This window comes from Quercus robur, chromosome 4 (genome assembly GCF_932294415.1).
Source record: "Quercus robur chromosome 4, dhQueRobu3.1, whole genome shotgun sequence".
Classification (NCBI taxonomy): Eukaryota; Viridiplantae; Streptophyta; class Magnoliopsida; order Fagales; family Fagaceae; genus Quercus; species Quercus robur.
The window spans coordinates 15,724,995-15,797,083 of record NC_065537.1 but is presented as its reverse complement, the minus strand read 5'-3'; the positions used below and the strand labels follow the sequence as shown (position 1 = coordinate 15,797,083).

Below are 72,089 nucleotides of genomic sequence, written 5' to 3'. Positions count from 1 at the left end.
ACAATTTTGGTGTTAATTTTGACAAATGTTGAAGATTGGGACTCCACAACAATGAGCCATTAGACAAGCTTTGGCCCCTTACCCAATCCTTGCCATTTTTTTTTTCTTTTAAATATAGATTTAACAATTGGATTCTAAATTTCGTTGTTGATGTAGAACAGACCTTCATGGCCTTTTTTTGGACTCTCATGCGCGCTTGAAATCAACGCGTAAGGCAAAAGGCACTAGTAGAAATCATGTGTGACAGAGTCGAAATTGCATGAAATTTGGCAAGCTGAAGCGAAACGCCATTTTGAACAATAGTTGTCACTATGCCACAAGAAACCCCTTGAAAATGGCGAATTTCTTTGTTTAACACTCGAAAACTGTGATTTTGCCATTTATAGTAATTTTTGTTTCCTTAATAACTTTTTGCTCAAAATTCAAAATAATATCCCGTTTGTTTTGAGATGACCATTTAAGTCAATAGTTTATGATTTTGCATTTAACCCAATTTTACCATTTTTGGTAAATTTCAGTATTTTGCCACCTAAACTCGTAATTAGTGTGAATTAGGGTGTTAGACGTTTCCTAAACTTCCTAGGGTCTTACTTTCTCAATATTTATATGCTTTGTAGTCGTCAAGGACAAAGCAGATTATTATTAATAAAATTTAGACGTTTTGTCAAAATTCTTTTTCTGGTGGATTTCAGTTTATCATCTTGTAGATTCAAGGGACTTCTCGTGAATTTGAGATTTACTACTCAAAAACTGATAGTTTAGTTTCTGTCTATCAATGTGCGGAGGCTCACTCAAAGTGCAATTTACATTTGCTTGAGCGAGTTCATAAAGCTCACTTGAACGAATGTAGTTTCATTTTAGCTAAGGCAGTCTCACTCAAGTGAGATGGTAATAGAATGTGCTATTTTTGTATAAAAATGAGGGAAATGAGACATGTGGGGCCCGGCCCAAAAAATGATGGGCTATTCCAAGCTCAGGCCCGTCCGAGGAGCGTCCTGTCCAACGAAAAGCCTCATATGAAGCGCTATTCAACCCCAATAGCGTCAAGGAAACCTGTCCGAGGAGTAACTCCTCCTCGGACATCGCGAAGCCCAGACGAGAAACTTGCCCCCAGCCATTTCAACTCGTCTTCCCAACATATAAAACGAATTAAATTCAAAATATCTCACGGAAGGCTACCACCACATTAATTGCACCCCAACCACCCTCTTGGCCGCATTAATGAGGAAAAGACTCCTGAACAGTACCGCCTTGGCCTCTGCAACTCACAAAGGGTCTGATGAGGGCGTTTGATGGGACAGGTGCTCGAGTGGATGCTTGGATGATTAACAGGTGTAAGGCTGGGATGAAAAGAAGAAAAATATATAATGTAGTGGAGTCCCTCAAAGAAGGGGACGAGAGAACTGTATCAGAAACAAAAAAAGAAATAAAATCAGACTTGAGAAAGATCCATTCTGGTGTTTTTCTATTTTCCTTTTGCAAACCATACTGCCCATGCATAAGACCGAACAAGTTCACTGAGGCCAAGTTCTTTGACCCATCCTCTACAAATAATTATTGTGGGTTGCGCTTTGGGCCAGGGCCTAATCAACACGAGTTGGGCCAGGAAAATCGTGTAACCACAATTGGCGCCGTCTGTGGGAAGAGCTAGGGCATCAGCTAGTGCAACAGTCGAGCATGGAAGAACTAGATCCACACTAGGATGATCCTCACCAAGCTAACTCCCAACGAACACGACCTGCCGAGTCCCAGAGGCAAAATAACCCAACCAACCCAGGCGGGAGGGGGAATCGTGAGGGGAGTGTGCATACCACCCGGACGAGCCAGAGTCACACTCAGATAGGAAGTCACGTGTATCAGAGGCGAAATAGTCACCAGGCCATGCAGCGAGAGATAGATGACCTAAAAAGGAAGTTACGACGTGCGCAGCGAAAACGATCTCCCTCTGACTCAAGCGAGTCTTCTAATCCGGAAGACGTGAGTTACAGACGAAGGTCAAGGACCCCCCCAAGCGAAACCTTTTCTTACGAAAAGGAACCACGCCTTGTACGAAAGTATGAGCGCCCGTCCAGCAAAGGTTCGGGGAGCGACGCCATGAAGAAGGCGTTGGATCAGGTTTCAAGATCACCCTTCACGAATAGAATCGAAGGGGCTAAGATGCCAAGACGCTTCAACCAACCGGCGTTCGCCATTTATCACGGCAAAGCAGACCCGGTGGAGCACGTGAGTCAGTTTAATCAAAAGATGGCAATTTACTCGCAAAACGAGGCCCTGATGTGCAAAATCTTCCCCTCTAGCTTGGGATCGATGGCAATGAGATGGTTCAACAGCCTGAAGACAAACTCCGTGGGCTTCTACAAGCAGCTCACTCAAGCTTTTTGCTCCCGTTTCATTACAAACACCAGAGTCCCTCGACCTCTCAGTTCGCTGCTGTCCTTATCCATGCACGAAGGAGAAACCCTGAAAGCGTACTCGGATAGGTATTGGGAGGTGTATAACGATTTAGATGACAACCATGATAACGTTGCTATCAGCACGTTCACAAGCGGCCTCCCCACCGGGCATGGCTTAAGGAAATCCCTCACCGGGAAACCAGCTACTGACGTCCAACAGTTGATGGATAGGATCGACAAGTACAAAAGAGTGGAGGAGGATCAGCTGCAAGGGAAGGGCAAGGAGAAGGTCATCCCCTTTAAAGCAAATGATTTCAGAATGGAACGTCACAATCCTGGTCAGCCGAGGAGAGATTTTCCGCGACAGGCTGGGCAGAGCACCCCGCAAACAGTGAATGCCGTATTCAGAGAGCCGGTACAACAAGTACTAGAGAAAGTAAGGGATGAACCCTATTTCAGATGGCCGGGAAAGATGGCTGGAAACCCTGCCAATCGTAATCAGAACTTGTATGGCCAATATCATCAGGACCACGGGCATACTACTGAGGACTGCAGGAATTTGTGGAATCACCTGGATCAATTGGTCCGAGAAGGAAAGCTACGTCACCTGCTGCACCCATCGAGCGGCCATCCCGGCCAAGCGACACAAGAGCCTCGAAGGGACGTGTCTTTAAGACCCCCCACCGGGACGATACATGTCATCCTCGCTGCACCCGGGAGAACTGGGCCACCCATCCCCAGGGTATTGGCCGTGGACCACCTTCCCTCCGAGGGCAGACAAAGGGAACCTAAAAGGATAAAAAAGGGAAGCTCTTTGATACTGGGATTCTCGGATGAGGATAAGGGAGGAACAATTCAACCTCACGATGACGCCTTGGTGGTCACCCTGCGGATTGGGGGTTTCGATGTGAAAAGGGTATTAGTAGACTCTGGAAGTGCGGTGGAGATAATGTACCCCGACCTATACAAGGGGCTGAATCTGAAGCCAGAAGACTTGACAGCTTACGACTCCCCCCTCCTCAGCTTCGAGGGGAAGCTTGTAACGCCAAAGGGGCAAATCCGACTGCCCATACAGACTGGGGCGGAAGTGGTGGAGGTGAATTTCATCGTGGTCGACGCTTATTCACCCTACACCGCGATAGTCGCAAGGCCATGGATCCACAGCCTAGAGGCCGTGACCTCCACACTTCACCAGAAAGTGAAATACCCATCTAGAGGACGAGTGGAAGAGATCCGAGGAGATCAGGCCGTGGCCAGGAAGTGTGTGGTGGCCGCCATTTTACATCGGCCCTTGGTCGAGACCTCGGCCCCAAAGAGCTTATAGCAACCAACCTCCTCGACAAAGTAAGACGAGGGGCTGGCCGATGAGATAAGGTGTGAAGGTTTAGATAAGGTTACTGTCAGCAATGACCCGGAGAAGTTCTTTCAGGTCGGCTCTGAATTGCCCTCTCAGGAAAAGGAGGAACTGGTCAGATTTCTCAGAGAAAATGTCGACGTATTCGCTTGGGACGCCTACGATGCCCCTGGAGTTGATCCCAGCCTCATCTGCCACCACCTGAACGTCAACCCCTCTTCCACTCCGAGGAAGCAACCGCCCCGACGCCCTTCAAAGGAACACGCTGGTGCCGTAAGAGACGAAGTGGCCAAGTTGAAAAGAGCAGGAGCTATCAAAGAGGTCTTTTATCCTGAATGGTTGGCGAACACAGTGGTGGTAAGGAAAAAGACGGGGAAGTGGAGGGTCTGCGTGGACTTCACGGACCTGAACAAGGCGTGCTCCAAGGACCCATTCCCCCTACCCAAAATTGATCGATTGGTGGATGCAACCGTGGGACACCCTCGAATGAGCTTCCTGGACGCCTTCCAGGGCTATCATCAGATACCCCTTGCGCTAGAGGACCAAGAGAAAACGGCTTTCATGACGCCCATCGGAAATTATCATCATAAGGTGATGCCATTCGGGCTAAAGAACGCGGGCTTAACCTACCAAAGGATGATGACTCGGATGTTCGAGCCGCAACTGGGCAAGATCATTGAGGTATATATAGACGATATGGTTGTGAAGAGTAAAAGGGTGTCCGAGCACGTGCAAGACCTTGGAACAGTCTTCGCTATCTTAAGGGAGCACCGGTTGCGGCTGAATGCCTCCAAATGTTCATTCGGGGTCGGGTCTGGGAAATTCCTAGGGTACATGGTCACCCATAGAGGAATAGAAGTAAGTCCTGACCAAATCAAAGTCATTAACAGTCTACAGACTCCTCGGAACCCGAAGGAAGTGCAGAAGCTCACTGGCATGATTGCGGCATTAAGCCGGTTCATATCACGATCGGCGGATCGATGTTGGCCTTTTTACCTCCTGATAAACAAGTGGAAAGAGTTTAAATGGTCGGAGGATTGCGTTCAGGCTTTCCAGCAGCTTAAGGACTACCTGTCCCGACCACCCATCATGTCCAGTCCGGAGGCAGATGAGGTGCTGTTTGCCTACATCGCCGTAGCTCCCCACGCCGTAAGCCTGGTATTAATACGGGATGATAATGGGGTGCAGCGACCGGTGTACTATGTGAGCAAGTCACTACATGAAGCCGAGGTGCGATACCTACCCTTAGAGAAGGCAATTTTGGCGATAGTGCATGCAACCCGGAAGCTTCCTCATTACTTTCAGGCGCACACGGTCATTGTCCTGACTCAGCTTCCACTTCGAGCCGTGCTTCGAAGTGCTGACTACACAGGAAGGATCGCCATGTGGAGTTCTCTTCTGGGGGCTTTTGATATTAAATATATGCCCAGACCCTCCGTCAAAGGACAGGTCCTCGCGGACTTGGTAGCAGAGTTCGCTGAGCCCTCTATAGAAATGATGACCGAGAAGAAAGACCTGTGCGGAAAACTGGTTGGCGCGATTTCGGCCGGGGAAACCATGCATTGGAAGGTCTACGTGGATGGTGCGGCCAACCAGAGAGGATCAGGAGTTGGGATAGTTTTAATATCGCCAGACGGCGCTGTCATTGAAAAGTCATTAAGACTCGGATTCTCGGCTACGAACAATGAAGCCGAATACGAAGCCTTACTTCAAGGAATGGCAATGGTTCAAAGGTTGGGTGGAAGAGTAATAGAAGCCTTCTCGGACTCCAGATTAGTGGTCGGACAAGTGATGGGAGAGCTGGAAGCTCGAGATACTAGGATGCAAGAGTATCTGGGACAAGTCAAACGGCTACAGGAGAGCTTTGAATCCTTCAGTTTAACGCACATCTCCAGGAGCGTAAACACTCATGCAGACTCGCTGGCCACTCTTGCCACGTCCTCGGCACGTAATTTGCCACGAGTGATCCTAGTCGAAGATCTAGTTAAGGCCAGTCCCATCAGTGGAAACCCGACCCAAGTCCATCAGATAAGACAGAGCCCCAGTTGGATGGACCCCCTAAGGAATTTCCTCCAAGATGAGATCCTACCGGAAGAAAGACTAGAAGCCGAGAAGATACGTAGAAATGCTCCTCGTTTTTGGCTATCAGAGGACCGCAAACTTTATCGGCGCTCCTACTCTGGACCGTACCTGCTCTGCGTACATCCAGAGGAGTCCGAGTCTCTTCTTGAAGAGTTGCATGAGGGAGTTTGTGGAAGTCACACCGGAGGAAGATCGCTGGCGCACAGGGCACTCACCCAAGGATACTGGTGGCCGAACATGCAGAGACAAGCCCAGGAATACGCTAAGAAGTGCGATCAGTGCCAAAGATTCGCCCCAAATATCCACCAACCCGGAGGGGTTCTCAACCCACTCTCCAGTCCATGGCCGTTCGCGCAATGGGGTCTTGATATTGTCAGACCTTTCCCCAAGGCTGCGGGGAACAAGCGATACATAATAGTCGGAACCGATTACTTCACTAAATGGGTGGAGGCTGAGCCTTTGGCCAACATCAGGGACGTGAACGCCCAGAAATTCATCTGGAAGAACATTATCACCCGCTTCGGAACTCCGAGAACACTCATTTCCGACAATGGTCTTCAGTTTGACAGCAAGAATTTTAGGGAGTATTGCCGTGAGTTTGGGATCATTAATCGATATTCCACCCCCGCATACCCCCAAGGAAATGGGCAAGTCGAGGCCGTAAACAAGGTCATAGTGAATGGATTGAAGAAAAGATTGGATGAGTCAAAGGGGAGATGGGTAGAAGAACTACCGCACGTCTTATGGACCTATCGGACAACGCCGCGACGTTCCACCGGTGAGACCCCCTTCTCAATGACTTACGGGGCTGAGGCTGTGCTTCCGATCGAGAACAATTTCCCCACGTTGAGGTCTAGCTCATTTACCCCAAGCGATAACGATGAGTTGCTAGGAAGAAGTCTGGACCTAGCCGAGGAAAGGAGGGAGAAGGCCGCGATTCACATGGCCTATTATCACCAGAAGCTAAGACAAGGGTATGATGCTAACGTCAAACTGCGGTCTCTGGGTCCAGGTGATCTCGTGATGAGGAAGATTCTTGGCAGCGCAAAGAACCCCTCTTGGGGCAAGTTGGGGCCCAATTGGGAGGGACCATACCGTGTCACATCCGTGGCCGGAATAGGCGCCTACTACCTAGAAGATTTGGATGAAAAAGCTGTACCTCGACCATGGAATGTAAATAACCTCAGGAGGTATTATTATTAATAAGAATGGCTTAGCATACGTTCTCTTTCATGACTATTTGCCGCTTGCCAGTCTACATTACAATTATTTATAAGTTTTAAACAGAACCCAAGTCCTGCATGGCTCCTCGGACCACAGACTTGGGGGAAATTAATACTTAAGCCGATTATTTATAAGTTTTAAACAGAACCCAAGTCCTGCATGGCTCCTCGGACCACAGACTTGGGGGAAATTGTTACTTAAGCCAACTATTTATAAGTTTTAAACAAAACCAAAGTCCTGCATGGCTCCTCGGACCACAGACTTTTGGGGAAGTTATTACTCATGACAGCTCATAGTTTTAAACAGAACCTAAGTCCTGCATGGCTCCTCGGACCACAGACTCTAGGGGAAATTATTACTCATGACAAGTCATAGTTTTAAGCAGAACCTAAGTCCTGCCTGGCTCCTCGGACCACAGACTTTTGGGGAGATTATTACTTGTGACAGATTGGGAGATTATTACTTAAAGGAAATCACTTTTAATACATGCGCACAGTCTAGCACCATCGCGACCCTCAAATGAGCAACCCAAAAACCCATTTTCATTTTGACCGTTTGCCTGTATCTACCTCGTTGCAAATGTTTAAAAAAGAACGCTATTGACATACATTCTTAGTAAGCAAAACGAACATTTTATATTAATATTCCGAGTACATTAAAAGGAGAGGTCCTTACAAAAGAATGAAAAAACAAGACAACTCTCATTAAAAAAAAAAAAAAAAAAAAAAAAAAAAAAAAAAAAAAAAAGGGGCTAAGCCTTAGCGGGAGAATCTTCTTTCTGCTCGGGCTGAGGAGGAGGAACCTCAATGGTAGAGTCTGTGGCAGGATCCTTAGCCACATCAGGCACAAGGACGGCATCAGGCACCGCCAGGTCTTGCTCCGAAGCGACTTGGGCTTCATCAGGGTTAGCTCGGATCTCCGGAGGATAGAAGATGCTCTCGGGCAGTCTTAGTGCCGAATCCGCAGGAACTCCTGCAGCATCAAGAGCATGAGCCCATGAAATACTGCAGTAATCCCTGCATACCTCGGGAATCTCCTCAGATAGCCTGGCCTCCGTCTCTTCGGCCCCAAGCTGTCGAGCGGCCTCCTTCTCGGCCTCTATTGACTCTCGGATCAGCTGAGCATCCTCCTTTACCCGCCTCAGCTCATCCTCTACTTTTTGCAGGGCAGTTTTGAGGTCCTGCACTGCCTGCCTCTCGGTGTTAAGGTTAAGCTGAGCCGTGTACAGTTGTTTGCGCTGGTCCTCCGCCTGATCCTCGGCACTCTTCAAGCCAGCCTCTGCACTTTTACGTCGGTTCTTCGAATCCTTGAACTCAGCCGTGAGTTTAATGTGATCATGCTTGAGGGACCCCAAGGCTTTCTCCATCTCTGTCCGAGCCTGGGTCTCAGCCTCAGCCAGATTGCGGCTATTACGGCAAAACTCCTCAGCCACGAAGACCTGCTGAGTAATCTGCAGACAAAACAAGAGTGTCCTTAAAAGAAAAATATATAATCTAACAGGAGCAAGTAAATGGACAAAGTAGTAAAAGGATTACTTACCAGCGCGAGATCCCTTTTAAGGGATAGGAAGAGCTCGGACTGAGTGCACCGCCTGTAGGCCTCCATGTCCCGAGGAAGAAGTAGGGGCTGCTCTAAGGCCTCCGCCACGTACCCTGCCCGGCCACGATTATACTCTCGGACCGAAGTAGTGTAAGGAATGGCGAGCCCATCCAGCTCCAACTTTGGGTCCCATGGACGAGGGGAAGTGCGCACTTCAGCAAGGTTCCCCTCATCCCTGCTGTCTGAGGAGGTGCCCCTTCTGCTCCTTGGCACCCGTGTGGTTTTCTGCTGCTTGGTCGGCTGGACAGCCACCTCGCCTTCCTCAGGCGTGTCCACCGGCCTCTTCTTCTTCAGGTCCGGGATAACCTTAAGGCCAGGGTCCGAGACGCCCTGGGGGACCACAGGGGGAAGGGTTTTGACCTTTGATGGACTTGGTCCCTTCGATGGCTGAACCTTTGATGACTGACCTTTCCCCCGAGAGGTCATCAGCTCCTTTAGAGACTTTCCCTTTCCTGCCATGGGCTCTACCTCTTCGTCTGAAGTATCGTCCGAGCAGATAACGATTGAGGGAACACCAACTGCGGAATGTTGGTCCTGCTCTACTTCGGGATTAGAAGACTCCACCAAGGGGTTTTGCTGAATTTCCTCCTCGAAGTAAAACTTATCTATCTCCTCTTCAAGGGAAAGACGTGATGATTCAGCCTCTTCTTCAACCAAAATAGCAGCACCAGGCTCGTTTACCGGAGGTAACTGCTCCGCTAAGTAGGGATTTCTGACACCTGGCAACACAACTGGTGGCAAATCGTGGTCAGCTAGGAATCCGTCCCGGGACACGTCAATTCTGGCTAGCCTCGGGCTGCCAGCCCTTATAGCATGACCGATTGCCTGGAAAGCGCTGCTCAGAGGTTGATAGCCCAAAACCAGATGGGCCGCACGCAACTGTCCGTCCCCGGTAACGTAAATCTCCGACCTGAGAAGATAGTTCAGCGTTGGCACGTTCACAAGTCTTATCCGAGGAGCAACGTGACTTTTGTCTGCAAACAAACCAAGAAAAGTGAGGTCAGATCATGAAATTTTCCAATTACAAAGAAAGCCAGAAAAAATAACCCCTCAACACTAAATCCTTTCCCCAAAAAGGATCAATCCTAAAAGCGCCGCACCTGGGTTTCCTGCCCGAGTTGGACAGTGAATACCGTCGAACCACTCCCCAAAAGCAATGAGGAAGTCATTCTTCACGGTCTTATTGGAAACTGGAAGACAAGAGATCAACCTAACATCCTCGTTCCGGGATTTAAGATAATACCCATCATCCCCGAGGCGGTGGCATTCGTACAAATAAACCACATCGTGCCAAGTGAGGCCTAGATTCATCCGCTCGTTTAAGACATCTACACAGCCTAGTATCTTGAACATATTTGGGGCACACTGATACGGCGTCAACCTATGGTTGAACAAGTATTCCCTTGTGATCCTGCGCATGGGAAGTGTCATCCCTCCCTCTATGAAAGCAATCATGGGGATAACGACTTCTCCCTCAACTCTATCGGTCAATATTCCTTCAAGAGGACAGTGCCGCAGCCCAACCCTCGGGGGAATGTGGTATTTAGCCCTAAAGGCTTCCATAGCGGCAGGAGTTTTTACTAATTTTTCGAATCTACCCATCTGAACTGAACTGAGGAAATGAAAGTAAAGACTGAAAAGAAAAGTAGAGTCCGAGGAGGGAATTGAAACGGAGAGAAAGGCGAAATGTACTGGTACCTTCACAAAACGCTCAAGGGGACGCCTGGGAATCTCTCTTGGACGAAGCGCTTCACAAGAACGGCTACGGCGGCGTAACGGACGCAAGTGTTCGTATATCTCTGGGATTCGATGGAGTTCTCTGGAGTCTTTTGAGGTTTGCGAAATGCAGATGAAAGAAGGAACTGAACCCCTCTGGCGTCTTATATAGCCGGGAGGAGAGAGAAAAGATCATCCCCGCCTAGAAATACGGGAAGAAACGATGGCCGTTCGATCCACGCCAAGCCGTTGGATGAAGGGAACATAACGCCTCCAGAAGTTAATGGCCACGTCTCGTAAATTGTAGCGCGTCAAAAGTAACGGTCCGCACGCGCGCCCCACGATCTCCTTATTTCCCTCCACTCACAAACATCAAAACCCCGCCTTTCCCCTCGGAGGGAGGTAAAAACCGGAGTTTTGAGGGGCTATTGTGGGGCCCGGCCCAAAAAATGATGGGCTATTCCAAGCTCAGGCCCGTCCGAGGAGCGTCCTGTCCAACGAAAAGCCTCATATGAAGCGCTATTCAACCCCAATAGCGTCAAGGAAACCTGTCCGAGGAGTAACTCCTCCTCGGACATCGCGAAGCCCAGACGAGAAACTTGCCCCAGCCATTTCAGCTCGTCTTCCCAACATATAAAACGAATTAAATTCAAAATATCTCACGGAAGGCTACCACCACATTAATTGCACCCCAACCACCCTCTTGGCCGCATTAATGAGGAAAAGACTCCTGAACAGTACCGCCTTGGCCTCTGCAACTCACAAAGGGTCTGATGAGGGTGTCTGGTGGGACAGGTGCTCGAGTGGATGCTTGGATGATTAACAGGTGTAAGGCTGGGATGAAAAGAAGAAAAATATATAATGTAGTGGAGTCCCTCAAAGAAGGGGACGAGAGAACTGTATCAGAAACAAAAAAAGAAATAAAATCAGACTTGAGAAAGATCCATTCTGGTGTTTTTCTATTTTCCTTTTGCAAACCATACTGCCCATGCATAAGACCGAACAAGTTCACTGAGGCCAAGTTCTTTGACCCATCCTCTACAAATAATTATTGTGGGTTGCGCTTTGGGCCAGGGCCTAATCAACACGAGTTGGGCCAGGAAAATCGTGTAACCACAAGACATTTTATGTCTGTAATGGTTAGTTACTACTGAGGTATGCTTTTGAAGGGTGGGTTGCACAAACCAAACTGACTCTTCATTCCTCATTAGTGCCTTTCCAAAGGCAATTTTTCATTGTTTATAAATATAGCCTTCATTTTCGATTTTTATAGATTTGACACCATTAGAGAGGTTCACAAAATTCTCAAAGTTTGTTACTTGAAGATATTTGGTTTAATTGTATCCTGGAAAGAATCTTTCTGCAATTGATTAGTAATTATTCCCTTGTTCATGCCTCTATTGTATTGTTAGTGGAATGCTGACATGGCAAAATCTAGACTATTAAATCATTAAAGAGTAGTTAGGATTTAAGAAAATCTATTAATAAAGTACCCTAGGAAATCTAGAGGATTTAAATTCTCAATTATTAGTAATTCACATGCCCTTTTATATGCGTGCATTAATATATCAATATGATCACACAAATGAAGTTTATCTGAAATCCTCCTCACTCTTTGGTTAATTAGGTAGGTAAAATTGGATGGATTAGGATTAAGTTATTTCTACACCACTCTATGATTTTTTATTAGATTAATATTTTGAAAATTTCACAATTGGCTTACATATTCTTTTTGTTTTTAATATGCATGTAAAATTTCATTTTTGGATGTTGTTTACTATTTGATCTCTAAGTTCATGTAATTAGAGTTAAAAATACTTGAAATTTAAACATTTTATTCAAGATAGTTATGATATCTAATCATTTGCTAGTATTAAGGGTATAGGTAATGTAATTTAATGGTTGATTTATCAATATGCTTGTTAATAAAATTTATGAAGTAGTGTAATATTGAAAAGAGTTATAACTTATAATGACTAATGAGTGTAACTTGAACTTAATCCTAAATTGGATATTTTCTCATTTTCCTTATCTTTCGCTATCACTTCCTTGCCTTAAATCATTTCTATTTTCTTTCTTAATTTATTATTTACTTTCAATGAAAGTTAGCTTGACATCCATGCTTAAAAATGCGCATTGTATGATAACATTTTGTCTTCATCACTGACTTATAATGATGACACATTATTTGAGAATTAATATTTTCTCTTTTTAATCAACTGATTTATGAGTAGCAGGAACTTTTCAGTTCGGATCCTTCATAGTTCAATCTTTTTAAGTGGATGGGTTCCATTTTGTTCAGTTGAAATAAGAGACCTATGTTTGAATCCCACCGAGATAACAAAAGAATCAATTGATATCTTGCTTATAATTTTGCAACTTGTAAATGTCTTAGGTTCAAATAATATATATATATATATATATATATCTCTCTCTCTCTAGGCCAATTGAATCCTCAAAATCCCTCCAATTTCATGTGTATGACGTACGGCATTTGAAAATTAAATAAATATCAAATGTAGCACATCCTGCTAAAGATTGGAGGGAATCCTTTCTCGAAAACGAAAAGTCCTATGTATGTGTGTGTTTGCGTCAATTAATATCAAATAAATATGGGGAAATTCCATTTCAAATACAGATACAGTTACAATGTCATGAACAAGCTCTTCATATCACAACGACTAAGGAAAGAGATGAATTTAACAACATAGATAATAATTAAAGTCGTTCGATAACTCTATTTGCAGCCTCCGAAAGCTCTTCATAAATCCTCATAGAATAAACCACATGTTTTGGGGTATGCTTGTTGCTTTGTATTATTGACTGGCAATTGAGGTTATAGCAGTTAAGTGCTTTATTCACAGACCTTTCAGCATCATCATACTTAGCTTTCTTCAATCTAATGGTTGCTGAAGATAGCTCTTTCATTGCAGAGGAAAACCCTTGGCTGCACTCTTCAAAACGATTTTTCATCTCTTTATCTTTGGCACCAGAAGCCAAATGTGACATGTTGGCTGCCAAGTTCTGAGCATGGTTTTTGAGACAGCTTACAATGATAGTGGCAATCCCTACTCCATCAGCTTTTTGGGAACGTTGGTCAGATTGCAGACACTGTATGCATGTCGATGGTACCTCTGCATTGTGACATTCGATTTGGATTAATTTGTCATCGGCTTTGAGCACTGGTGAAAAGGGAGTAAGCAGAAGAAGATGAAGAATAATAGCTGTGAACATTGTAAGTAAAGCCATTTGAGGATGAATGTTCTGCGTATTCTCTAGGCATTTTATAGGCTAGTTTTTTTTTTTTTTTTTAATTACTATTTGCAAGTTTCACGTGAGTCCTCTACACTCTACTTATTTCATTTACTTTATATCTTTTATTTACAGTAATTTTGTTCAAAAAACTAGATAAATTTTTCCCAAACCAACACTTAGATGGTTACATGGTAAGTAATTAATTAATTAATAAGATTAAGGATATTACAAATTTTAGTATATAAATCTTACAAACTAACATGTCATCAATTAGATATAAGTGATTCAAACATTTATTTATTATTTTATTGAGTTATACCAATCTCAAATTCTTACCATATTAGTTTGTAGTAGTTTTAGCATTTTCCTTAAACAATTTTCTATCTAAGAAAAATGACAAAATAAATTGTTACAAGGTAACTAATGACCTAATTAATAATCATTTACCATCATAATTTGGAGATGTTTTTTTATGTGTAACGGGGTTGTATTGATGATTGTGTGGGACTTGGTAATGTGACGTGTCAGCTTGTGATAGATCGGGAATTTTCCCTCTCTATAGGGGTATATGATGTCTTTCTTACATCAAGTTACACAAAATAAAATTTTCATATTTTGATGATTGATTTTTATTATTAGGCAAAATACCAATTGATTTTTGGTGTAGATAAGGTTAAAATCTCTTACCTAGTATGTATGGGAGAAATAATCGTGTACAATGTCGATAGTGAATTAAGAAAGAAAAAAAAAAAACAAAAGTAAATAAAAATAATAATAAGTATGCCTTTCTTTACTTCTATTACTTTTTGACTACCGTTTTGATTCCACTTGAGGAGTCACATTTTCTAGAAAGGAAAAAGAAAAAATTCGGTATGCGTTATTCTGTATAAGTATAATTTTGGACTTTAGTATAAAAGGCTCAACAATTACTTCTGATCCAGTAAAGAACACGAGAATTCTCTCCATAAGGTCGATGAAGATCATCCATTTTATAATTTATAGTACGTATTCAATTATTATTATTTTTTTTTTTTACAAATTTAAAAATATACATGGCGTTTTATTATTTAAAATCTCATTAAATCTAATATAAAATAATAGCTTATTATTCATAAAAAAAAAATGATAACTTATTTTAAATAATTAGACGTAAAATATTTTAATTCCTTAAAAAACTAGTTATTTATTGTAAAATTATTCATCCTCGTTCCAAAAACAAATTGAATGATCCTGATTGATGATATTTAGAGACATAGTAATTGTGGGGGGATGGGCCAAATAAAGACAGGGGGCCCGTGGGCTAAAAGACTTAAGGAAGGGAAGATGATAAGAGGGAAGAAGTCAGGCCTAACCCAGGGGTCTTGAAAAGATTATTGGAAATATTTTAATAAATAAACAAGTTTTGATACAACAAATAATATCCTAAATAATTAGCAAGAATATAAAATAACAATGGATTAGAACAATCTTACAATGTTATAGAATCATGCTACGAAAACGTTGTCCTTAAAAGTTGATTCATGTCACCTGGAGTAAAACTCGGTGTGACTAGTTATCTTGGCCAAATGACCTCCCATGATTAGACTATAACGTCAACCTTTGTGATGGATGAACTTTCACTCACGAAGGTTGAAGAACAACCCTTTATTGATTTTCCTTTAAACAAAATATAATTGTAGAAAAATATGTGGGAGAAAAATATAATAGAATTGTGTATATCTAAATATAGAGTAGCAAAATATGACTTATAGGAAATAGTGTGATTGTGGGTAGGGCTGTCCACGGGTCGGGTTTGTGCCCAACCCGAAACCGACCCGATCACTTCGGGTCTCCTAAATTTGGATCCGCCGCCGACCTGCCGGAGGCAAAGGTTCGGATGGTCGGACGTCGTTGTTTTCCGGTTGGTTTCCGGTCGGGCTCGGACTGTGGGAAACGTCGTCGGATTTTGCCAAAATCTGCTTATTTTTGCTTGATTGACCGGATTTCGAAGAGATCTCGGCGAATCTCAATGAGATTAGGCCGAATCTTGAAGAGATCTCAGCAGATCTCAACTAGATCAGGCCCGATCTCGACGAGATCTCGGTGGATCTAGAAGAGATCCGGCGAGATCTCGACGAGGTCTTGGTGGATCTCGAAGAGATCAGGCCAGATCTCGTCGAGATCTCGCCGGATCTCGACAGATCGGACGAAATAGACCGGCGAACTACTTCAATCAACGGAGAAAGCAATTTCCGGTGTGTTTTCAGGTCTGGTCGGTTGAAAATCGGTTTTCCATGCTTTAACCCGTCAACCGACCCGCCGATCTCAGGTTTTGGGAGCAGAGATCCGCCGCCGACCGTCGCCGGCATCGGGTCGGCCGATTCTCGGTCCGGGTCGGCCGGGTTGGGCGGGTGGGTCGTTTGACGGGTCTGGTTGGACACCCCTAATCGTGGGTATTATAAAGGCTATTTATGACAATAATGCTCTATAGTTATTAGTTACTAATAACTCATAAAAGCCCAACCATCAAGGAACACGCATCTTATCATAGGGAGTTCGGCCGAGGATCGTTTCATCCTCAGTTGCTTTAGAATCAAAGAACTACTGGGAAGAAGAGATAAGTGTATCCAACGAACTACGAGAGGTAGCACCTAGATTCAGCAACCTTTACCTTCGTGTTAAATGGGCTATACCTATCAGAATAGTGTCATCCTCTCATCCTCTTCCCCTGATGAGACAAGCATTTTCTTACCCTTCCATCCACCACACTGGTGGACGATAGAGAAGGATCCCACCCCCTATAAATAGAGCCATAGTCCCATGAGAAAGGGATCCATAAATTTTCAAGGAAAAGAGTGAAGTATAGAAAAGAGAAAATGCGATATCTAACCTTTAAATGTCTCCATTGCCCTACCCGAAGAAGTTGAATTAATATATGCCGACGTCATTTTCCAACTCTATTTCGTTTATTATCTATAAGTAGTCCTATTGTATTAAATTCTTAGCCCATTTACAAATTAGTTGTAATGACCAAATCTTTGTTGTGTAAAAAGATTTGAACCACGCAGTAGTATATGGGAATGATATTTGAAAAATGTTATTCCACCAATAATTTCACCTAATGCTTAGTTTGTTTCGATGAAAAATTGTTTTTTTTTTTTGGGGGTGGGGGAATGAACTCGTTTTCCTGTGTTCATTCATAACACTAAAAATGAGCTAGATAAAAATTTATATTTGGCTCATATGTGAAATTATTAATATTTCTTGTAATTAAACTAAAAATTTAATTCACAAAGAAACTCAAAATAGAAAATATTTTTTGTTATTTAGATCATTTGGGAGTCTAAAATGAAATAATGACCTCGAATTCAAAATTTACTTGAAAAATTAAGTGGAAAGGTTGATGTTTATAATGTGGAGTTTCTTTGTGATAGCTAGTTGAATATGTAACATTTTGGAAAACGTTTTCAACTGTATTTTAAGAGGTGGAAAATGTTTTCATCTCAATTTGGCTTGCTTTCCATTGACCGTATAAAATATTTTCCTTAAGTTGTATTATTTGTCATATCAAATATCAAAAAATACAATTTCTCAAAAAAAAAACAAAAAAAACAAAAACAAAACAAAACAAAAAATACATGAAACGTTTTCCACCAAAACAACTGAGCACAAAAGATATTGTGTTCTATCATCTATGGAAGATTGGCTATCTTGTTCCATACCAAAATGCAAAATCATCAGCTTGGCCACCTTATGATTATCAATTTGTTACTTGCCTTCAATTTTGTGGGTAGACAAGGATGGAAGAAAGAGTTAGTTAATTCATATGCACAAGAATAGGAGACACACAAATGGGAGCTATGCTCAACTAAATGATAACCTTATATATAGCTCTCACATACATGATTGAAAAATTTGTTGTCTATGAAAAATATTTGGGTAAATTACACCAACCTCTCTTAAGGTTTATTGACTCTTCCTTTCCTTTCCTTTCCTTTCCTTTCCTCCCACATATTTATATAAATGATACTATTCTTTGAGTTTTTTATAAATGTGAGAGAGAAGTCCATGTTTGACTTGACTTACATAACTAGTATCATACCGATCACGACTTGGTACAAAACCTTTGGCGCATAGATGTCGCAACAAATTCTCCAACGTTCTCAATGTTATCTCTTGTGTTATGATGACCTGTAAAGGCTATAAATATGGCTTGGGACCCTACTACATAGATTCCTAGGTCAATTTGTCATCATGGGTTGCAGAAGGAAAAGTTTGTTTTCCTGAAGCTCGACCGATTGATTGGAGTTGAGGTTTAATGCATGAATCACGATCGATCGAGATGCAATTGAGGGAACAAAACTTCACATTCTTGAGCATGTTCTTAAGCTATTTTCTTATGTCTTCAAAGTAGATCTTCAACCACTAACTAGGCACTAAAAAGTAAAAACTTCCATTTCAAATAATTGAAAAAAGAGTTTTGACTACTGGTCAGTTTGCCAACATGAACATGATTTGACCCTAACAATTAAAGTTTATGTGCCACATGACACTCTTTTTTTTTAATTATCAAAATTAAAATAAATAATAAATTTTATTTTAAAGTACTTGAAATTTTGGTAATAAAAGTATAGTTGGAATAGAATTTTATATCTCTCTTTTATTTTTCATTTTTTAATTCTCTAACACAATGGGGAAGAGAGGAGAGATTTGAACCCTAGATGTTTCTATTGAAACATCATGAGGTGTTAGTTGAGTTACAATGTTTTTAGAAAAATTTTAAATCTCTTAAAGCTTAGCTAACTTGTCACAAAGCAAAGATATCCACTTGGCATAGTAGCTACTATTAGGACCTAACTTTTACCGTATAGCATATGATTTTCCATTTTGAAAAAAATAGAAAACCCCAAAACTATCGACGAAATGAACATTCTCTTAAGTAGATTTGTATTGTTATAAATGAGCATGAATATTTTTTTCTAAGGAAGTAACTATGAGGGTATAAACTTATTTGTTGCACACTTGCACTTATAAAATCGTCACTTATAAAATCGTCAAAGGGGAGTATCATTCCTTAAATCTCAAAATAGGTTAGTGCAATTGTATAGCACACTAGCCAAGGCAAGCAAGTGTGCTGACCTAACTAGATTCGAGCCCTACACGTGGACAAGCTGTGAGGTAAAGAAATGAGATGTTGGTAAGAGGAATAGTACTCCTAACCCGTGCCAAGGTGTGATCACCATTGGGAGGAGTGAGATGTGTAGTCTAGCATGAACACCCAACATTACCATGAGAAGGATAGCAACCCCTGTTGGTCAAAGGCTATGGAGCACCTCTCATTGGCTAGTACTAAGCTGGACCATTGCTAAGGACATGTGCAATACTCCCAACTCCCATGGTGTCCCTTTCCTTGTCAAATACCTGTCCCTCATGATGTAGCAAAACCACCTTCCATCCCATTACCCTAACATTGGCCGATTTTCTCTCTCTTCTAGCCATGGCATAGTATAATAGTTTTATTAGGGTTTGCGAGGAGGAATGAGAGCTTGACACCTATTTCTATGTACCTAACAACATTTTTCATACTATAAGAGGAACATGTTGCTAAGCAATTTGTTAGGGTCATATTTTCTATGTAATTGGCTAATTATTTGACAAAACGCACTTTACTTGTAAATTGGGTAGATATAAATTGGGTAGATATAAATTGGGTTTGATACATATCAAGTAGTTGTATTAAAGATATGAAGATTGATCCAAGAAACAAGTGAAGAAAAACTATTTTACTGAAGCTCAACAAATAGCTCGACAAAAAGCTGCTATCGAGATTTAATTGGCAGCTCGACACAAGCTCGATCTATCGAGCTTTACGAATTCAGAATTTTCAAATCTAAATTTTGGCCCTTGTTGATGTATTTGTTTAAGGTTTCTTTTCTCAGAACCCTAAACATATATAAGACTTATTTTAAAAGTCGTCACACACAAATACGGAGAGTAAGAGTATAATTTTCTATGTGAGAAGCTGTTGCATTTGTACGCCATAGGGTTTTATAACCAAGGTGCTTCATGATCTTCATCGTTTATGAAGTGGAGAACTTTGCAGCCAACAATAATCATTTAAGTTGCTGGAGTTAGTCATATACTAGGATCCATGCAAAAGAGTTAGTCACAAATTTGAGATTTGTGCATCAAAGGAAAGAAGGTTACTACAAGATCAAGTCCAATTGAGTATTGCAGCGAAGGTTCAGCTGTAGGTTGGTATTTTGGGATAAGTTAAGGTAGTGGTAAGATTTTTCGTACTTGTAACCACTTGATTATTGATTAGTGGATTCTTGGGAGTGATGACCTTAAATTCACTCGATGAGGTTTCTGCCTTGCGAGAGGTTTTTCTCATTTGTCAACAAATCACCGTATTAATTTATTTTCCGTTGCATATTAGTTTATTTGGTGATTTGTTGGTACTTCCATGATTTGCATATAATTTGACCTAATTAATCAGTTTGAGTAATTAAATTAATTAACTGGGATCAAGCTATCTTAACCCAACACAATTAAAGAGAGAGACAAAAAGAGAGGCAGAAATCTAAGTAGGAAATATGATAGGTTTTTGGGAAGAACAACACCATGTGTAAAAAACCTTAAACTTGCATACAATACATAGCTTTTAAGAGTGAGGGATATTTTGTCCTTCACTTGCCATGGTTTTTCATCCCTTTCAAAGGATTTTCCAAGTACATTACTTGTATTTTTTACTTTCTTCGTTCTGCCTTTACTTACTTTTAGTGTTTTAGTGTTAAAGTTCACATTTTTGTTGTTCATAAAACTTTGATACTCAAATCTACTGTTAGAATTTTAGGTCATCTACTTTGCACGCTTAAAAATCTAACTTGCACGAACAGTAATCTTTACATAATATTTTTGTTGGCTTTGGAGAAGATAGTTGCGCACCAACCAGTGCTATACAACAAGCTAGAAATTTACATCCTGGGAGTGGGCCAGCAGGGCCTTTTAATGAGTTTATTTTCATAAGCCTCAAGAGTCAAGATGGTCCCATTTTGAAGACTGTCTACTCTGTAGTCTTTTTTTTTTTAATCATCTACTGTGTAGTCAGTTTTGCTAAACTAAGCTTCTTCTTTTTTCTTTTTCTTTTTTAGCTAAAATTTATTTATATTTCAATGGTTGGCAGGGTGGAGAGGTTTGAACTTTGAATATTTTCTATGAAAATACAATGATGTAGCAACCAGTGTAGCTATACAAGACTCTTTGGCTTTTGGCCAAATTATTAATTTGAAGTTTTAATTATTTTCTTTTAATAAGAAGGTAGTAATTTATCTTGTATTTTTAAAAGTGAAACAATATTAGAAAGAGTATGAAAAGGATCATATCGATCCTAGGAGCGTTACAAATAATATTTGATCTTTTCATTTTTAGATAGAATTCAATTTGATACTTCAGTTATTAATTTCGATAATTTAGTTCATCAACTTTTAAAATCGAATAAATTTCATCTATTGTTCTCATTTTCATTTAAATTTTAACAAAATTAAAAGTTAAAATTTACTTGGTTTTGAAAATTTTTCACTTTCCATACTATCTTACATTTTCTCTAATTACCATATTAGTTAATTTCGTTAAACAATAGAAAAGAGAATAAGTGATGAATTGAATTGATCATGAAAGTCAAGGAATTAAACTGACATAATTAATATTTGAGGGATTAAATTGAGCTTTATTAATTTGGAGAAATTATACTTTACAACCCTAAACTATATCATATATTATACCTTGCAACATAAACTTTTCAAGCACACGTTTTGCACACTAAGTTATGACCCTTGTTACACTTTGCACTCCAAAGTTAAATTTGCTGTTAACTTGGAGGAAAATTCAAAGTTTAGGGCGCAAAATATAATAAAGAGTATAGTTTAGAGTAGTAATGTGTGATTTTTCGTTTACTTTTAAATGATTGAGAAGAGAGACAATTAGATCTTTTTATATGATGCCATATTTTTCAATCAAAGTTAACCGCAAATTTGATGTTGGGGTACTGTAAAGTGTATCAATTATCATATTTTAGAGTGCAAAATATACGTAGTTTAAAGTACAAAGTGTAATAAAAAATATATTTTAGGATGATAAAGTGTAATTTATCCTATTAATAATTTAATTTAATAGTTTGGGTTCATATATATTATTAATTTTACCTAATTGGAACTGGGGAGAAATGAAAACAAAACAAAAGGACAACGGTTTTTCTTTTCAGAAATTAAATTTGATATCAACCAACAGACAAAGCTAATCTTATAGCAGAATCCACAGTCTCATTGTCTCAAAAAAAAAAAAAAAAAAAAAAAAACATATATAATATCGTATGGCTATAAGAGCTGCTAGATGGCACATCTTAATTTCTCAGCTCTGAGTCCAACTGCCAACAGAATTAATTGTGTGAACAAGATTATTTCCCTCTGGAATTTTCTTTTAATAGAGAAAGCTCATGTTTTTGTTGCCTCCATAACTTCTTGTGTTGTTGTAAGTCAGCACTCTCCATTATAGTATTTAACTTAGCACATATGCCTATATAAAATTCCGTCTCATTATTCTCTCTCTCTCTCTCTCACTCTCTCTCTCAATAGCATCATGTATTATTTATCCTTGGTAGCATATTACATATTCTTCAACTCATCTAAAGTGGTTTATTATCTTTTTCTACTTCTCTTGGCCACATTTTATGTCTTTCTACTCATGGAAGGCATAAGAAATTTCCAGGAACTACCAGCTCATGTTTATAAGCAGCAGGCTAGGACTTTGGTTTATTTTTTGAAGTTCCAAGAGACCCCCACATGTCTTGACTCAAATGGCTCCTATATTCTATGAGCATCTTTCATCGGTGTCAGAAGCAGCAGATAGATGATCTTGACCCTGAAATCTATGGCTGATGGCTTGCACTCAAGTGTCATGACACAATCATCAGCTTTGGAACTCTTTCATTTTTGCTTTCAAGTAGAATTTGTGTTTTTCTTTCTTTACATGGAATAAGGGGTTGGGTTTTGGGGCGATAGCAAGTGTTATTCACTCAGAACGACATGTGTTTTCCACCCAAAACCCTTTTGTACATTGGATATATATGATGTTTTTCTTTGAATAATACAGGTGTATAGCACTATAGAAACAACAATACCCAAAGTATATTCACGAAAAAATATAAATAAATAAATATAAATCTTAGCTAGGCTATTGTTCTTGATGCCAAGTTTCTGGGCTTGTTAGTTTCTCTTCTCTTTTTAATTTTGATAAAGGACTCCGGTTGAGTGAGTAATTATCGGTGGTGGGTATATCTGGGATCCGCAGCTGGGTTCCACCTTCTTAATTTGGTGAGTGACGTCCATTTACAATGTGTTTTCCCTTTCAAGTACCTAAAAATAGATGGGAGAAAGTTTCATTCCTTAAAAGTTTGGAGTAATTTTTTTTCTTCCAATTTATTACCATGGTAATTGAAAAGAATTTTTTTTTTTTTTAGAAATAATTATAATATGCTGCAAATTTCGCAGTTCGAACCCTTTCTCCCTAGACCCCTAAGTACTTTGTACATGAGGATGTGTCAATTCAGCTACAAAGCCGTTAGCATGGTAATAAAAAGATAATCCACGTGTTGTATGACTTTTTTAATGAGTTATGTGACTTGTTTAAATAATACATAAAAATACTCTTATAAATCACAATGTAATGAATTAGAAAAGATAGTTCCAAACATTTTTTTTTGAGTAAAATTTTGTTTAAATAAAACAGCCTGTGACTTATTAAAAATAAATAAAAAATTTAGTCTACTGTTGTCATAAAGTCATCTTAAAAATTATGTCTCAAAAATATGTAAATGAGTTTTTGGAGAACATTAAAATGATGTTTTTTAACACTTATTTTCTGCTTTTCAATACTAGAATACAATTTTGGAAGGAAAAAAACACATAAATATTAGAAAGTTGCTACCAAACAGCAAGTGGGGCCTATCCCCCATATATGGTTCTATGACTGCAATTACAAAAATTTGGTTTTTAAATATCGGCCCTTTAAAATGAGAAAAGAAGCTTAAATCGTTGATAATCAATAGATTTTTTTTTCACTACCCTATTTGGTTCACTTTAATTTCATACTAGGGAATCTACAGTTGTTAAAGTATTGTATTATTTATAAAGATATAATTATACTTTTTTCCAATAAATAAAAAAAATTGATGAATGATGAAATCAGAAATTACACTGATTCAAGCAAACGAGCATTTAGAGGGATTATTACTAGATATTGATCTGAAAAATAGGTGACCTACAAACAGGTAAGAAGGCCATAGACAATTACCTACTTTTTAGTTTTTACTAGTACGTGCATGCATGTAGAATTGAATTTATGCTACCAAAATTAAACATTGTAATTGCCCGAGATTTAAATTCATAATTGAACAAGTTTTTACATAATGTTTCATTATAATTTAAGTTGTTTATGTAACTATAAAATCAAATGTATATAAAATTCAGAGGTATATGAGGCTTGACGTGTTGCAATACATGCTTTTGAAGCTACCTACTTACGTTGGTAGCTAAAGAGGTTGGCTTATGTCAAGGAAATGAAAATCACAATAATTAACATTGTAGAAAAAGAGGATGAAAAGCTTTATTGGTATAAGATCCAGCTAAAAAAAGTTTAAAAAGCCTAAAATCAAATCAAATCAGATTCTCTTTGGTCCATAGAAGGTTGAGGAAAAGAAAGAAAAACTGAACTTTTAATTTGAGTCCTCTCATTCTTAGGATACACGTACAGTATGATGAATTCAATAGTTTGAGGGCCTTCGAGTTTCATAATTCATGGTCTGAACTTTTACCTATTCAAAATTAATTTGTCAGGGCCATATGCATTGACATTTTACTAATTTATTATAGTTGTTAGTAGTTAGTTGTTACTCAGAAGCATAGCTACTTCTTTGTTCCAAAGTTTTGGATTTGTTGTTTTCATTGAAAGCTCATATGGGCTTCTTCTTCTTTTTTCTTTTTTCTTTTTTAATTTCTTCTGTTTTAAGTTTTAACGAAGTTTCTGTGTGTAATTTATTAATCCATGGACCATGGTCCATGACGCGTGTTTGGAAATGAATGGAGAATGGATGAAGGCGATCCATGCTTGTAATTTTTATTTTTTATTTTTAAAGTTGCCCTAATTTTTTTGTAAGCTATTTTATTTTGGTTTAAGTTCAATATTCATCACTTAAATTTAAAAAGTACAATTTTTGGTTAAAAATTTATACAGCATCAATTTCATTCTTCTATTCACTTAAAGAAAAAAAAAATTACCAAAGGCATTACAAAATTTACTAAAACAAATACTTACAAATTGATATGTCAATAAGTATTTATGTAGTAAAGTTTGTAATGAAAAATTTTGATTAGATAAATTTAAGAATGACCTGCATAATGAATTTGATGATATAAATTTTTTTAACAATGTCATTATTTTACATTTTTAAATTGGAGGGCCAAAAATCCAACATGAAAATTCCGAGGGAGGAAAGAGTATTTCAAATTTTTTTTAATAGAAAAATATACGAGTAATATTATAGACACAAAATAAATTTATAATTTGTTGGGAGTAATAAGTTTTTATTAATATGTTTAGATGTAGAGAATAGCCTAACAAGTACACAACATCATTTTCAAATGAACCTTTTAATGATACCACTGATATTATATACGAATTATAATATTTTACTTCAATAATATGTATGAAAAAAAAAATATTGGCTTGAAATGAAGGGATTATTTTTATTTTTTTTTTTGATAATTTAATAATTACAACAGAAATGAGATATTTAAATTCAGTCTTGAGATTAGCCAAATTAGGTGCTCTATTTTGTGTCTTTTTCATGTGGGAAAATGAATTGTGTATATGTGGAGTGGAGATGGTGGTTTGATCTGTTTTACTTGCCACCCGTGCTACAGTACACAGCAATTAATGACCCTTTTGCAAAACTTAAAAAATAAAGAAAAAAAATGCCATTAATGCCGCTGGGCCCTGCTAGGTACAGCCCAATAAAATAAAATGGTATGCCCATATTTATTGATTCCTTTTAAGCAAAAATTCCAGGCATGTTTTTCAAAAGTTCCAAGAATGAATTTCTAACTATTAAATATTATTTTTCTTTTAAAAAAAAAAAAATAATCTAGTGGCTTAAGATCTCAATGAGACTCTGAAACTGGAATCTACTAAATACTTGGAACCCTAAACTTGTTTAAAGAAAAGCAACTCTTTTGTGTTTGTCTTCATGGCTTGATGCCTCATGCCTCATGCCTCATGATCAGCACAATTATCATTCCTCACAATGAAAGAGGTAGCTGCCTTGCATTTTGCATGTGTTAGTATTGCTCGGACCCACTTAAACCCGACTTAAACATAGCTTGGTGTGGTATTATCCGCTCATTAGTGAGGAATGTCAATACTCAGACTCTCAACTTTAAACTCATAAGACAAAAAATTTTGAGCATTTCTTTCCATTGGGTCTATTTGGATAGAACATATTTTGCTGAAATTGAAAATTGAAAACTGAAAATACTGTAGCAAAATAATTTTTAAATGTGTAAATAGTACCGTGAGACCTATTTTTAATGAAAAAGTTGATAAAAAATGAAGTTTGTAGACCCATAAACAGTATATATATATATATATATATACTATTCACAAAAATCGGTCAAAAGTTGCGGCTGAAAAAAAAAAAAAAAAAAAAAAGAAAGAAAGAAAGAGAAAACGCAGACGCACGTGTTATCCAAACGTACATTAAGTCACCTGTGATGGTATTACCTTTTTTACTCATTTTATCCCACCTCATTTATTTTTGATAGGCCCACCTCATTTATTTAGTCAGTCTGTGGTAGGTCACTATAACGTTGACTGCCCAAAACCATGTAGCTAGGTTGGGACTGTGAAAATCTGTGAATTAGCTCTCCCTTCTTCCATTTTTATTTTTTTTATTTTTTATTTTTTTTACAATTTGGAAAGGCGGTCAATTGTGCACTAATTTTATATTAGTCTATCACTTTTATTTGACAACAATTACGTCAATAATTATTAAAAGTAATTGTAAACATTTTTGTGTCAAGTTATTGCTTTTTAAAAACTCTACCAAAATGTGGGTTTTAGTTAGTTCAATTAATAAAGTTTTGATAGTTGAATAAGAAATCTGGAATTTAATTCCCACCTATACAAAAAACTGATTGGTGTCTTGGTCTAATAATAAAAAGCTATGATTAGAAACGGACGCAATAGGTTAAAACTCTCTCTTAAAAAAAAAAAAAAACCACCAAGATGATAGCATTATGATCTCTTTATTCTGCCATTAGAGCTATCATTAGAAGTAGACGCAATAGGTTGAAACTATCTCAAAAAAAAGAAAAAAAAAAAAAAAAAAAAAAAAAAACCGCCAAGATGATAGCTTTACAATCTCTTTATTCTGTCATCGGTCATCACTGACATTACATGGCGTTGTAAGTATTCTTAGGTGAACTGTTTGTATATAAACAAGTATTACTATATTGTCATTACAGGTGTATGTCATTTTTTTAGGTGAACCGTTTGTAAACAAGTGTTAATTCCAATATTGTCATTGAAAGTCTTTATAAATTTTTGAGGTGAACTGTTTGTATACAAGTAGACATCATGTGTGGTTGAGCCGTTGAGGTTCTCTTTCCATTATTGTACATTGCAAGTGATCAAAAATTTGGTGAATATGACTTATTTTCCTTCTGTTAAAAAAAATAAATAAATAAAAATCCTTGAGATTGGTTTGGTAGCCCATTGAAAGGCATTGGAGGACCATGGCGATTAGTAGGCATGGGCAGCTGGAAATGAGTACAAAGGAACCAGACACAATGTCCTATGAAGAATTATGCATATCAAGACCATAATTTCTGTTTCTTAAGTTGTTATTTAGAAGAAATTATTAGGTCTACCAGGAAGACTGCTGATGTGGTCTTCCTTGACCTCCCAACTAATAAAATGTTATTATTTATGTAAATGTGATATCACTTGGTAATTTTTATTTTATATTCCTTATACTGATTAAGAAGCTCACTCACATATTTGCATAGATAGTTTTGTCTCATTAGTTGAGAGGACCACGTCAGCAGTCCTTCTAATGGACCTAATAATTTTTCGTTATTTAGCTTCAAAATATGCATCTCAAGGCCATAATTTTAGTTTTTATAATTGTTAGGGGAAATTGCAATTTACCCACCTATGGTTTGGCCCGTTTTAACAGTGTTTACCCGTGATTTAAAATTTGTCACTTAACCCACCTAAGGTGGCCTCTGTTAGACCCCCGTTACCCACCTCTGCCCTTTCTATTAAAAAATCCCCTTTACTATATAAGCAAAAATTAGAACCCAAATAGAACCCTAAAAAGAAGAACAAGCTCTCTCCCTCTCTCTACCTGAGAATCCCTAAAAATCCCCAAAACCCATTGTTGAGGGCCATTTGCGAAAGCCCAAGCAGACAGAAAAGCCCAATAATAAGGGCCACAAAGAATTGACAAAATAAATAACAAAAAACCCATTAGGCCCAAGCGACAAGAATAATGGATCACAGGCCCAACAAATAAATAAATGGGTCTTGAAGAGGCAAGCGGGCTCAAGGAAGCCAGGAAAGAAAGAAATAGCATCCCATGGGCAGAGTATGCGGTAGAAAAGTGAGAAAGGGTCGCCGTAGGCCCAAGGCAATTGTAAACTAAGACAGTAAGGGGTTTATGGCAGACCCATGAACTCCAAAGATAAGGATAAGGTTATTGGGCCGGGGAAACCCAATGAAGTTAGTAAAAAGCCCATGGGAGTGTGGAATTAGCAAACGGACTGAGGAAGCCCAAAGAAAGCAATCGGGCCATGGATGTCCAAAGGAAAAGCCCAAAGGGACATAGGAGCCCATGAGTAAAAGCAAAGCAGTGCCCATAACAGGCCATTGAGAAAAGAGATAAACGGCTGGCCCAAAAGGAGGTATAGCAGTATTAAATTAGTACGGCAGGAATAACAATTCAACGTGGCAGGCAGTAAAGAAAATCAAAAGTGGGCCAAAGAAGTGTAAAGCCCATCATCATACGAAACCCAGCTCCTGAATGGAGCGAAAAACCAAAGAAAAGCCCACATGAAAGGCCAGGAAACGCAGACGGAAGGTCTCCAGGTCGCGGCAGACGCATGAGCAGCAGGCAAACTCTTGGACAAATTTGAAAGGGAAGCACGCGCAAGGTCCAGGCACCACTAGCCTGTACCCAGTCAATATAGGACATGGTGGGGTCATGGGCCAGAGGTAAGAGGTAAAGGGGGTATGGTTTGGTGGTGGGGAGAGGGGAAAACATCTATTTACGGCTCCTGCCCAAGCCTCTTTTGGGAGGTACGTCCTGCTGGGATGATAGACCACCCAAAAGAGGCAAGTTTGAGGGGGAACCGTTGGGTGCATGCTCTGAGAGTAGAGAGAGAAAGTATTAATACCGTGGCAGGAAGAAATGTTACGGTATACAGAGGAACAAAACAAACCCGCCTCTGTCTGGCGAGGGTGGATGTCGCACAGTCCTGGTGGTCGGCAAGTACATCCAAACCAGACAAAGATGGTTGAGGGGCAAAACGGTAAAACACTAGCCACGGCAAACGCTAAAAAAAGGCTCTTGCTGTGCCTTGTAGGGGGGATCGAAAAACAGAGTATATTTTCGGAGTGAAAGGAAAAAACAGAGCAAAAAGAAAAGAAAAAAAAAAGATAAGAAAGAAAATAGAAAAGAAAAGAAAGGAAAACTAAGAAAAAGGAGAGTTAGTTTAATAGGGCATACACCCATAGATCGGTTTCTCTCTCTCCCCCTCTAAATCTTATCTTCTTCCAAAACGCAAAACAAGGACTCTTTCTTTTGGGCAACAACCATTCAGGTCCGACTCTCTCAAAGCCATTAATCCTCACTGCAGGATCCTTTTCCTAGGGGGGTTATTTGCATTGAGAAGAGGCGTTCTCTTCTCTTTGGCTTTGCTGCGGCAGACTAAGCTTAAAACTTAATTTATACCCATTTAAATTAGCCAGTATTATTTTCTTCATTTTTCTCTATGATTGATATAATTATGACTGTAATAATGCTTTATTAGCAGGGAATACATAGCCGTTTATTTAAATAAGTCAAAGTACTTTGTTTTAGTTATTATTATATCTGTCTGCCGTAACTCGTCTGCAACAGTTCTGCTTGCCGTAAATTTGCTCCTAGCAGACAAGGCATAAGTTTGTGCACAAACCGGCTCAAGTTGAGTTACAATTGGACTGGCCCCAGCTCCCTTACTCAGAAACACTAGGGCCCATCACCGCAGGAGGCAGCCCAGCCCATTACCGCAGGAGGCAGCCCAATATACCATATCATACAAAAAAGGCCCCTACACCCATAATCCCTTTCTCTCTTCACTTAGATTGCCCAAGTGAAATCTGAACACTTGCAAGCAAGGAGGTGTATTGAAGCTTGGGTTTTCCTCTGTATTAACTTTAGCCCAGTCTTCTTCACACTCTCCATCAAAACATCACTTTAAATGAACACCATCCTTTGCACACACAAGTAATGTTACAACCTGTTTTGTAAAACAATTTCTGAAGCCATGGTAGCCGCAACCCACTTATTGAACTCCATAGGATCAAAAACCTCCAAGCTGTAAATTTCCCCATCAACCAAAATCATATATAAAGTACTCTTCTCACAAAGCCACCATCAACAACAATTAAGAATGAAATTCATATTTACACAAATCTATACCCCCGCCCCAAAAAAAGATAAGAATCCAGATTGATTTCTTTTTTTGAGGAAATCCAGCTTGATTTCTAATTATACAATAAAAGCTCCACCTTTATAGGGTATAGTCTTCACAAAGTTTGCCTTTGAGGAAAGATTCGAGGTCAGACTTTACCTTGTTTTTGAGATCTTCTTCAATGGAGATGGTTTCAAAAGTTGAAGAATGCGTGAAAGGAACAGATCTCCACCGTCCGTTGCCTTGCTGGTCTTTATTAGGTTTTTTTTTTTTTTTTTTTTTTTTTTGCAGATTTCTTGTTTTTTTACGTGAAAGATTTCTTGTATTTTTTGCAGATTTTTATTTTTATTTTTTTTACTTGTGTGAAAGATTTCTTGTTTTTTTGCGTGAACAGATGCGTGAAAGATTTCTTGTTTTTTTGCAGTTTTTTTTTTTTACTTGCAATTTTGGGTTTTTTTTAGAGAACTCAGCAAAAGCGAAGGGGTTAGAGTTTTAGAGTTTTAGCGAATCTGTGGGTGTATGTTCACATGGATCTATGGCTTTGTTTGTGACGGTAGGTGTATTGGTTTTCTTGTTATTGTAAAAGTATGTTTGGCAATTGCAGTGAGCATTGGGGAAGAACGTTAAATGCATCATTCCATTTACATTTCTGGGTTTTGATTGTGAAGAAGAAGAAAAATGAGAGAAAAGAGGAGAGAGACATAAAATATAATGAAAAAGACACATTTACCCCTATTTTAACGGTGAAAAGGGAGAGGTGGGTAACGGGGGTCTAACGGAGTCCACTTCAGGTGGATTAAGTGACAACTTTTAAACCACAGGTATACACTGTTAAAACAGGCCAAACTATAGGTGGATAAAATGTAATTTTCTCTTATTGTTATTTATAGTTTCGAAATACTTTCCTAACTATTTGTACAGGTGGGTTGGGAGTTGGGACTTGAATGATGCATTCACCGAATGACAAGGGATTTCAATGGACACACTTCGTTGTAAAGCTTTTTTTTTTGGGCAAGCCGGCAAGGAATGCTCACTTTGTGCATCAGGTTACCCTCGTTGTTTATGTATTTTAAATTAGTTTTTCTTCAATTATTTGTTTCTGTTGCCTGTTGGTCATTTATTGTTGTTAGGTAATTAAAGACAGGTTTCTAATATTTTGTCACTGCATTGATGGCACAATTATTCTAGTTGAAACTCTTTATAAACATTAAAAATGTTTTTTGTTTAACTTTTCAAAAAAAGATTTTTTTTTTTTTTTTTTAAGATAAGATTATTTTTCACTTTCTTTTTTTATATATATTCTTTAATGTTTAAGTGAAACCGACAAGAGTGATCAGGCACCTAACTGAAAAGAAAGTTTCAGGATAAGGATTTTCATTATTATTATTGGAGGTACACATCCTATTGTTGACTCGATCGACACGTGCACAAATTTCTATTCATCTGATAATGATTTTCTTTTTTTTAGAACTTCTGATAATGATTTTGATAATGATTGTAATGGGATTCGTAATTCTTTCTTTTTTTTTTTTTTTTGGAGGGGGAACATGACTCGTAATTCTTGATTAAAATATATTGCACAATGCCCTGCATTTTATGTAGCCTTGCAAATTTGTTTACATGAATGGACATTCCTCATAGTTTTATTTTTATTTATTTCTTTGTTTTCTTTTTTGAGAATAAGCTTAAAACATTAGCATTCAAGGTGTAAAACCTCCAAATTACGTACTATTTTACACCCCTAAACATATTCTAAGCAGCATTTGGGTATGTTTCTAAAAAAAAAATACTCCTTCCATCTCACTTTGTTTATCCTCTATTCCATTTTGGAATGTCTCAAAATATTTTTCTATTTCTAAAAATAAAAGTCATTAATTTACTAATGTTCCTATTATACCCCTATTTTATTAATAATTCAATTTTTTGATAAATTTATTTAAGGGTAATTTTGGAAATTTATACATTTTTAAAAGGTAAACAAGAAAATAAATAATGTTCCCTTAAAAAGTTTGACTTTTCAAATAGGACAAACAAAGTGGGACGGAGAGAGTAATAATTAGAACCTAGGTAGAGTAACTTCTAAAATTCAGAAGTTACTATAGCACATGTGTAAAACTATAAAATCTTATTTTATTCCCCTCTCTCTTTCGACCATCTTTCTCTCATTTTCTAACGGTCTCTCTTCTCTTAGTTCTCTCCCTCTCACTCTCTTACTCTTTCTTCTGTCTCAGCTCTCCTTCTCTTACTCTTTGACTCTTTCTATCTCGCGATTTTGGGTGGTAGTAGATTGGTGAGGCTGTGGGTGGCGGTGGATTAGAGAGGTTGTGTGTTACTATGGTTTGACGGTGGTGTTGGTTCAGTGGGTGGTTGATTTGGTGTTTCAATGGTGGCTAGTGGGTTGGTGTCTAGTATTTTAGTGGTTGGTTTGTTGTGGAGAGAAAGATAGAGGAAGAGATGGAAGAGAGAGATAAGTAGTCTATATTATTTAATTAGGTTATATGTAAAAATATGAAATGAGATGTTGTGTATATTGTTAAATGAGTTGTTGAGGTAGATAAATTAGTTTTTTAAATTGTAACATGGGTATTTTTTGACAACTCCGAATGCTAATGCTCTTATAGCTTTTGGGAGGGAAAAAAATTTGGAATGTTTTTTCTGTAAATTTTTTTTAATATTTAAAGGGGTAGAATATGTTGGAGTATGGAGGGAGAATAATTTAATCTCATTTATTTTTCGTTAAGAAATTGTGTGTGTGTTTTTCCTCCTCTTTTCAACTTGGCCAATTTAATGGCATGATTTCCAAATCATTGACATTTGGCAGCAGAAGGTAATGAAATTTACCCGTTCTTTTGAATTGATTTTGCCTTTTTTCCAAGCCCTTTTGGATTAATTTTAATGGGTTTGGAGGGTTGGTTTATCTTCGAATTCCAATTTGCATACATTGTCCTCCCTGAATTCCCATATCTTTCTCTATTACCATTCAGAATTAGTAAATAAAAAAGTTACAAAAGGTTGTAGTTGTAAACCAACCGCTAATAAGGGCCAAATAAATTCACGGAGTACATTTAAACTCCCAAAAAAAACAAAGTTCAAGAATTACATTTCTTTTAATACAAGGAGTAATTTTCTTTGTTGTATGATGTCATTCTAAACGAGCATCCACATCAGTGGAGCTAAAAATTTAGTTTTTTAGTTCCACCAAAAGTTACTTTATTTATTTTACCTATACACATGCTGCAGTAGTGGATCTATTTTAGCTTTCAAAACAATAAAATAATATAAATATCACAATAAAATAATATATCTACTATAATAAAATAATCAATTTCACTATAATAAAATAATATATTCACTACACACATACATCACAGCCACACACACACAACCACCACCACCACCATCACCACCACAGCCCGTAACAAAGAAAAAAAAAATCAAGCAAGCCGAGCCACCACCACAAACACACCGATCTACCAGACCCACCAGGCAACACCCATACCCACCACCACAAAACCCACCCGAGCCACCACCATGAACACACCGATCTACCCACAAACCCACCCACAGCCCAGCCACCCACTGACGCTGATCTACCCACACAACCACCACCACCACCACCACCACACCACAGCCCATAGTAGGAAAAAAAAAAGTGCTGATCGGCGTGGCGGCGACCTGGAGTGATTGAGAGACCCACAGCCTAGCCACCCACCGACGCTAATCTACCCACACAACCACAACCACCACCAAACCACAGCCCATAGAAAAAAAAAAAAGTGTTGATCGGCGTGGCAGCAACACGGAGTGACTAAGAGAGAGAGAACCACGGAGTGAATGAGAGAGCTTCTGGAGTGACTGGGAGAGAGAGGCACAGAGTGACTGAGAGAGAGAACCAAATTTTATTATTTTAATCCACCTGGGAGTAAAATAATATTTTTTTTTTGTTTAGCTCTCATGAACAGTGCACCTCTATAGTAATGGAGCTAAAAAAAAATAGATTTAGCTCCATTGTTGGAGCATGATTTTGGTGTTTGAGTAGCTAAATTATAGCAATATACCAATAGAGTACTACTGCTGTGAGTGCTTTTAGATATTTGTATCTAAAACCACTTTTCTGGTTGTCAGTGGCGGAGCCACGTGAGGACCGAGGGGGGCCTTGGCCCCCCCAAAATTTTTCCGCTTAGCCCCCCTAAATTTTTTTTTTTTTAAAATATCTTAAATAATTTGAAGACTCTTAAATAATTGTCATTTTGGCCCCCATCCCTGATAATATACCTATATAAAGTCTAAAAATAAATACAATTTTCAGTACAATAAAATATAATCCACAAATACATGTAAACAAATTACAATAATTACATATTTAGCATCTTTAAAACAAATACAGATATATTAACAATTACCACAACATATTAGGCCAAAAAAACAATTATCTCAACAAATAAAAGAGAAAAAAAATTCTAATTTTCATCCCAATGTATCTAGGTCTTACTTGTACACGGCAAAAAAAATTGAAAAGTCTGAAACTTTGTCTCTCCCACACGCCGCCACACAGTTGCAGCAGTCTTGCAGTTGCAGAACAGAAAAAATCTTTCAACAGGTGACTCTCTCTCTCTCTCTCTCTCTCTCTCTTTGTCTCTGTCTCCGTTGAGGACTTAGGCTTTGCATTCTTCTTCTTTTTCTTCTTTCAGTTCTTTCTCTTTTCCTTCAGCAGTTCAGCCTCCTTCAGTCCTTCTCGCCACAGTCACTGCACTGTCTTTGCCCCCTTCTTCTTTTCTTTTTTTAATCTTTTCAGATTTTAGATCTTTCCTTCTCATCCCTTTGTTTAAAAGTAAAATTTTTGTCTCTTTGTTTAAAGGTAAAGGTTTTGTCTCTTTATTCTGCACTTTCTAGAATTAGTTAAATATATATGTACTGTGTTCAATTTTTGTTGGGTAAACGTGATATGTGTTGAATTGAGGCCATAAAAAGTGACTAATTTTGTACCATTCTTATTACAATTGTCAGTAGGCTACAGCTGTGGGCCCCTCAATTTGTGACTCAATTTTGTGAAGCATCTTGTGCTTGTGCTTGTGCTTGTGTTTGACAGCTTGTGTGCTGTGTCACCGTGCTCTAGGTATTTGTTTTTTTTTTTTTTTTCATTGCTTTCTTTTTTAAATTTCTTATAATATATTATTTATTATTATAATAATCAATATATTATAGACAATATATATATAAATAAATATATATATATATATATATATTCATGTATTTAGTTGTTGTTTATTCTATATTTTTTTATGTATTGACATTTAAATGATTGTTTGTCTTTTATTTAATAAGTGATAATTTAATTTGATAATTTAGGTCATGGGCAAATTCAGATAACTTAGTTGTCTACATTGAAAAAGAAATTGCTGAGAGCTTTACTACTGACTCAATACTTGATGACTTTAGATCTCTTAAAGAGCGTAGGTTACAGTTTTGAACAAAGATGTTTAGCTTTTATGTTATTGTATGTTTTGCGACTTTGCCCATTTTATAGTTGATTAAAGATATTAAATCATTTTTTTTTTAATTTTGTCTCATGATTGCTTAATTTTAATTAAATATACTTTGGTTTATACATACTCAGTTATGAAATATTATATATTACTATTTGACATTTCATACACACACAAAAAAAAAAAAAATTTATACATGGCCCCCCAAATATAAATTCCTGGCTCCGCCACTGCTGGTTGTATACCTCACAGTGCCAAACGCTAGCCTAACTTGGGCTTAAACGGGCTAACAAGAGATAAGGGCATGGAAGTTAGAAGCAAATACATGTATATGGGCTTTACAATAGCTAGAAATGTAACTGCACACAATAAATATTCAAGAATATAAAAAAACTTGGTAAAAACGTGAATATATATATATATATATATATGTAAACTCCTTAGGATAGTAGATATATGATGCTTTAGTTACTTCACGCTTATTTACAAAACTAACAAGAGTGGTAGTGTATTGGCACTAACACTAGTTTTTTTTTTTTTTTTTCTTTAGAATAAGGCACTAACACTTGTTGATTATATGAGTTCGTCTTGTTTACATGTTCTAACACTACAAGTAATATACGGGCAGTTGTTGATTACAAGAGTTAGCTCATTATTCATAAATAGAAAATTTTTCCTAAAGATTGAATAAATATATGGTCTGAATATATAATTTATTTGTGGTGAAAAGAGGGATTTATTTGTTGAAAGTTAGGAAGATAATACATCTGTTCAGAAGTCATATCAAATATTTGCTTTGATCTTCTGTTAGACCATTTAAAATCCATTATTTTGGAACCATAACCCCCACCCCCCAAAAAAAGAAAGATTAGAAACTAAAATGGGCCATGGTTTGGTCTTTTAAAAAAGAATGCACCCAAAATAAAGCCCGGGAGCTGGACCAAATTTAACTCGATTAACAAAGAGGCCCAATATAACTACTTGAGCCCAATAAAGCAAGTACGCGATCAACCAAATAAAAACTCCCAGTCGCTCCAAGCCCTACATTACTATTGCTTTTTAATTATTAGAATTCCTTATTTTTGTTGATTTAATTTTAACCATAAATTTATATTAATGAAGGTATGGTAGAGATTAGAAAACTTTTTATATATATATATATATATATTCATATTTTTATTTTTATTTATATTGTAGATGAAAATATTGATAACTCGCCCTTCAACTTGAGGAATACTCAAATTTGAGTATTTCTAGTGTTATATACGCTACTAACATCGAGTAATTTCTTCACAATTTCATTATAGAATTTATTTCTAATTATTTACTTATTTTTAGTTACTTAGCATGTTAGTACATTTTAGCCTAAAAGTGCTACATGTTTAGTTATTTTTACATGTAATTTAACTTTATTTTTCATCTTGTTGCACCCTTTCACCATATTTTGAAATTCAAAAAAAAAAAAAAAAAAAAAAAGAACTCTAAAATTTTACTTTAAAACACTAAGGTAAAAAAAAGAAAAAGTTTTCTCTGGAAATAAACTCTTCAAACTCTTCATATATATCTTTCTATTGAATGTGAATTTTGAAAATTTAATTGTTGAATTGCATGTTTTTATTTTATCTTTCATGCTTGCAAAATTTCAAAATGATGAAAGATGAATAGTTATGTCATCAATCAAATATTTTAATTTCAAGTTTTTGTGATATAAAATTATGTATAAAAAAAACAATTTTATTGGTCGAATATTAAATAACATTTGATTTGAATGAAATTCGACAAGTGTGTTAAGAACAAAAAGAAAATGCAATCCAATGGTTAAATTTTTAAAATTTATGTCCAACAAAAAGATATAATAAGAGTTTGAATGGTTTCTCTCCAAATTAGTTTGAAAAGAAACGTTGGAAAAAAAAAATCCTTTGAACACATGCAAAAGTGTGTGTGAAGATGCTTAGTGTATATTAAAACAATGTTTAAGTTTTTTTTAATGAGAAAGAAAGAGTTATATAGACTTGATCAAATCCAATGATCCATTAAACATCGCATACAAATAATAAGAACTATCCTCTTCACACATATTATGAGCATGATTACCGACTTTTCTTTTGAAGTGTCATTTTAGTTGTAACGCGCAGCAAGTAGTTATAATCTAAATATAAATTATCAAATATGTATCCTAATTTATGGAATTTGGTTTTTTTATTTAACTTTCTTTTTTCAATCCTTTATTTTTGCAATGTGGCTTTTTTTATATGGAGATGTAACTATGTGTGGAGTTTTTTTTTTTTTTTGAAAAGGAAACTATGTGTGGAGTTGTTAGTGGAAGTACAATTTGATTGATAATTTTAAAGTTCTTAATTTACTTTTGTGTCCTTAATTTGTCTTATTATTGAATCACTCTCAATCATTAAAAAAGGTAGACACTAAAAGGTACATGGCAAAACTTAGTTATAGGTACCTTAGGTTAGGTGGTGTATATTGGGTTTGAAAAAGATAAGAGCACTCACATAAATATGTATAATTGTGTAAATTTAATTTATAAGTTTGTTACAGTAGTCATGTGTAAATTTACACTAATACTATTTATTTTACATTCAGTTTTTTATTATTTATTTACATATTTTAAGGATGAAGGAAAAGAGTAGATGATGGTTTTTGTATTGAAGAAAGAGAAACAATTAAAAAAATCAAGAAAAATTAATATTTTAATAAAATATAGTATAAAATAGATAATCTGATATATATATATATATATATGTAGTGTTTTGAAAAATGAGTACGTAAAATAGAAAAAGTAAGATTTTATACTAAAATAGACATAAATTTTTGTACGGGCTAATGTGAATACTCTATTATTATATATGCTTCATTAGTTAACACAAACATGTGTTTAAATTTAAGTTTAACCCTGAGGAGGATAGATTTGAAGCATGAACAATTTTTGTTGGAAACATGTGGAGGTGTTAGCTAAGTTCCACTTTTATGTATACTAGAATTATGTCTATGCGTTGCATGGTTTTGGCTATAAATTTTTAGAATAATTTTATTAAAAAATAATAAATTAATAATCACTTGAGTTCAAATCATATAAATTGTATATAAAGTATTGTTTTTTGGATTCTAGCAATCATGTGACATATTTATATGAAAAAAGTTCCTAAATTTAATAATTAAAAAACCTAAGGAAACTTAACCAAAGGTTTTTCATTTTCCAGAATATTTGTAGTTAGATCTAAAATGTGTTATGCACTTAAAGAGTATAAACTACTTGTTATTTTGTTTTTCAAACCTTTATTTAGAGTTATGTTTTGATACACTAATGACCTCTTTTATCTAAAGGGGATCTCCTTAAAAATGAGTGTAGAGTCGTGAAAATTTAATATTAAAGGAGTATTAATGAATAAAAAGGATATAGACAACTGTTTGAAAAAATTATTAGTTCAAGCAAAGTTCCATGATCATATTGAGGTGTGAATTCCTTTTCATCATGATGTAGATTTAATATTACTTGCTAATGGCAATCTTGTGAAGAATTGTTGATATTCATAAAATGCTATGTTTAAAAAAAATCATGAATACAATTTAAATTTGTTGTGAGTGATAAATATAGGTATGGATATTGATATCTGTAAAAACCAAAAATAAAAACTAATTACAGAGAATTTTTTTTTTTTAACTTACATGCTCATAATGTTAGACAATTTCTTTCTCACACATATAATATCATTAACAACAAAAATAAAAATGAGAAATAGTAACATAAAAATTTTACTACTCAAGAAAATTAATTTAATCTAATAACACATATATAAACATAACACAAATATAGATGAAACCCTTGTTGTAGGAGAGAATACAAAATTTGATAATTCTTAAATAATAAATAGGTAAAGAGTAAATATTTATAGAGGTTTATATAATGGATTTTATGGATTTAAAATTGCATTTATGACTCATAAGAAAAACCTTAAAAAACACACACACACAAAAACACAAAAACAAAGAAAAAGAAAGAAAAGAAATACATACCTTTAATAGTTTGAATGGTAGGTTTGATAAAGACTTCTACTATGGATTTCACAAACATCAAATTGCCTAAGTAATAAGAAGAAGAAAAAGAAAGGATAATTAGAGAAAAGAAGAAGAAGTTGTTGTGCCTAAGAATATATAAGAATACACTGAAAAACAGAGAATTTTCAATTGTGAGGAAGTTAGATTTCTAATCATTTTAAGAATTATAAGAGAAGAAGAATTAACTTAGGATGTATGTTTATCCACACAAAAATTGAATGAAAAAAATAAAAAAAGAATTGTTGGCATCAATGACATGATTGTAATGTAAAAAAAAAAAATTAAAAATTAAAAAAAAATTAAACGTGAATGATGCCAATAAGGAAATAGTATAGATTTTTTTTAATCATTTTTTAAAGTTATAATCAGCATAGAAGTTCAAAGTTATCTAAAGAAGAAGAAGTTAAATTCAACATAACTTTATCCAAAAAAAGTGACAAAGTCATAGAAGAAAAATTGATAAAAACAAAGAAGATGATTTTTTTTTTTTTTTTTTTTTTGAGTTGGAAAGAATTGCCACAATTTGAATTAAAAAAGAGCCATATGAATATTATGAAAGGAAAAAAAATGTTGATATGAACGTAACATTAAAAAAATGAAAAAAATAAAGAAAAAAAGAAAACGTGATTGATGGTTGTAAGGAAATAGGATAGAATTTTTTTCTTAATATCTAATTATCAATGTAGAGATTAAAAACTAAAAAATAAAAAATAAAAAAAATGTTATCAATGTAACTTTATCCAAATAAGTGATAAACCAATGGAAGAAAAGTTGATAAGAACAAATAAGATGTTATTTTTATCTAAAAGTTTATTGTAATTTTTTTTTTGAGTTAAAAAATTGCTGCAATTTGGTTGAGCCAGTTGATGCAATCATGATTTCTATGGGATTCACATTTAGAGAAGAGAGAATATTGAGATAGTCCATCTTATGTGTATATTTTTGACACATATTATTGGGTCATACCCAAGCCCATGCACTTGTTCGCTACTACTATAAATATAGAAATAGATTCAACGTGGAAGTGGTATTTGTTTTATCTTTTCGCCCTTGTGCCCTAAAGAATTATGGAGAAGTTTTCTTTTCAACCGAAACCAAAAACCTCTCCAAAACCCACCAAACCCTCAGAAATCTTCAACGATAGTGACGCCAAAAGCCCCCAAAACCACCGAGACTCCAAACCATTAGAATACATAACCGAGTTCGACCCCTCCAATGAACCCACCAAACCCAAAACAACAAACAACAACCTCAACCTCGAATCCAAATCCGAACACGAAGGAAACAAATGGCCAAGATGTGATAATTATGAATTTATGATGATGATCTCCTAGTGAAGATGTTGATGAAGAAGTTGAAGGAAGACGAGGAAGTCCAGGACAATACACTGCCTAGCGTATTTGATCTCCTCAACGATTATATATTTCCGAGTAGGGACAGAGACAATACATGGCCAAGGCTATCTCCTTAATGATTTTACATTTACTAAATAAATTTAGGACTTGGTTTAGATCTAGTGGCATTAGACCCAGTCAGATTGTATCATTTGTTCAAAAGTGAACACATGTCACTATCTAAACGGAACTAGCACTACAAAAAAAAAAACGTCTATAACCGCGTTTTCAAAACACGGCTATAGATTAGAAAAACATGGTTATAGGACGATTTGGCCTATAGCCACGGTTTTTTAGGTCGCTTTTTCAAACGTGGCCTAAACCCCGTGACTATAGGCCTAAGGGGTCTATGGCCGCACTTTTTCAAACACGGCTATAGGTTATTTCCTATAGCCACGTTTTATACAAAGCCTAAAGCTGCGTTTCTAACTTGCGGCTATAGGCAAAATCTGAAGCCGCATTTAAGAAATGCGGCCCCATCCCAAACTAAAGCCGCGTTTTAAACTCACGGCTTTAGACCAAATTTAAAGCCGCGTTTTAAACACGCAACTTCAGACCATATTTAAAGCCGCATCTATAAAACGTGGCTTTAGGCAAGCTAGAGCTGCATTTTATAAATGCAGCCATAGTTAAGATAAAAAATAAAAATAAAAATAAAAATAAAAATGTTTGCCAAAAAAATGAAATAGGAAGGTCCTATAGCTGCATGTTTTAAACACAGCCACAGCTCCACCCCCAAAAATGTGGCTATAGTTCAAGAAAACGCGGCTTTAGACGCGTTCTATGGCCGCATGTTTAAAACGCGGCTTTTGTTGTTTTCTTTAAGCCGCGTTTTTTAAAAACGCGGCTTTCACAGCCTAAGACCCGCATGTTTTGTAGTGTAGTGCCACTGGACCCAAGCCTGACCTATAATTTTATTATACGTATTATTAGTATTTTTTTTTACAATATTGAATTTTAATTTTGCAACATGTATCTGACATTAAGACTAGCTATTTTATGCTTCTAATTGATATATTGAATTAGTTGAGTATGTATGTACTTAAGTGTTACTAGACTATCTTTTTGGGTATGATATATATGTGGTCATAATTTCGGATAGAATAGAATCACACACACACACACACAAGTGGCAGGCCCTATTTAATTTGTGGAGAATACATAGACAACTTCTAAAATATTGGGCTAAGCCTTGTCGTTGTCTAGTGTAGTATTGGAGTTACAACAATTAGAGAGGGAAGATTTAAACCTTAAATGTCTTCATTGAAAAAACCAGTTGTAACTACAAGGCCCTTGATGAAGAAGGATCTACATATCCAATCCATGAGACATGTATTTTTGTGTATTCTTGCTGAGTACTATTTATGAATAGAAAGCATCATATGCTTTTTTTCAGCATATCCCAGCATGAAGTTCTAGAGTTTCATTAAGTAGCTGATAAATAAAATGCTTTTTCTTTTGGGTTCTGATTATGTTGGTGTATGTCTTTTAGTGCTAAATTGTTTTGGATATCTTGTTTGGCTTTGGAGGCTTATGTACCGATGGATCCTATTAGAACATTCTTGCTTCAAAAATTCAATGCAACAGCTCAAGAACGAATTAGTTGCGGTTAGTTACTCTTTATAATGTTACTTATCAAAAAATTACTCTTTATAATGTTAGACAACAATGTGCTTAACCTGTATGTTTAACACAATTTATCTTTCAATAGGGCACTTTGGAACATTTATATACGCTGTTCTGACCTTTGTTACACACAATGCATGTGAATTTCACCATATTTTCAGATTGAATTGGTTGCAGATTTCCCTTTCAGAGATTATGAATGAAGTTTATTTTAAATCTTTGTTTTTAATTTTTTTTTTAATTATTTTAAATGAGTCTCCTTTGTCTTGCTACATCATCCGGTCATATATGGCAATTCAATTCTTGCTTAGTCATCTGATTTAACTGTTTTATTTATTTTGGGCATGGTTGTGCTTTGGTTGAGTAATCAATTTTCTTTTCACATCTAGTCATGTACTATGCCTTTGGTCTAGATTGACGCCGATTTACAACCAGGGGATGTGTTGAAGAACCTAGGATTGACGGACAATGCCAATGCCAAGATGGCAAACTTAGGTATTAATTCTTTATATTTTATATATCCGCAGAAGTATATGATTTCAAAAAGCCTTTATGGATTGTGTGAGAGTTTGTAAAAGAAAGAAATTTGACAAGCAAATGTATTAACCATGACAAAGACTACACAAGCAGTCTGAAACTGTGTTTACTTTTTGGTTGTGGGTTAAAATTTTGAGAAAATTCAGCATCATGTCTAGCACTTAGGATTAGGAACTATGATTACTAGATGATTATGTGAGGAAAAGTATAAATGTAGTCTGACTAATTTTTTTTTTGTTTTTGGTTGATGCATGTCTAGAAGCCTTTTCTGCCTTGTTTCTTGCTTATTGAAGCTGTCTTTTATGTTAACCTTGTCTGATTGAAGCCATGGTCTGTCTACCCAGTAGTGCTTATTAGCTCTTTGCTCTTTCTCTAAGTTGCCTACCCATAGTTTTGCTTTCATGTTGTGGAGTTCTGTGTTTCGTCCTTTTGGGTTTCGTTGGGTGCTACTGTTATTGACCTTTTGTAAGATGGCCAAATGTGTAGGCAACAATATTTGGCTATTTGGAACTTTGGTCCTTCTATGCTTGATGTGGACTAACTTTGTGACAGGATCATAATCTTTGTACACTTGAGCGTGTGGAATTTCAATATTGATAGAGCTGTTTGCTAGATCATTGTTTGATTGGTCTAGGGTGTGGGGGTGATGAAGGAGGCAGTGAGAATGATTTATTATATTTTATTTGATTTTATATATATCAAGGACAATTCTGTAATTTCTTAATATTCTAGAATGGGTTGTGCTTATTATAGTCTATTGGGTCTGTCTTTGGTTTTTCTTTTAAGTTTGGTTATTTAGTTGGGATTAGCAGTAAAAGCCCAAGGAGTCAAATTCCAAGTCTTATTAAGGTTTTAAGAAATCCGATTAGGTATTAGACTTCTATTTAAAGAGTTGTAATGCTTTTTATTGAGATTATTAGTATTTTCAAAATTTAAGAGTTATGCAGCTTTCTTTTATGGTTCGTGTGATGTAACCTTCTCTAAGGTGTAATGCTAAGGAACCCTAGGTGTGATGCTTAGGAAGTCTAAGTGTGATTCCTAGATATTTATCTTTAACTTAATAGTACTGTTCACGATTATTGCTCACAGCAACCCAAACCTAATTTTCTCCTTTGTTTAATTTCACCTCCAAACCCTACTAATCCTTATCCCATTTGAAAACCCAATTATCCCTCTTATTTAGAAGCCTTTTTCCCACCAAAACCTAACCCTAAACCCTTAAAGCCCAAGTGCTATTAGATCTGCCCTAACAGTTCTAAATCAGATTTTGTTTGTTCCCCCTTGTCCTACGTTAGTTTGGTATCAACGCAAGGATTTGCAACATGTCCAAACAATCAAGGAAGATCATAGGGAGGATGCATTTGATTATGGAGCTTTTGCTATGGATAACTTGGAGGAGGATGAGGAGAATACTTCTCTTATTTCTGTAGAGAGACGAATTTTAGCATCCCCTAGAGTAGAGGAAGAGAGTTGGTGAACTTCAATTTTTTAGATGTTGGTTCGTTGTGGAAACCAAGCAAAGAAGCTTATTATTGATGAAAGAAATTGCATGAATGTTGTGTCATCTTCTACGATTGAACGCCTTAAGCTTCTGATTGAACCTCATCCATACAAAGTGGCTTGGATAGACAAACACTTCTATAACTTTAGGTTAGGTCTTTTTATAGTGGTACTTTGGATTAAGTAATATGTTTGAACTTGGTAAGAGAGTGTAATTAAGTGTGTGTGTTTAATAGTTAGTTAGTTTCTCAAAAAAAAAAAAATTAATTTTGTTATAATTTAAAAGAAATATAAAGAAAGCTCAATAACAACATTGACTTAATTTTAATTTAAAAAAAAAAAAAAAGTTAAGGGACTGCATTTACATGGAGCAAATTGAATTTTGTTTAATATATAAATTTTTGTTAGAAGTGAAACTTTTGTTTTATATATATATTTTTTATTTTTTGAGTATTGGAAGTGAAACTTTTTTTTTGATGGGATTGGAAGTGAAACTTTGTTCAATAGTCAGTGGACTAAATTAGTAATTTACAAACCAAAACCCTCCTATACGTATGTCATTCGTTGAGGACGAATGTGGAATTTCAAATGCCAGCTACCTCAGAAAAAGCTGGTAGCCGTTATACTCGCTGGCACGGTTTTTTATTTAATCCACCGACTAGGGGCATTCCTGGAAATATAATTTCCAATTCGACCGTTACGAAATTCAAAAACAAAATCCACTTGACCGTTTGAAAAACCTTGCATTCCACACTGTTTCTCCTCTGTCAAAACTCTCTCTCACTCTGTCAAAACTCTCACTCTCTCTCTCTCTCTCTATACAAATTAATGGCTGATCAGAGCACAAACCCATCAATCATGGAATCAAAATCACGACACCCACTTCACCAAATCGCAGAAACACCAACCCACAAGCTTCTTCTCAAGCAATGGCTCAAGGAAGAGGAACTAATCCTTGGAAGAATCACCCTCAAAGAAACCCAAATCGACTCGGTCCGAAAAGAAATCACAATGCTATACATCTTCTTCTTCCTCTTCCACTCCATATCTCTAGTCCTCCTCTTCAATGCCTCCTCCTCTAATGACCCACTTGGATACAACAAGCTAGCCTGCCACAGATCATGGATCCCATCACTCTGTTCGATTCTGTTTTCTCTCGGAATCATCTGGGCTGTGCGGTACAAGACCGATGTGGAGGTCCACTTGGAGAAGCTATTAGAGAGGGAAAAAGAGGATGGGAAGCTGTTGGCTAAGTGTGCTGAAGAACTGAAGAAGAAGGGGCTTGAATTCGACTTGTTGAAGGAGGTCGATGCGCTTCGAAGGGCAAAGAGTTTGCGAGTCGAGGCCAAGGAGGTCAGGAAATGGTCTGCAAGGGATTTTGTCACCTTGTTCTTCTTCACAATGTCTTGCTTTGTTCTTGCAATCACAAGGGTTATCTTGTGTAATTAGGCCTTTTTTATCTGTAAAGGGGCATTTGTGGGGGTTTGGATTGGATAATAGGATCTTGGCAATTTAAGTGGGTAATTTTGGGATAGGATTGGATTTTTTTGAGTTCATTAATTTGTTTTTTTTTTTTTTTTTTTTTTTGGTTGCTAATTTTATATGGGGGCAGAAGACTTGGTTTTGTCATCAAATTGTCAGAATTTAGGTGTTGGGATGACAAGTCAGTGCAGAACGTTCTGTTCTGCTTTTGGTGATATTGGAATTTGGAAACATATGGCAAACTCATGGAATAAATATTGATTTTACTTTATGTTATTATAAGTATTAAAATTTGAATTTTCTTTTTCTTTAAGAACTGTACCTTGGATTTCCTCAATTAAATTCAAAAATATAATTTAATTGTCATATTTGAATAATTTATGTTTTATAAAATTAAGCAATCAAGTTTCTTAAGGGGGACATTAGAAAACTTGGTATTCTAGCCTTTTGATGACATCATTTACCAAATATTTAGGGCAATGATTCCTTAAATTGGCAATCCCTTGTTGTGGGATATGCTGTTGCAACTCCCTCTTTCAGGTGTAAGTAATTTTTTTTTTTTTTTTTTTTTGAGAAACAAGGTGTAAGTAATTTAGTTAGTGGAAGTGTGGAACATTGTAAACTTGGTAATATAGCCTTCTTATCAAATCATTATGGAGATGGAATGTAAAGGAAGCACATTAAGCATAGAAAACTTGCAAAGAGCATCTTCTGTTGGTATTTTCTTTGAATTTCATTATATTATGACGAGAAATGTTTTGACCATAATGTTTTTATAACAAATTCTAAGTAGCAGATTGTTATTAGTTATAATTTAGACTCATCATTGAAATTACACTTTGCCCAATAACAATCTGCAACCTAGGATTTTTTGTGAAAATGTTGTAGATGTATTATTTAAAATCCTTCAAAGATATTCATACTTTTATACTTCAAAAATTAATTATAATTTTTAATGTTTTTAACATGCTTTATTATTTTATTTTTATTAACTTTCTTATTTAATTTGTAAAAATATGCTTAAATCATTTAATTTCCCCCACATATATATATATTAGTCAATTTTGCTAATTTAATAAATCTAATATCTATAATTTTGTTTTAATTAATTACTAAAGTAATTATAATATCGTCGTAGTTTGATCTTAAAAACTTTAAACCTCTCCATTTATTGGTTCTTTTAATGGTTCAGTCTGAAAACCATATTAAAAAGAAATCAGTAACAAGTCTCGAGCCTAACTTTATTTCTAGTTTTTGCTTATACTCGAAATCCACAACCTTAATTCCTACTATCAACCATTATGACCATGGGCCCAATTACTAAACCTAACAAATTTAAGATAATCTTACACGCCAAATACCCAATTTGAATGTGTATGTTATAAACATATGTTAATTTGATTTATTTAGTTAGTTTTATTAGATATTATTACATATGTAATAATTAAATTGGTCATTGGTTTAATATATTTTGAATTTATAACTAATATACCTTATATATATGTATGTATATTTATAATTTTTTAATAATTTTATTAGATTTTTATATATCTTACTATATATGATACGATACAATTCACGTTTTGATAACTATGCATATACCAAGTGAAAATATGCCCAAGGTATTTTACTGTCTTTTTATGGGTTTTCGGTTTTTAAGACCCATTTTTCTTTGTCATGGCCCATTAACTAAAGATAATTTTTTTTTTTTAGAAACACACACACACACAAGGGAGAGGGAAAGAGGTTCTAACACAAAGACACACCACAACTTCATTCAAAAGCCATGGTAACTTTTAAGGGAATGTGAGACAAGTTATACTACACACAACACACTTTCTTAAGCAATGTGGGACAATAACTCATTTTTTTTTTTTTTTTGAGAAACAAACACACACACACACACACACACACACAAACATAAGGGAAAGGGAAAAGAGTTCTAACACAAAGGCACACCACAACTCTACTAAAAAAAAAAAAATTTTTTTTTAATGCACTGTAGTGCACATCTATCTATAGATGTGCACTGTAGCACTCATCTAAAAAAAAAAAAAATTTTTTAATCCCACTACCGATTAAAATAATAAAACTCAACTTATTTTTTTCATTCTTTTATTCCATTTCTTCACCGCACATTAGAGCACACATCTCCCTCATCAAACACTCATCTCCCTCATTCATCTCTCTCACTCCATTAAGCACTCATCATCGTCGTCGTCCCAGCCCAGCCCACGCCGTCACAAGCTCTCATCTCCCTCATTCATCTCTCTCACTCCATCAAGCACTCATCACCGTCGCCGTCCCAGCCCAGCCCACACCGTCACAAGCTCTCATCTCCCTCACTCATCTCTCTCACTCCATCAAGCACTCATCACCGTCGCCGTCCCAGCCCGGCCCGGCCCACGCCGTCGCAAGCTCTCATCTCTCTCACTCATCAAGCTCTCCATGTCGTCGCCGTCCCAACCCAGCCCACGCCGTCGCAAGCTCTTATCTCTCTCACTCATCAAGCTCTCGTCTCCAATTTGTGCTGGGTTTGTCTCCGGTTGGTGATTTTGTTTGGTCTGGATTGAGGATTTGGGTTTTTTTTTTTTTTTTTTTTTTTCTTTGCTGTGGACTGCTGCTAGTGGTGGTGGTGGAGGATGTTTGTGCTGTGTGGTGGTGGTGGTGGAGGATGTTTGTGCTATGTGGTGGTGGTGGTGGTGATATATTATTTTATTGGAGTAGAAATATTATTATTTTATTGTAGTAGAAATATTATTTTATTGTGATGAATATATTATTTTATTGTATTGAAAGCTAAAATAGATTCACTGCTGCAGCATGTGTATAGGTAAAATAAATAAAATAACTTTTGGTGGAGCTAAATTGCTGAAAATTTAGCTCTACTACTGTGGATGCTCTAACTCTTAATGGAGAGAAAATATTTAGGCTTCACCAATTTTTTTTCCTTTTCTCCCTCCAACCAAACATCCACAAAATTTGTTTCCTCACCCATTTTCTCTCAAATTTTTTTTTTTTTTCTATCTTTCCTAAAATTCACCCAACAAAGAGGACTCTTAACCCAAAAAAAAAAAAAAGAAAAAAGAAGAAGAAGAAGTTAGTAGCGTTTCTAATTTCTATTCCAATCTCAACGGTTACCTTGTCCTGCTTTTGACTCAAACACGCTTCCTTATTTCCTCATTCGCAGAAATTTCCTTCTACTTTTCCTTATTTCCTCGTAAAGATCTCAGAACTCAGAAATCCGAATATTTAAATCTGGACCCACCACACACGCTCACACCGGACCCACATAAATCCAACGGTGATTAACGCTTACTCGCTTCATTCCAAAAGATCAACACCGTCCATTCATTCCTCTGTATATCTTACCCCCCTAATCAAACCCAAATCCAGAATTCAACAAATCCCTCTCTCTCTCTCTCTCTCTGAAAAAGCAAAACCCTAGAATTCGAAATCCGATTCCCAAATTTTCAGCCATGGGAAACACAGAGAAGCTTTTGAACCAGATCATGGAGCTGAAATTCACATCCAAATCGCTCCAACGCCAGGCCAAGAAATGCGAAAAGGAGGAGAAATCCGAGAAGTTGAAGATCAAGAAAGCCATGGAGAAAGGCAACATCGACGGAGCTCGAATCTACGCCGAGAACGCAATCCGGAAACGCACCGAGCAGATGAACTATCTCCGCCTCGCCTCTCGCCTCGACGCCGTCGTGGCTCGTCTCGACACGCAGGCGAAGATGTCCACGATCAACAAGTCCATGGGGAACATCGTGAAGTCCCTCGAGTCCTCGCTCGCCACCGGGAATCTCCAGAAGATGTCCGAGACTATGGACTCATTCGAGAAGCAGTTTGTGAACATGGAGGTCCAGGCCGAGTTCATGGAGAGCGCGATGGCCGGTTCCACCTCGCTGTCGACGCCCGAAGGGGAGGTGAATAGCTTGATGCAACAGGTTGCGGACGATTACGGCCTCGAGGTCTCCGTCGGGCTGCCTCAGCCGGCGGCGCATGCCGTGCCGACGAAGGAGTCCACGTCGGAGAAGGTCGATGAGGATGATCTGTCGAGGCGGCTCGCCGAGCTTAAGGCCAGAGGGTAATAATGGTTTGTTGGGTCTTGATGAGAAATTGGTGATACTTACTATTATTATTATTATTATTATTATGTGCGAACGTGATATGTGTATGATTAGTTACTGAGGAATGTTAAATATGTTGAATCTTAATTTTTATATTCTGTAAATTTTACTCAATTCGGATTCCAGTTATCTTGGTTATGTGTGTGTGTTTGTGATGAAATTTGCATTTGATGAAAATTGATGATATGGGTGTTGTAGATGACTGACTGGTTGTTATGTGAGACTGTGATGTGTGTATAATCAGTTTCTGAGGATTGTCAATTATGGTTGACGGTTCTTGTTTTATTCTGTAAATTTAGCTGAATTGGGATTCTGGCTATTGTTATTGCCTTAAAAATGGTATTTGAGTTTGCTTATTGTGGTGGAAGAATGTGTTGCTTGTGTAGATTGAGTGAATTGGGTGTCTGGGTTTTTTGTGTGTGCAGGAAGTTTGGTGTGGGAGAAAGTTGGTATGTCTAGATTTGATTGAAGAGGGATCTAGGATTTTTGTTATGGTTGAGTACTGATGTTTATGTTTGGTTTGTTTTACACTGATGCTATGAAAAACTGTATGTAGTATCTGGATTATGGGTTGGTATGGTAGGTCAGCAATGGTGTTTTTTGTCTGGTGTGCTTAAGTGCAGCTATATTTTATGATTACTCTGATTTATACTTATGATGACCAAGAAGATGTAAATGCTTGCCTTTCAGTTAAGAGTATCTGTCAAAAATCTTGGGACATCTTTGTTTCTTTTTAGTCGGTTTTGTATGTTGTTTTGTACTAGTTATGTTTTAGTGCCAACTGTGGGACTAGATGATGGATTTTCACGGGGGTTGAAAAGCTGGCTATTGGAGAAAGGGGATCTGTGGGATTTGATAGGAATATTTTATGTTTTTATGTAACTATGAGTTGAGCTAATGTTTGGAAGGCAGTTCATGATGCTAAGAATGCCAGGCATGTGGTGAGTGATACAGTACATTGTTATATGGATGGAGTTCAGAGATGAAATCGCATGACTGAAGAGAGGATAATAACTTCAGTTTTTCTGGAGGTATTAAAGTAGTAGTGAGTTTCAAAGAAGTACTGAATGATTTATTCAATATGAAGAGTCTAGCTTGTACTCTTAAAGTTCTGTCGCAAAAATATAATGTAATTGAAGTGGGGGAGGTTTGGACATGGAGGTGAAATGAAATATTTGTGTTATGCTTAATTGTTGAAGTGAAGAATTATTTTAACTTGGGTTGCGTTCTACTTTGAATATAGCTGTTCAAATTGGGCTATGCAGTTGTGCCCAGAATTTGACAGTTCAGATAATATGGATAGTGTGAGGGTTTTATATTGGGTTGCTTTGCAGGATTTATTGTGTTAAAATAAGTAAAATCTGGTGGAGTTAGAACTTTCAAGAAATACAACTTGCATGTAAAGATTCAGGTGGGAACAACATGAGTTCCATTAGGAACTTGGATGTTATTTCTGGTACCATCAAGCAGGAATTGGTGGTGGCTTATGAGGTTCTACCTTTTTTGACTTGGTTATGGATGGTGGCTTTTTTTTATAAAATTTTTATTATTATTATTATTTTTTTATCATTTTTGAAGGAATTTTAGTTTAATAATAGGGAAATTGTTGCTCTTTACTCCTTGTTTGAGTCTACTTATCATATAGAGAAATGTTGTCCACAACATTTTACTACATTTTCACAACAAATCCTAATTGGCAGGTTGTTATTAGTGGGGCAAAATGTAATTTAATGATAGATTCAAATTATAATCAACAATAACTAACCACCTATGATTTATTGTGAAAATGTTGTGGATGTAGCACTTCTCTATCATATACAGTTATGTGAAATTAGTATTTGTGTACATAGGGTGCATGATGTTTGTTGGATATCAATATTGATGCAGGGTATAATTACACATCAAAGAAAAATTAATGCAGATTACAATTGCTCTGTTTAGGGTCTTTAGGCTAGATTGTGAGGCTATGTTTGGGAGTTAATAAAAGAAGGGAATGAAATAGAATGGATAGATCTTAAAAGAATAGAACCATGTTTCATTTTCTTTAGTGTGTTTGGGAGTTTATAAAGGAATGGAAAGGGAATATATATATATATATATATATATCCCCTGACATGCAGACAAAAAGATACATATATTTGTTATTGGTAAGGCTAGATTGTAAGAGATATCAAGAAGTGGTTAATGCAAATGCAACCTTATTGAATGTGAAAGAATATGTTAATGTTCAGTCAATTGTAATAATGTCAAATTTTATGATCTAATTTTGTGTTCGTAAACATATAGCTTGGGTGTTCATTTCTTTTTGTTATTTAAATGTTTTCTGATCGCTGGCCTTGCTGGTATCAAGGCCAGAGACAAGGTACAAGTAATGGTCATTGGATGAATAATTGGTTGGTAAGTTGACTGAATAATAGATGAACATTTTTAAATTCCTGGTTCATTGGATGTGGATTCCATTATTTTGTGTGTTTCTTGTTAAAACTTCTGCTCCATTTTCTTATGGTTGGGTGGATATTTTAATGACCGTTTGATTCTCTTCCCAAAAAAATGAAATGAAATTTTTGACTAGAGAGAGAACTATTAGTACAGACTAAGTTATAATTATTTAGAATGTATTTTTTTTTGGCTAATCATTTGGTAGGTTATTTATTAATTTGTAAATTGACTGAATCACAGATTATGATGTATTTTATGTTATTTTACTTGAACAATTTTGTGTTGTTTGTATATGTGATCTTCTATTACAGATTAGTAGGATGATGTCCTTTTCCCCTTCTCTTTTATAAGCATTTAGTAGTTTTGAATTTTGGATTATGAATGTGTTCATATGCAATTGAAACCATTTTTCTCTATTTGTTTTGTTCAAGTTCTAATATTTACTGCTGCTCTTCTTCCTATGAAATGTTATCTCTTTTTCATTGCTTGTTACTCAGGGTGACAGTAAGTGATCAAGGATTTTGGTTCACATGTTCTTTGATATAGGTCAGCTCTATGCCTCATAGGTCGATGTTATTATCAATTTATCATTACTTAGAAACGTGTTAATGAAGTAATAGCGAAATAATTGTGAAGATAATGAGCTCTTCTCAAATAAGAGAGAAAAAAACTGAGGATTAAATGTTCTCTTCAAGGGTTGTGAATGGTAGAAATTCTTAGGTATTCCTTAAGCACAGAGAAATAGTGCTATTTTCTCTCAGATTTATGTTGGATTTTAACATGAATTTAATGAGCAAACTTCTCCATGAATGTTAAAAGAGGGAGCACTATTTTTCGTGCTCTGGGAGTACTTAAGAATTACTCATAAATGGTACCTATGATAACAAGAACAATAAGGATTTTCAATGCTAATTGATGTTGGCCATGTTTGGGTTTATAGGATATCAATTTCAGGATTTTTTGAGGAATAATGCATATGGTAGTTGTCTTGCATGGGCTGAAAAGTTAAAGAAAAATAGGAGGAGAAGACTAGGAGGTCTTTTGAGTATCACTAAGATGTTTTGGGAGTTTCATCTAAAAGAATAGAAATGGAGTCTCACCATTTAAAGAAGACATAGTGTGCTGAATTTTATTAATCGCGGTTCTCCCATTTGTTACAGTTAAATCAATACATGTAGAATTCCGTTATTCCAGTCCTAGTGGAATCTGAACTTTTAATATGGTAATTGCAAAACTAAGCTTTGATAGTATCTAGAATAGTCTATGGAGGTCTCGTATCTGCCCTCACCTCAGAATTAAACTTAATTTCAAAATCTCTTTGGTCGCTAGGCTTGCATTTTCTTGAGCCTCATGTCGTCCGTCCTTCTCCCTTTGTTGCAGAAAAACTTGAGCTTTAGTTTGTGTTTGTATTAGAATTCTTTTGTTTGAAGCTAATCCAATCCTTTGTCTTCTTAGTTAATCACAATGTTCTGAATAACGTTTTGGTTTGTCCATTAGAACAAAACATTTCGGTATCGGCCTATGCGTATGCATACCGTCTTGGGATTACCGCTAAAACTTTTTGTTTTTGTGCATGTATCTATATACATTACAAAATTTATATACATTGACGTCTACATTGCATAATATACATGTTAAATTATTAATTCAAAATCAAATAATACACATTCTTAATATCATCATTACATAATATAGATATATAACATGACATATACAAGAAAAAAAAAAAAAATATATATATATATATATATATGTTGATGAAGAAAAAAATTATGTCACGTGATTAAAGTAAACAAGAAAAACACATTATTAAAAGAAAATAATAATAAATTTTCATATGTGAGTGAAGTAATAAAAATAAAAAATGATTGAGAAAAAAAAAAAGGATTCATTTACATATTGGCTGAAATCACCATATTGGGTATGCATACCGTCTTGGGATTACCGCTAAAACTTTTTGTTTTTGTGCATGTATCTATATGTATTACAAAATTTATATACATTGACGTCTACATTGCATAATATACATGTTAAATTATTAATTCAAAATCAAATAATAAACATTCTTAATATCATCATTACATAATATAGATATATAACATGACATATACAAGAAAAAAAAAATATATGTTAATGAAGAAAAAAATTATGTCACGTGATTAAAGTAAACAAGAAAAACACATTATTAAAAGAAAATAATAATAAATTTTCATATGTGAGTGAAGTAATAAAAATAAAAAATGATTGAGAAAAAAAAATGATTCATTTACATATTGGCTGAAATCACCATACTGGGTGGAATTTAGTAGAATGAGCTAGAATTTAGAATGAAATGGAATAAAATGGTGTTTCATATTGGTTAACTAATTGGAATAGAAAATTTCGGCCGTTTTGGGTGGAACGAAATGAAATTCACACTTATGGTTGATGGTTGCAATGAAATCCATTTCAACCATATCATTAAAATTTTCAGGATGACATCATTATTAGGAGTGCAATTTGTAGGTTATATGTCCTTAGAAAATTTAGATCTTGAATGAAAATAATGTACTTATCAATTGTATCCTTATGTTGAGAGTAATGCTTTATTTGTTTCGTTCTAAAATTCTTTTGGAAAAATATTTTATGCATTTTCTCATGTTTGTTTCATCATTGTAAAATTTGGTTAAACCTTAAAATGTTTTTCGTTGAGCGAAAAATTCTTATAAAATTTTGTAAAACGTTTTACCAACAAAAAACTTGGTAAAGAATTTTACAAAAACATATTGTAGCTTTCCCCTCATTTGATGGATGATCGGGTTGCTGGAGCTACTTTTCGTGGTTTGTATGAGCTACTTTTGGTGATTTATGTTTGAAAAATTGTATGTCACACCAAACATTTGAAAGTTTTGTACTGTAATTATGTTAAGAAACAAATGGAGCACTGTTTTGCAATCACACTTCTCTAGATTCAAGTTTATCCTCTTTGAGAATTATTTTTGGAATTCTTGTCTTGGATTCTTTTCCCCCTTCAAGTTTGTAGTTTGTTTGCAATTATGTTGAGAATCAAAGGCTTTATTTTTTCAAATTTTGTTTTGCTACTTTTTTTTTGATGGATTTGGATTTGTTTTGCTACTTTGTTTTGCTACCATAATTTCTCTTTTGGATTCAAGCTTGTCCACGTATAGAATTATTTGTGGAACTGGCCTAGCCGTGGGAAATTTGAAATATATGGGATAAAATATCTTTTTTGTTCCTAAATTTTCATAAAAGTTCATTTTTTATCTCTAAATTTTACAAAATGTTCTACTTTTTATCCTTTCGTCTATGTACGTTAATTTATGTCCTATGTCGCCTAATAAAGATAATGTGGTATTTGACTTGGACCAAATTATTTTATATTTGGTACATGATTGATTAAACAATGGGCAATGCTAGAGGTACTACAAATTTTATTATAGCATCCTTGCAGAGTGGTGCCACATTAGCTATTTAAAAAAAAAAACTTCCAGCTCATATTTATGTTAAGAATTTATTAGAATTTAAAATAAATTCTTAAAACACCAAAACATTAAAAAAAAGAAAAAAGAATCCCTATTTTAGTTGTCCATTTCTAGTGATATTCAAACAAAACTTGACTAATCCAATGCACACTCTTCATAATCCAAACCACCATTTGCAAAGGAAGTGCCATTACTCCTAGTCATGTACTTCCTTCCAGTCAAAGATTTACTGAGCTTCTTCTTATACTTAGAGACATCAAGTAAATGATCTTCTCATCTCTTTCATAAGATGACTTCATCGTCTCATCTCTTTCATAAGATGACTTAGAACTCTTCCAAACGTGTAGAAGTTGAATAATTTGTTAGGGTCATATTTTTCATGTGGCATATCCTTTGACAAAATGCATTTTATTTGTAATTGCATAGATCTAAGATGTATTTAGAATATTATGAAGTATGTTAAGCAATCAAAACAAGTGATATCATTGAAGGCATGAATATTGAACCAAGAAACAAATGAAGAAAAGCTGAAATATTGAACCTCGACACTAGCATATATTGAGATTAAATAAAGGACCTCAACATTAGCTCGACACCTCTCAATTAATCAAGCTATGCAAATCCAAAATTCTCAGATCAGTATTCGGTCCATGATGACTTGAATTACTAGGGTTTCATTTACTAAACTCCTAGAGGTTATAAAAGCTTTATTTTAAAGTAATCAAAGACAGAGAACTCATATACTTTTGGAGAAGCTACTGCGTTCTTGTGCGCCTTAGGGTTTTGTAACCAAGTGCTTCCATATTTTTGATGTGTACTGAAGTGAAGAATTAACAAACATCAGTTACTGGGATGTTAGTCACGTACTTGGATCCGTGCAAAAGGGAAGAAGTCTTTACAAGATCAAGTCCAATTGGGGATTAAAGTGAAGGTTCAACTGTATGTTAGTACTTTGGGATAGTCCAGGGTAGTGGTAAGATTTTTTGTATTTGTAATCGCTTGATTCTTGATTAGTAATTCTTGGGAGTGGTGACTTGAAAATCACCCGGTGGGCTTTTTGCCTTGCGGGAGGTTTTCCCATTAGTCAGCAAATTACTGTGTCAAATTTAATTTCCATTGCACTTTAGTTTATTTGCTGATTTGTGTGTGTCTCCATGATTTGCATGTAATTTGACCTAATTAATCAACTTAGGTAATTGAATTAATTAACCGAGTCAATCTATAACCCAACATAAATAATGTAATAATGTGATTCATGTCTCCAGCATCTCCCCAATTCATTGTTCCGTGTACTCAGAATACATGTACAAGTAAGCCGAAAAGGAAATAAGGCACATTGTTGCATGACTCACACCCAACATATAAAGGCTTAATCACCACAAAAATACAGCAGAGAAGAAAGAAGCGGGTACGAAGAAGCAAGTGCATAAGTTAATTTGCTACAATATTAAAATAGATTTAGGCTATTTTATGTTTCTGAACTTACATGAAGAAGCAAATAACAACATTCAAAATCAAGCCAAAAAGATAAAACGCAGTTGAAATCAACCTTAAAAGAACTTAAGGCAGTTTAGCCACTAGGGGCAAGGGCCAAAATAAACACTACAAAAAAAAAAGCTTATTAAAATAAATAAAAAAATTGTTGAAATAACATCTGTGTCATTTCAATAGTTGATGCGAGTTATTGTAATAAATTTTGAGGTAATAGTTTTGTGCAAATAAAATTTTTTGTTACCTGAACCCAAGATTGTGGGAAAGGTGCTCAGATCTCTGCCCGAGAGATTCCATGCCAAGATCATCGCAATTGAGGAATCAAAGGATATTGACAAGATTCCTTTGACAGAGCTAGTTGGTAATTTGTAGACCAACGAGCTAGGGTTATCAAGGATTGGCAAGTCAGGCAAAAGTAAGAGTATGGCACTAAAGGCCAAGAGCAGTGACACCGATGAGTCTTCCGATGACGAAGATTCTAAAATTAAGTCCTACTTCACTAGGCAGTTCAAGAAGTTTATGAAAAATGCTAATGGAAAGGGCTTCGACAAGGACCATAGGCAATCTAGTTCTTAGTTCAAGAGCCAAGACAAAGGGAAGAAGGATGCAAGGGATGGTCAGTACACTGTTCCCGCAATAGCTAAGTGCTTTGGGCGTCAAGGCTTCGGTCACATGAAATAGGAGTGTCCTACATATCTCAAGAGCATTGGGAAGAGCAAGGCACTTGCTGCTACCTTGAGCGATACCTAGTCTGAGGATGATTCCGACAATGAGGATGACAGAATCTTGAATGCCTTCACTGCCACTATCAATCCTACTGATAGGATTGTTGAAGATGTGGTCGAAGAAGAGGAATTGGTGGAGTCTAAGTTTGAGAAGATGGTTGATCAAGATGATATCCATACAGCCTATGAGAAATTATACAAGCTTTTTGAGAAACATGAGAAACTTTATAGGCTGACCACTAAGAAGCTCAATGATGTGGAACTTGATCATGAAAAGTTTTCCACAAAGTTTGATGAAGCTAATCAGACTATTGGAGCATTGAGGTTCGAGAATAATTTCTTGGCTGAGAAGACTCAGAAGCTTGAAGTGGAGTTATTTCAAGTCAGAGCTCAATTGGAGAGGACTTCAAGTGCAAAGCTTGATGAGATGCTCAATCTTCAGAAATCTGCTTCTGATCGAATAGGTTTAGGGTATGGTTTCTCTTCCTCTAATATTGCTTCAACTAGTACTACTGTTTTTGTTCCTCCCAGCAATAATGTTGAAATTGAGAACAATGACGTTAAAACTGATTTAGCTAGTGAGAACTTAGACAAAGGTAAATCTATCTTAGGAGCACCCCCTAAGCAAGATAAGAAGGAAGCTAAGAACCCTAGGGCTAAGAAGGCTAACTCTCAAAAGCTTAAACAAAAGAAGCAGCATCTTTGTCATCATTGTGGAGTTGCTGGTCATTCTCGACCAAATTGCTATAAGTGGTTAGCCATTCAACAGAGCAAAGGCATGAAAGCATCTGGAAGCCAAAATTAGCTTCAATCCTCTCTTGCTCCCCTTGGAGATCTTCTCAAAGCTCTCATGTTCCTTTCGAGCTTGAACGGTTTTAATTCTTCTCCCTCACCATCGATTCAAGGGTTTAATCAAAGGAAAGGTTCTTCCAGGGTGTGGAAGGAAAAGGGTTCCAAGTGATTTTATCACTTTATTCTCTCTCTTTGAGTTTTTGTTTTTGCATAACTTGTGTGTTTTGCTTTTTTTTTTTTAGTTAGTTTAGTTTTTATACTTTGCTTTATTTAACATGTTTTTGTTTGGTTATTTTTCAGTTTTGCTTTGTTCTGTTTTTCATATAAAAATAAAAAAAATTGAAAAATCAGAAAAATACAAAAATAGTGTGTGTTTTGTGTACATTGGTACTTGTGTACCTTGGATGGCCATTGAAACAAAGTTTTCTAAACTTTGTATCTCTTGTAGCTTAGATGAGCATCTTTATGCACAACTAAGCAAGTAAGCTTTCTGGTTCTTGTTTGTGATGAGTAAGATTAAGTTATCTTTTGTACTTAACACTCGTATCATCCTTTTTGATAGGAAGGACTAAAAAATCCTAAGAGAAAGGCATAAATAACCATCTCACCACTGTTACCCGCCAATTATGAAATGACATCTGTATGCTTCGGTATAGCAAAAGTGCAATGTCAATGACATTTGTGTGCTTCGGCATAGCAAAATTGGAATGTCAAAAACTTAACATAATTGGGTATTTCTTTTCTCTCTCTTATATGCCCATGCATGATTTGCTTAAAAAGAAAAATATGCAAAGAAAAATAAAAAGCAAAAAGATCAAAAATACTTTTAAAATATGATTGCAAGCGTGTATTCTAGGAGATGTGGGAGTTATAGGATGTACCTCAAAGATTATAGTTCCCATCAAACAGTTATGATTGTGTGTAAGTTAAAGTGATTTTCTCATATCTTAAATCGTCATAACATGTATACACTAATGTAATCTTGCGATGTTTTTTGCACACAACACGCAATATTCTTTGCTACTCTTGATACATGTGCAGGTACAATGTGATTTAGCCATCACAAGGTTTAATATGTGTTAATGTATGCTCACTAAACTGTCTTAACTTGTTGTTGAAATATAAAATTGGTTAGACTTGTTTGGTGTGTGTGTGTTTTTGGGATCTATGTGCTTAAAGTGTTGTTGAGAGATGATTTTGAGAGTTTAAATTGTTGATTGGATCATTGGTTGAGTTACGTGCTTGATTGCATTCTTGTCTGTGTTTTTCTCTTCTCGAAAAACTATTTTTAAAAGCTAGCTCAATACCTCCTCAACACCTTTTCGACACTTGGCTATCTGTTAAGCTTCCAAGCTTTTTCTTATCGCAATCTCGACAGATCGTCGATAGCTGGTGGATCGATCAAGAAAGTTTCTGGACCCTCGATAGCTTCTCGATAGATGGTGGATCGATCGAGCTTCTTTTCTTGTGTCTTTGCTTTATTCCTCGACACCTCTTCGACAACTACATCTGTCGACGTTGTTTTTCTCGACACCTTCCTCAACAGATGTCTCCATACCTCTCGACACCTCTATCTGTCGAGAATTACTGAGGATCTATATATATGCTCTTTGCAATCTGGTTCTTATTTCCTCGATCTCTCTCGATTTGTCCGCACCTGTTGATCTCCCAAACACTCTCTTCTTCACATCTAACCTCTTCCTCAAGCATCCTTCAAGATTAATCAAGTATTTCTTCACTTGGAAAGCTTCGAATCTCTCATTCTTCATGCATTTCATGTTTTGAAACCTAGGTTTTGGGGATTTTGCAAAATTTTGGGGTTTTTCAAAATTGTTGAGTGATTGTTGAAACTTTAGGATGGGTTTTTGCTTAAATGATTTTAAAATCTCATACATCGCATCACATTAGCATAATAACAGTATTATCATGCATTTTAGATGTGTGCAATTGACTGTGTTTTGGTAGGATTGGATTGGGCTGAGCCCATGATGCAATTTTTTTTTACATGTCACATGTTCATGCATCTCCATGCATACATACTCCTTTTTCTATATACTTGCTATATTTGAACTGTCTGGAGCTTTTCTGATTGTCTCTTTCTTCCCCCTCTCTCTCTCTTGTTTACATTAGTTGTGTCTATGGCACTAAAACATAAATCCACTCCGTCCCAGAACCCTCTTCATTCTGGGGCATCGTCTTCCTCTGATCCTACTCCTCATATCCAGTTCTGTGATGAGGATGCCTGAAAGGATTTCTCGGAGAATTTTTCTCGATGAGGTGTTCATTTGGAACGCTGAGTCATTTTATCAGATTTCTCTGACACTGACCTACCCACTGTCATTCACAGTCGAGGTTGGGAGTCACTGTGTGATGTCCCGGTCACTTGTCCTTACGTGCTGATTCAGGAGTTTTACTCCAACATGCATGGAATTGATTCTTCAGTACCTTTCTTTCATACTCACATTTGAGGTACACGTATTGTTGTCACACCGCAGCTTGTTGCGGATGTGCTTCATGTTTCGAGGGTAGAGCACCTTGGCTACCCCGGATGTGATTGTCTAAGGACAGTGTCCAAAGACGAGACGATCTCTACTTTCTGCGAGCGTCCTTCTGATTGGGGTGATCGTCAGTTTACACCATGTAAGGCTTTTGCTAAAGGTCCTAGATTCATAAACATGGTGATGACTTTTGTTTTACACCCACTTTATCACTATAACTCTATCACAAAGCCTCGTGCTTGATTTTTTCTTTCTTTGTTAGAGCACCTCACTATTGATTTTCCTTCACATTTTATTCTTTCTCTTATAGATGTGTTTAGGGATACGGCTACCTGTGATAAGCTCATCTTTCCATTGGCTATCACGAGGATCTTACGCTATTTTTCTGTTCCTTTACTCTCTTCCACCCATTTTTCTGTCATGTGTGCCATAGATGCTGCTACCGTTAAACATAGTGAGGCGCAGTTTAGGTCACTGGAGACGGATTCAGCAGCTCCTCCTCGTTTGACTCCATCCCGATCTACTCCATCCACATCTACTCCTTCCTCTTCTTCGAGCGATGTGTCACTAGGGGACATCATGGCGCAGCTACAACACATGGATGCTCGCCTTGATACACTCTCTATAAAGTTGTATCAGGTGAACGTCCATGTCGGTTGTATCGCATGGCGGCAGGCGACTATGGGCGGTTTTACTCCTGAGGCTTCTCCTCCACCTCCTCTAGTGGCTTCTGATTCAAATTTTGTGGATGAGGATGATGATGGTGGTGATGACGATGATGCTTCTGATGATGATGATAGAGATGCTAGCTCTACCGATGAGATGTCTACTTGACACTCTTACCCTTTGTCACTCGTGACAAAAAAGGGGAGTAGTTTTGGTATATGAGAGTAGTCATACTTAGGGGGAGAGTTAGTATTGGACATTTTTGTTAGGGGGAGTGTTGATATCTTGAGGGATGTAGTGAGGATATTATGTATCTTTTCTTATCTTTATTTTTTAGATACATTTGTTCTTGTACTTTAGGTCTTATGACCATTTTTGACATACATTGTACTTATTTTCTTTATATATGAGGATGTATGTTTCTTTCACCTATCCTTGCTTGTGTTGTTTCTTTTCTTTCTTTATACACATGGTTCTTATTACTTGTATGCAATCTATTATTTCTGTTTCACACAAAGATGTCTTGATGAGTTTTGTTTAAAGTGTTTCAGAAATACAAGTTGTCAAAGTCTACTTGCCATAAACTCTCTTCTTGCAAAGTTTTTCAAGAGTTTTTGTTAGGATAGATTTTATTGTATTCAACAAGTGAATATGAGTTAAGTGATTTATGACTTCTCTCATATGTTCATTTGTTTGTTGTGGTTTTGTCACAGATTGCCAAAGGGGGAGATTGTTAGGACATATGTGATTCACTTGTTAGGAACATATGTCACTATTTTATGTAATTGGCTAATCATTTGACAAAACACACTTTACTTGTAATTGGGTAGATCTAAGTGTTTTTAGTACTTTAAGAAACTGTGTTTTAAGATCAAGTGTTGAAGACATGCAAGTCTGTCCAAGATTCAAGTTGAAGAAGTGCTGTTCATTAAAACTCGACAGCTAGCTATCTAACGAGCTTCAAGAGCTATTCCAGCCTCGTGGCTCGACAGCATCTCGACAAATAGTATCTATCGAGCTTTATGAAAAATAGAATTCCAATTCTGTTTTGACTCCAATCCGGTTTTATGTGTTTAGGCTTTCTTTTCTCACAGCCCTACACATATAAAAGGATTATTTTAAGGGCCGTCAAAGTGTTCACAAGTTGCACAAACTTTGAGAATGGTTTGTTCAAGCAGATTGTGACTAGAGACAAAGTTTTGCCCTAGTTCATCTCTTTTGAAGAAGTTGCTATGTATGTGCACCATAGGGTTTTGTGACCAAGCATCTTCTTAATCTTTATCATGTGGATGAACTGAAGAACTTTGCAGCCAACAACCTTCTCTAGTTGGTGATTGAAGTCGCATACTGGGATCCGCGCAATTGGTTAGTCATGTACTTGGGAGCCATGCATCGAAAGGAGAAATTGTCACTACGAAACAAGTTCAATTGGATATTGGGGGTAAAGGTTCAACTGTAGGTTGGTATAAGGTACTGAGATTCCTTTACTTGTAATTGCTTGTTGTGATAATAGTGGAATTTCGGGAGTGGTGACCTGAAAATCACCCGAGGGTTTTTGCAGTTAGGTTTTCCCCATTCGTAAACAAATCACCGTGTCGAATTTATTTTCTACTGCATACTTAGTTAATTGGTGATTTGTCTGTGCTACCACGCGTTTGCATGTTAATTAACTTAATTAATTCACTTGGCTAAATTAATTGGCAATTTATCACAGGGGGTTGATTCGTTTTTGGCCTATCATAAGGTTTTGATCGTGTCTTATAGATCTCACTCCTGATATATCAAAACGACCTACACCTCATGATCAAGTCCATTATTTTTTCAGGATTTAGAGTTCATGTAAATAGAAGTCATGAGATTTATTATTCATTTGACGGTTGTGAGGAGAATAATAAATCTCATAGCAATCCAGTTCAATATATCTTAACTCTTAAAACATATCAACATACCACCTAGATGTCTCCACTTCCATGATCAAGACAAATCATCTTAGTTGATATGTTATAGTCTTCGCAGATGAAACGCCCAATTTCATCACCGACTACAAACTACGTTTTGAGTTTACAAGGAACTTGTGATTTATATCTTCTGTGACTAAATCTCATAAATCACATACTATGCATCTCATGGACTATGATAATGTCCCATTAGTTCATTTATAGATAATATCATATAATTAAACAATTTAATTATTTATGACATGCCAATAAATTGGATTTTAGGGCATAAACCCCAACAGCATCTTGAGTCTTTGAAACTCGAGTTCGGTGACAAAATCAAACCTTAGAGACTCGAGTTCTAGTGCTGAGATGGAGGAATTTATCCACGTGGAACTTGAGTTTCTTAGACTCGAGAAGCATCTAAAGAACAGAGGAGACAGATCTGAAGGAAGAAGAAGACACGATCTAGAAAATAAGATCTGAAACGATCTGGGGCTCTGAAGAATAGAGGACATTCTGAAATGATCTGGAGCTCCGAAGATCTGGTTGGAGAAGATTTGGTGGACGATCTACAGTGCCAAAGAAGAACAAAGAGTCACCCACCATTGTGAGCAAAACCGAGTCACAATGCTCCGTGTTCCTGGTGTGGCTCTTTCAGGCCAACTTCCCAATGGCATTTTCAAAAACCTCACCCGTCTCCGCACTGTCAGTCTTCATCTCAATGCTCTCACTAGTCCACTTCCTTCTGATCTTCACTGCTTGCACAACCTGTACTTGTAAGGTAATCTCTTTATCGGTGATATTTTTGAGTTTTGGTAAAATGGTGGAACTCGAGTCTTAAAAACTTGAGTTCCACGTGGATTTTTTTCCTGATCAGACCTAGCCACATACAAATCGAGACTTAAAAACTTGAGTTTTAGATACTCGAGATGCTAGTTTCCAACATTATTTTGAAACGTGACAACTAACTAAATTTTTTGATATTTAATGTTATTTAGAAAAAAAATTCAATTATAGCAAGGGCTGAAATTACCTTGGCCTTTTATAATGTCACACACCAACAAATAAGGTGGGGGTATTTCCGTCTTTTCAGTTTTTGATTTTTTAAAAACCTGATGGGATTTTAAATTACTCTTGACGTAAGTAAACTATAGGTTTTTGAGGGCTTTTGTTGGTATTTTTGTTATCATTTTCATTCTTATTCCTTTCACTTAACATAAAACTAGTCACTAATCCATGCGATGTACGGGAAAGCTACCAATTTTTTTAATTATGAACCTCCAAATGATGTGACATTAGCTATTGGAATTCAACATCGATTCTCTAGCAACACATTCTTAGTAAGTGGAAGTTTCACTGGGTGAGCAAGTTCCAAGTCCTAAATGAATTCATTTATTCATTCATTGAGTGGATATGAGTATGGGGTCTTTGCTTTTTTAGGTGGTAGATCTTTGGCTACTTCAACATCAATCTAGGGGAGCTTTGATTAGAGTGGTGGGTCAAACTCCTCTAATGAACCCAGGCTTAGCGAAATCCATTTATTAGTTTGGAGCATCTTGTGGTAGGCTCTGCGGTCAAATTTTCACCTTTAGTGGTATAGAATCAATGAAGTCATATACGTCTAGCAATAAAATAACAATGAAGCAACCCACATTCAACACTAAAGCAATCACAAATTAGAAAGTAGAGGAACAATAACTTATTATGAATCTAGCAATAATAATGGTTTATGATTCTAGTAGTAAGATATTAGTAAAATGATGTGACATTAGAATTGTAACAGCCATCAAATAATAATAAAATATACATTTTTCTAGATGAAAAAAAATGACACAAATAGCTCAGTCATTTGCTAGTGTGACTGTGTTGCACCACTCCCAAATGACACATACACCACAGAATCATTTGGTTGCTTGTTTAGCCAATCAAACAACAAGCCATTCTTGGACGAGTTACCTGATTGAGTTACTATCAAACAGCAAGACATTATTTCATGTCTTCAACTAAATATTCGATGTATTCATTAAAACCAAATTGTACATAGGAAATCTTAGAGATTGAAAGACAAATTTAAAGTGTTTTTTGTATCTTCTTCCTTTGTTGCTTTGTGGTAGTCCCTGAATATGCCCTTTTGTTGTCCTTGAGTACAGATGTTAGTGTGAGTTGCACATTGCTTTGAATGTCAAGTTTTTGAAATTTTGTACAATCACCATCTTCTTCAGTTGATAAGCTGTTGCTACATTCATTTGAAGTATCACTGATATAAGCTTGGCAATAGAACAGGTTGAGGAATGTATGACAACATATTACAACATATACATCTTAAATATCATATTTGTAAATTTGCTAAATTAAAGAATACGTACTTCTGTCATTTTATCGAGCTGAATTGCTTTGTCAGTTTCTTCAAAAGAGTCAAAAAGTTTCTTGACGGTGTAGAATTCCCATCCATAGTTGAGATTATAGTCATTTAGTTGTATTTGGAAAAATATAGCATTCACATACTAACTTCAGAATTAAAAAAAAAAAAAAAATCACAAAAGCATGATTATTTGATAAAATACAACTTGTACATAGAAGTAATTAAAACAATGGAAATCTGCAATCATATTAAATCTGCAATTAAACCAAACATAAAACCAAGTTTGAGATAACCAAGAAACTTAAATATGCAATCATATTAAATACTTAACTTTCCTCATCTTGTAGTTGTATTACCAAATAAGCCAGATATCAAAATGCTAAATCCCTACCTACAAAACAGTAAAAATCCAATTTTCAGCAAAGAAACATTAATAGAAGAGAAATAGTGCAGTGTAGAAAGTTTGAAACAGTGCAATGTAGTGCAGAAAGTTTGAAACAGCGCAGTGTAGTGTAGTAACAAGTTACATTTCAAATTGAGTTTCATGAGTTCTTTAAATGTAATCAGAACACTACAATATAAAGGCAAAGGAACCCAGATATTAAAAGCAAAAGCCTAAACTAAATCCTCTAATTGATTTAAGAATTCCATTTTGTTTTATGCAGTTACTTTCAGTTATAGTCTTGTAGCCTTGCAAGTATTTGAATGTATCTTATCTAATCAACGTGTCAGCTGCATCATACTTTGCATGTCCATATATTCATGTGTTTGAAGACAAAAATAATGTTGTTTAGCAATACAATATTCAAATCTGAAAAACTAAACAACACTGTGCTCAAGGGCATTTCTAAAATTTTAACAATGTTAAGCTACACTCTACAATTTTCTGTTTGTGTTGAAAAAAGTTTTAAACACTTGGGTCATATGGGCTACAAAAAATCTACCCACACCAATTTCGCTAAGGTAGCATAGCATCCTCAACATATAAAATATTTATACATAATAAGTTACAATTCAAATTGAGTTTCATGAATTCTTTAAATGTAATCAGAACACTACAATATACTATGATATTAAAACTCCAAGCATAAAAGCAGATTTAAAACATCAACCATATATTTGCTGTGACTATTAAACATACACGGGGGAAATATAAATTATTTAAATATTTATAAGGTACAATTGTACTAAGCATAGATATAAATTATTTTATAAACCTGCTCTATATTTGTATATCAAATCAAACTGATTTTTAGAGAAAAAAAAAAAAAAACCGGAGAAGTTTGAGGTAAGAGCCCTAGATGGACACCACAGATAAATATCCTTTTAATCTCATAAGAGCTCCTTGTTTTTTTGGTTGATGGCTAAGGTTGTTGGCTATATTTGTTTTTCTTTTTTGGTGACTAGGATAGTGAGTCACTCGCCTTTTGCTTGCAATTGGAAAAATTTTTTTTGGAATAGTGAACCTGTCATTGCTCATTTCTTGAGTAACAAAGGTGGGACTTTGTACTTACAAATCCCACAAAACTCTACAGAGTTGCACCCCGCCCCATGTATACGTGTTGTTTGCCGTGTTCGTGGGTTAGGCTCGAGCCATACGTTGAAAAAAATGTTTTGTCTTTTATTCTTTTGATTCTGTTAGTAGAACTCACAAATCAAAAGAGAGGCATTGGTAGACACAGCATTTTGTACCCCTTATGACTCAAGCCCCTATTCCCCAATGATGTTGAAATTCTAAAGTCCAAGGTTGGTTTAGGGCCCAATCAAATTGAAATATAACTCTTTTATGAATCAAAGAAAGCTATTCTTGGAAAAGAACGGTCACAGAAACCCTAGGCTACGCATACACGCATATGCGTATGCGTGCTTCAGACCTGGGTGTGCATGCTTCATGCATGCATACGCATATACGGGCATATGTGTGTATGCTAGGGTTACAGAAACTATAAAAGACACATTTTTCTGCATTAAATTTAGGTTTGGAATGAATCTCACATCGACTAGGAGCCATTTCAAACCCCTATTTTCTGACAATATAAAGCCATACATGGTACCTTTTCAAAACACACAAAAAAACCTAAAGGAAAATTTAAGATTCACAGAAAATAGTGAATCAAAAGGGAGTCTTTCAAAAAACACCCTAAAGTCAAAAAATTTCTAATTGAGGCCTTTTCCTATTGTCAACACCTAGCCTCGAAAAAAACGGAGTGGCGGTAAACCACCGCTGTCGTTGTGGGCCCTCATTCAACCACCTACTGTGGTGACAGCTCCCATGTGCGCGAGGTCCGTTGGAGGCCCCTCTCGAATGATGGTTTTGTTTGCGCAGAGCTTCGGGTGCTCTCTCTCTTGGTGGAGGAAGTTAGGTCTACCTTTGGCATTATGGCAAGAATTTGGGCCAAATTTTAAGGGATTACCAAATGTAAGTGGAGTTGCCACCAATCATTAGGTTTTTCTAAGGTGTGATTGGTCACCTGTTTCTAGTTGATTTTATTTCCAATCCTAGGTTAAGAAAAATGGCATTTTTCCTAATCTAATTTGGATGGCAAGAAAACCTTGATTCTTAGGTTCGAAAGTTTGGTTACGCTTGAGGAAGGTGTTAGGAACCCCATAACGCCTATCCAAGGATAGTCCTTTGTTTTGATAAAACCTTAATTTTCAAAAATTGGTAGTAAAAAACATGATTTCGACATTGGCTTTTAGGGCTTAGCATGCATAAGGGTTTTGAGGTTTGGATTTTGAATGGGTGTGGTCCTAATCTATGCTTTCCTATGGCATTCTAGCCGAGTACCAGATTTCCATGGTGAAAATCCGGCAACACATCACCTTACTTTCGCTACAGAAATTAGGCATCGCTTGCCTTAGGTGACATGGACTGTGATGATCACACTAAAAGGGGCGAGCAGATATATATATATATATATATACATACATCATGCACAATGCAAGCACACAGACCTGGAAAGTAAATGCTTACATCCCTAGAGCCTAAAATATAACTGCAGGAAAATAAACAAAGATTGCCATACTCTAAAGATGAGGACGAATGGTACATGGCATGATATACCCAATACAACCTATCTAAGAGAGAAAAGGGGGGGAGGAAGGAAGGGGGTTTAAAAGAGTAAATAATCAAATGGGAGAAGCTAGACCCCTAAACCTATTGAATGCAGTTGCTTGGCTTATATCCACATGCTCGCATCCTCACCCTTTTTGCTTGTGCCTGGGAGATCGTGCCCTAGCTCCATGCGTCCAAGCTCCATGTGTGTACATGCAAAGGCAAAGAAAAGAAACTAGCAAACAAGCATTGGAAGGAAAAGATGCAAAGAGCATATGAAAAAGGCATAAAGCAAATAAGCGTGATAGACATGGCAAGCAAAGAAATAAGAAAGCTAGCAAATAAATGAGAAGGCAAACAAGCGAATAAGAAAGAAGACAAACAAGCAAAGGGAAAACAAAAAGATGGTGTCCATGAGGGACTAATGTAGGTTTGGATCGGATGTCCATAGCTTCATTGTGTTGAAGTATGGATGACACACTAGTAAGCAAGACTCACATATAAGCAAGCATGTAAAGATGCATAGAAAGCTAACGGGTGGAACAAACAAGCATGGTAAGCATATCATCGCACAGAACGGAAAAGGGTAAAGGTATGCACAAAGCAACTAGCATCATGGCGATGCATCCCAAATGGTTACATCCAAATAAGGCCTCATGGGCGTCGGATGTAACCACACAACCACAAACCCGTTAAGGGCATCAAGTGTGGCAAAGCCTATAACCAGAGAGGCCAACGCAAGCAAAAAGCATAGAAGCAAGCAAACATAGACATGCAAATAAGGATGATCCAACCCTTTGATATGGGCCGAGGTGTACAGATAATGATCAAGACCATAAAGGGGTCAAGATCTAAATCTTACCAAATGGCCAAAACACAAGAAAAAGAGACAAAAGGGCTACAATAGCAAATGGCATGACAGTCATAGCCTAGGTCTAGCACACAAACATGGCATGGAACGCACAAGCACATGGAAGATAGGATAAAGCATGTGGAGAACATCGATCTAAGCATGTAAAGAAACTGATCTACACATCTAAGCATGGAAATATGCATGTAGGCATGTGGATGGAAGCATAAAAGCATGGAAGAACACAAATCCAAGCATACAAGCATATGAAGGCATATACATAGACATAGTTGCATAGAACATGCATACAAACATGTAGATCTAAGTAAGGTATAACCATAGACATGATATCAAGCAAGTGAGCATGTAGAAAAAAACAACAACACATAAGAAAAAAGGATCTAGACATGGCATAAAGCACAAAAACATGTAGGAAAGACAAATAGACATGTAAACAAGCATAAAAACATGTGGATCTAGTTAAACAACACATGGGAAAGGTAGATCTACTCATAAACACATGGAAGCATGTGGATCTAACATTAAAAACATGGAAAAGAGAAGATCTAAGCATAGAAAGCATGACGTAAAGCATGAAAACATGTAGATCTAAACATATAAGCATGTAAGGATGTAGATCTAAGCATGAAACATGGCATAATGCATAAAAAACAAGGAGATTTAAGCTAGAAGCACAAAAAAGCAAGAAACATGCTAAAGAAAGCAATAAATCATGTTATTCAAGAAAAAAGAAAGGATAAAAAGCTTGATGAAACTTTAAAGAAAAAGGGGTATGGATATTAGCTAAAAAGCTACATCCATACCCCTTATACCTCAAATCCAAGGTATAGAACCAAGGAGAGGAAGATGGAGGGTATGAAAACTACCTTGTATTTTTGGAGAAGAGAGAAGAATCAAGAAACTTTGATGTGTTTTTTTTGGAGAGAAATATGTTGAGAAAAGAGATAAAAAATTCCCAAAAACGCCTAAAACAACTCTCAAAAATCCAATTTTTCAGTTCTGGTCCAATTAGGGGTGCCAGGGGCTATTTATAGCCCTGGGAATGCTTTCCCAGGCTTGGTGCACCTTGTAGGCCCCCGGGTCGGGTTGGCAGCCCTATAAGGGCCACCGTGCTGATGTCATCGTGACATTGGCAAATTTGTCTTGT

General features: G+C 36.3%; 3 protein-coding genes across 3 annotated transcripts; 2 read left to right on the top strand and 1 right to left on the bottom strand.

Moving 5' to 3' along the window:
* Window positions 1–13,086: 13,086 nt before the first annotated feature.
* Window positions 13,087–13,617, bottom strand: LOC126721454 (uncharacterized). Its single transcript, XM_050424489.1, has one exon. The coding sequence runs from the start codon at window positions 13,615–13,617 to the stop codon at window positions 13,087–13,089; it is 531 nt and encodes a 176-aa protein (XP_050280446.1).
* A 32,128-nt stretch (window positions 13,618–45,745) lies between these two features.
* LOC126720678 (uncharacterized) lies at window positions 45,746–46,761 on the top strand. The gene has a single exon (XM_050423426.1). The coding sequence runs from the start codon at window positions 45,832–45,834 to the stop codon at window positions 46,450–46,452; it is 621 nt and encodes a 206-aa protein (XP_050279383.1). The 5' UTR covers window positions 45,746–45,831; the 3' UTR covers window positions 46,453–46,761.
* Window positions 46,762–49,723: 2,962 nt separating this feature from the next.
* Window positions 49,724–50,746, top strand: LOC126720677 (ESCRT-related protein CHMP1B). The gene has a single exon (XM_050423425.1). It carries the CDS (start codon window positions 49,965–49,967, stop codon window positions 50,580–50,582), a length of 618 nt encoding a protein of 205 aa, XP_050279382.1. The 5' UTR covers window positions 49,724–49,964; the 3' UTR covers window positions 50,583–50,746.
* The last annotated feature ends 21,343 nt before the right edge of the window (window positions 50,747–72,089 follow it).

Coding starts and splice junctions, on each gene's coding strand:
- LOC126720678 (XM_050423426.1), top strand. CDS start 45,832: ATGGCTGATCAGAGCACAAACCCATCAATCATGGAATCAAAATCACGA.
- LOC126720677 (XM_050423425.1), top strand. CDS start 49,965: ATGGGAAACACAGAGAAGCTTTTGAACCAGATCATGGAGCTGAAATTC.
- LOC126721454 (XM_050424489.1), bottom strand. CDS start 13,617: ATGGCTTTACTTACAATGTTCACAGCTATTATTCTTCATCTTCTTCTG.